The sequence below is a fragment of the Meriones unguiculatus genome, assembly GCF_030254825.1.
Source record: "Meriones unguiculatus strain TT.TT164.6M chromosome 13 unlocalized genomic scaffold, Bangor_MerUng_6.1 Chr13_unordered_Scaffold_33, whole genome shotgun sequence".
NCBI lineage: Eukaryota > Metazoa > Chordata > Mammalia > Rodentia > Muridae > Meriones > Meriones unguiculatus.
Window position 1 is genome coordinate 2,328,153 of NW_026843645.1, and position 72,089 is coordinate 2,400,241.

The 72,089-nt window shown below is 38.6% G+C and overlaps 2 protein-coding genes across 2 annotated transcripts; both read right to left on the reverse strand.

Annotated features, from left to right (window-relative positions):
- Positions 1-19,528: 19,528 nt before the first annotated feature.
- Positions 19,529-51,941, reverse strand: LOC132650742 (zinc finger protein 120-like; the record flags this gene model as incomplete). The annotated part of the gene is made up of 4 exons (XM_060376074.1): positions 51,685-51,941; positions 51,148-51,384; positions 20,026-20,174; positions 19,529-19,950 (listed from the first exon to the last, which is right to left on the reverse strand). Coding segments are annotated over exons 1-4 (1,065 nt in total), but the record flags the coding sequence as incomplete, so codon positions are not given.
- Positions 51,942-63,493: 11,552 nt separating this feature from the next.
- Positions 63,494-66,188, reverse strand: LOC132650826 (zinc finger protein 120-like; the record flags this gene model as incomplete). Its single annotated transcript, XM_060376139.1, has 3 exons — positions 63,494-64,298; positions 65,824-65,884; positions 66,074-66,188. Coding segments are annotated over 3 exons (981 nt in total), but the record flags the coding sequence as incomplete, so codon positions are not given.
- Positions 66,189-72,089: the final 5,901 nt, after the last annotated feature.

A 72,089-nucleotide genomic window follows, 5' to 3' on the forward strand; every position in this document is an offset into this window, starting at 1 on the left:
ACAAGAATAAGCGTTGGATATTGTCAAAAACTTTTGTAGCATCTAAGGAAATGATTCTGTGGCTGTTTTTTTTTTTCAATTTATTTATATGTTGGATTACATTGATGGATTCCATGTATTTAACCACTGCTGCATGCATGGGATGGAGCATACTTGGTCATGGTGGATGATATCTTTGATATGTTCTTGGATTTGGTTTGTGAGTATTTTATTGAGTATTTTTGCATCATTGTTCATATGAGTGATTGGTCTGAAGTTCTTTTTCTTTTTTGGGGTCTTTGAGGATATATCAAGGTGACTGCAGTCTTATAAAAGTAGTTTGGTCATGTTGCTTCCATTTATATTTTATGAAATAGTTTGAAGATATTGGTATTCTTTCTTCTTTGAAGCTCTGGTAGAATTCTGCTCTGAAATCATTTGGTCCTTGTTTGGGAGTCTTTTGATGTTTGCTTCTATTCACTGAGGGGATGTAAAACTATTAATTTTTTTATCTGATCTTGATTCAACTTTGGTAAGTGGAATCAATCAAAAAATGTATATTTCATTTTGATTTTCAAATTTTGTGGCATATAGGCTTTTGACATTACAGTTAATGGTTCTTTGAATTTTCTCAGTGTCTGTAATATCTCTCTTTTTATCAGACTTGGTTGATTTGGATAGTGTATCTCTGCCATTTTCTTAGTTTGGCTAAGAATTTGTCTGTTTTTGATTTTCTCAAAGAACTAGCTCCTGGTTTTTTGATTCTTTGAATTGTTCTCTTTGTTACTAATTTATTGATTTCAGCCCTGAGTTTAGTTATATAGTGGTCTACTCCTGTTGGGTGTGTCTGCTTCTTTTTTCCTAGAGTATTCAGGTGTGCCATCAAGTTGCTTGTATGGGAAGTCTCCAATAGCTTATGAAGGCAATTAGTGCTATTAAATCTCTTCTTAAAACTGCTTTCATTGCATCTCATAAGTATGGGTATGATGTGCCTTCATTTTCATTGAACTATAGGAAGTTCTTTATTTCTTCCCTGACCCAGATTTCATTGAGTAGGGAGTTGTTCAGGCTCCATGTGTGTGATGGCTTTTTGCTATTTCTTTTATTGTCAAGATTCATCATTAGTCTATCATGGTCTGATAGGATACAAGATATTACTTCAATCTTGTATCTGTTGAGGCCTGGTTTGTGACCTACTGTATGGTAAGTTTTAGAGAAGGGTCCATGAGGTGCTGAAAGGAAGATATGTTCTTTTCTGTTTGGGTGAACATTGCTCAAGATATCTGGTAGGTCCATTTAATTCATGACATCCATTAGTGTCATTATATCTCATTTTAGGTTCTGTTTAACTGCTCTGTCCTTTGATGATAGTGAGTTGTTGTGGTGTCTCACTATTAATGTGTGGAGATTGAAATGTTCTTTAAACTTTATTAATGTTTCTTTTACAAATGTGGGTGCCCTTGAATTTAGGGCATAGTTGCCCAGAATTGAGACACCATCTTGGTAGAATTTTTCTTTTATGTGTTTGAAGTATCCTACGTCATCTCTTTCAATTAATTTTGGTTGAAGGTCTGTTTTATTAGATATTAGAATTGCTTCTCCTACTTCTTTCTTGGGTCCATTTGCTTGAAAACCTCATTCCTGCTACAAAATTCCAGAAACTTTTCCAGAGATTAACTCAGTGCTCTGAGGTTGGAACCAATTTATCCCTCACCATTGGGTTTCCTTTCACCTGGTAAACACAGTCAGTGGTGTTTTGTGGCCTACTGTTCCAACTATTGGTCACTGTGCACTCTCTGCTACCCTGCTGATCAGAAACAGTGTGCAATCAGCTCTGCCATCTGGGATCTATTTTTTAATTTTTACTGAATATGAGTATTTGGTTGTATGCATGATTATACACCTTTTGTGTGTCTGCTCCTCACAGTAGTCAGAAGATTGCCTCAGAACTCATGAATATAGAACAATGGATAGTAGTGGGTTCCATGTAAACACTGACAATTGAGCCCAATTATTTGCAAGAGCAGCAAGAGCTCCTCACGGCTGAGCCATCTCTCCTGCCTTATGTTACTTATTTATGATCATCATTTACATTGTTAATATTTTTCTCTTTCTATTTTTACCTGTTTAAACATGCATTCCCTTTTAGTAAGATCTTATTAATGTTGCAGTTTAAGCTGTGGCACTGCTGGTTTCTGGAAGATTAATAAAGAATTGTATTGAATGTATAATTCCTTGTAGGAACTTCAGTAAAGAGCTCTGAGTTTCTTCTACCTATTATATTTGTTTTATTGACTTTTAGGGGAGGCTCTGTCTTACAATATAGGTCTGGCTATCCTGGAACTCTTTGCATAGATCATGCTGGGTTCCAACTCAATGAGATTCACCTGCCTCTGCCTCCTGAGTGATAGAATTAGAGGCATAACTGAATACACCCAGCTAGTCCATCATTTTTTGTATTTAATAAATGTTCATAAATTTCTCTGATATATATTCAGTACTGTTCATCTGTTCATTTCTCTCTGTGTCTCTGTCGCTATCTTTCTCTTTGTATTTCACTCTCTTCTCTCTGTTTGTCTTTGTCCACATTAATTGGCATGTCAATTTCAAGGATATATCCTATTGAAAAAGTTCAGATATGACACAGTTATTCAGTTTTCTTCTAAGAATGACTTATTGATAACATTAGCACTTCCATTTTAATATAAAAGCTTTAATCTTTATTTTTCAACTATAGACTATACATGATTTGGAAAGGAGAATATACAAAACAATTATCAAAAAATCATGTGTTCTATGCCTTTACTTTTTTCTGGTCACTCACAAATATGATCTTATCAGCTAAGATTGTTGTTGATTGCCACCTAACATTATTTTTATCCATGTATTCACCATAGTCCACATTCCTGTCCACAAATATACAAGCACCCCTTTTCACATACTGATATGTCATATCCCTGAGGCCTGGTCAAAACACAATATTCAGTGCCACATTGTCTTTGGACTGATGCCAGTGTCCCCTGATCACAACATGTTATTTGTTGCTAAACAAAATATTGTGACTGTGTTTTTGCTTCCACCTCTTTCATGACTGGGTCCTGACCAGCTCACCCAAGTAACTGAACCCAATTCATAGACTGCTCAAGAATCCAACTGCTGGCTTTTTAGACTCATGTTTCACAAACTGATGAAACTCCTATAACATAGGTCTTCAAAGCATGGCTTTTTTTATAATTTAATATTTAGGCTTATCCATCTCCCCTCCTTCACCTGATGCACAACACCTAACTGTCTAACATTAGCACTTCTGTGTCAGAAAATAAATGAAAGAAGTACTAGAAATATGTGAATATATTTCCAATGAACTATAAATTTATATTGTTGCCTCTGTTTCTGTTGTACACATGTATCACATATTTTAGAATTCAGTGACCTTCAATGATATGCATGTGAAATTCAGCCAAGAAGAGTGGGCTTTGCTGGAACCTTCCCAGAAGCAACTCTACAAAGATGTGATGTTAGAGACCTGTAAAAACCTCACTTCTATAGGTAAGACTGCAAATTTTCTTTCACTTTTAAAATAAGGAGACAACTCTTACTTTATTATTGATACTCTTCTATAATTCCAATTAAGAATGAAATGGAATGTGGTGAATAAATGAGACATGGTTCTAAGGGTCACAGAAGATAGTAATTTAAGTTTTTCCTTAATAATATGGTATTTCCAATAATATATATTTTCTGGTACTATATTTTAGGCTACAATTTGGAAGATCATAATATTGAAGAACATTTTCAAAGTTCTACAAGTAATAAAAGGTAACTTTATGTGCAAGCTGATACATATATGAATCTTAAGAAATTTTAATGTGTCCTGGAAGTTTGTTTTTCTTTGGTTTGTTGGCTTTTTATTTTCTGTTTTTGAAATAGTTTTTTTTTTCAGTGTAGCTGTGGCTTAACTTAGAATTGCTTGTTAGACCAGCCTGACCTCAAAATCACACAGATCTGCCTGATTCTGCTTCCACAAGTGCTGGGATTAAGGGCATGTACCAGCACACATGGCTGTGTCCTGGAAGTTTTAAAGAAAAGCAACAGTGTATAAACAGCACTGCTTTAAGTGTACTGATGATCATTAAAATCTCACAATTCCACGTACTTCAATGTCAGTCATCTGATTTGTGTTTGCAAGGCACTCCCCTCAGATAGAAGAAAATAAAATAATGTTGTAACAGAAAAATACCAATTGAATCATATGGACCTTACAGCTACTGAGTTGATCTGCCAATCTGTATAGTCTCATTCTATCTACTCAGATATTGTAAGAGGTATATACATTGAATAGGTGATCAGTATGTGTCCAAAACCATCTAATAAGCAAATATGTCATATACAACCAGTGTTATTCATATTCATACAGTAACATTGTAAAGTTTAGTGAAAGGAGCAGCTTATGAGAGTCAAGATTATTGTTGTGGAGAAACTTTAATCCCTATATGATATGTCTATGATGAACAAAAAAAAACTGTGTTAATTCAATGTGGGAATCTTTTATTTTTCTTGTAATAGGTATATCATATGTCACAATGTTTCTAAGACACATGAGCATAGGGATATTGAAAGAAACAGTGTAATTGTCTTTCTCCAAGAACAATTGATTTTGTAGTAGTCCCCACTTTGAGTAGATTTTCTGAATGTGATAAATGGTTACTGTTATTTGGTTTTTCAACTTCACTGAGACTTCATCAGCAAACTCATACTGCTGAAAATACCTATAAATACTAGGAATTTTGAACTTTTTCTGCGTGTTCTGGCTCACTTTGTAAATGAAGTATCATTCATACAGTACAAAAAATTTGTGAATGGGATTGCTGTGGTAAAACTCTGAATTCTTACAATACTCTTCATATATAAGAGGAAACCTCTTTTAGAAAAATTATGCTATAAAAGTGAATCACATAACAAATGCTCTTACCATCACAAGGATCTTCAAAAATATCAATAATGAAGGGGAATACCATGAATGTAAATAAAGTGATAAAAATTTAAAATTTGATTATTCTTTACCATTAGACCAAATTATGAAATTAATTCATATAGATAAATATATTTGTTAGTGTAAGGAAATGACTGTGGTAAATCTTTCACATGTGCCAATTTTCTTTGCAGGCATGAAAGCAATCATACTGGAGAAAAACTCTTTAAATGCACTCTATGTGGTAAAGCCTTCCCCTATATCACTGTTCTCATACAGCATAAAAGAACACACATAGGAGAGAAGTCTTACAAATGTAATCAATATGATAAAGCCTTTGCAAAAAACAGTCATCTCATGCGGCATAAAAGAACACATACTGGAGAGAGACTTTATGAATGTAACCAGTGTGGTAAAGCCTTTGCAGAAAAGAATAATCTCATACGGCATAAAAGAACACACACTGGACAGAAACCTTATGAATGTAACCAGTGTGGTAAAGCCTTTGCACAAAACAGTCATCTCATAAGCCATAAAAGAACACACACTGGAGAGAAACCTTATGAATGTAATGAGTGTGGTAAAGCCTTTGCAAAAAACAGTCATCTCATACGGCATAAAAGAACACCCACTGGAAAGAAACCTCATGAATATACCCAATGTGATAAAGCCTTTGCACAGCAGAATAGTCTCCGAAAACATCAAAAAACACAGTGGAGAGAAGCCTTGTGAGGGTAATTAGTGTGATAAAGCCTTTGCATTTAACAATCATCTCCTAAGACAACAACACATTCTGGAGGGAAACCACATGAATATACCTATGTGGCAAAGCCTTTGCACATAGCATCTCCTAATACATAAAAGAACACATACTTCAAAGAAGCTGTCTGTCTGTAACCAATGTGAATAAAACTTTTGGACTTCAGAATCATCTTCACACTCATGAAAGAAATCCTAATGGACAGAAAGACTGTGAGTGCTTTTAACATGGTGAAACCATTCCACATTTGTATAATCTTCATCATCATGAAAGGATTCATACTGGAGAGAAAACTTATGAATGTGTTAAAATGGTGAGGCCTTGCACAAATCTAGAGTCATCATCATCATAAAAGTACCCTTACTGGAGAGGAATTCTGTGAGTATAAGCATTGTGGAAAGGCCTTTTTCTTCTTTGGTCCACTGAGATCCAACAGAACTGAAAAACTAGCTCAATGGAAATGACCTCTCTTTTCTGAAGGGGAAAGGGAATAGGGGCAATAGGAATTGAGAATAGTACTGGGGGAGAGAAGGGAGGGGCTCTATGATTGGAATGTAAAGTAAATAAACTTATTTTAAAAAAGAATACAATGAATGATGAATATCAATTACATGCAACAGTATTATATAATAAGGTGTTTATGGAAGACTTATTGATAATCCTGATTCTCAACATTTACTGTTTTCAATTGCTTCACTTTACACAAGAAACTTTTAGTCCAGTGGATGAATATGTAGGGAATGGTAAACTAACACCATCCAGAAAGTTCTCTGAAATTAATACAACAGTGGTGGCCTGTAGAAGTTTCTTTGTGTACACATAACACTGAATTTTGAGATATGAGGGAGGAGGCTTTCTTTTCTATGTATGACCCTGCTTCTGGCCTAGATGTGTAACCATGTCAAGGGTGAGTTTTCTGTGCCTGACTTCCTCTGAAGAGTGTCTTTAGACATAGATGCCACCAACCAAAATTGATAGATGGCTTTTCACACTGATCCCTGCTAACTCTCTCCTCCCATTAAATATAGAATGATTAGGATCTGTGTTCTTGTTCATGTGATAAGAATGTGCTTTTTAATGAAAATCAAACATCCTTGAAGTGCCTAGTTTTAAACAATTATCTACACCTATCCTTAGAGCATCCCAGTCACTCCCCAAGGGGTACATACCCTCTGTTTTCTGGAATTAAAATTGAACTTACTTTCTGAGGTGGTTCCCAGAATGTTCTGATCACTGTTATGCTTGTGGGCCTTCCAACCTTTATACCTCATCTTTTGGCCCTTCTTCCTTCCTGGGCTGGTGAGAAACAGCCTCCAGGCAGGAAGAGAACCACATTCTCTGACATGCTTGTGATTAAATGTTTCACACTTCATTGCATTTCAAATTTCACGTGTTTCTGGATATGAGATGGTAAGTGAAACCGTGTCTTGTGGTGGGACTCTCTAAAATGAGTTATACCTAGTGTTTATTTCACAGTAAGCTTGCAGGCATAGTATGAAATCTTCTGAGGTGAGCACAGTGGCCTATGCAGAAGTAATAAGAGCAGAAATTTTATTTCCCTGTTTTTAATAGCTGAGTAGTGTTCTGATAATATATGGATGGATGGCAGAGGAGGAGAACTCCTCTTTTGAGTGGACTACGGAAAAAGGTTTGGGGGAAGAGGGAAGGAGGGTGGGACCAGTAGGAGTTGAGAGAGTGGCCTTTAATAGGGGAATACAATGAATAAATTGTGAAAAAAATAAAAATAATTAATAAAATAAAAATGAATTAGCAAAACAAAACTTGACAGCAAAAATTTGAGTCCAGTCTGGGTACCCGCCCTCCTTCAAAGAAAAGAAAGAAGATATAAAGAAAGGAAAGAAAATTAGAATCTTTGTCTTTGCCACCTTTCTTCCTGGTGATCTCATTTTTTAATCATTACCTAATGGAGACCATCCTGCTCTCTCTGAAGTTTATATTTCCATAGATGTAGGTCTCATACCTGGAACAAATGGCAGAGGTTCATATTTAACATATCAAAATAGACCTAGATGCCAATTTTCTCCCAGCAATCCTTCAGTTCTTCCATGTTATATGGTCCTCAAGGCTGGCATAGCCCGCCCAATACCATGAATTCTCATTCCCAGGGCCTGAGCTAACCTTATTCCTCCCTCCCCCATATATAAGCAAACTATTTTGGCTACCTGGTCCTTTTGAGAGCCATGCAGGAGCAACAGCAAAACATCTGTAGCATTCATTGAATTTGGCTCCCCTGTTAGCATAGTCATGATGATGAGTTTGTCTTGGAGAAGCATAACCCCAAGAGCTGTTTACTGAGGACTTTGTGCTGTTGTGGAACAAAATTCTGTTTGATGCCATTATGATGCCCATATCCCTCAAAACATAAGTTGTATGAAAACTCTAAGGATGCTCCTAGCCCCCTCACTGGGCAATATCACTGGCATTTAAATTTTTAACAATGCTTGATCTCTTTCCGCAGATCAAGCTGGAGCAGATTAATGAATTAACCACTGCCCTTGAAAGGAACCATAGTTGTAGGTTGTATCAATGACTGTTATACTTAGAAAGAATTTTTAAAAAGATTGTTTAACAAGGTTGGAGAAGATGTTTTTGCTAATTTCTGTGATGTACAAAATCTTGGAGAATAATTTAAAGTTAAGAAAAGTACACTCTTAATAGTAAAGCCAGTAATGTTAAGGTTGATAAGCAGAAACAATAGCCAAGGTAGCATTGGCTGACTGCATACCTTCAAGCTGGGCCTGAAACTGAGACAGCATTTGATTCCAGTATACTTATTTTGTCCTCAGCTTCTTAATATGATTTAATAAAAATTACTAATTGTCCTGACCTGCGGAAGTTCATTGGGGTCCTAAGGGAGGTGGGGGTGAAAAGAATGGTGGGACAGAGAGCCCTGAAGAAGGCCAAGTCTTCTTGTTTGATCAAAGCCTCATTTATTAGAAATTTTTACCCAACTTATATAGGGAGAAGGCAGGAAAGGGGGAAGGCTTAATTACTGTTGCAGGAGACAGCAAGAGTGCTTCCATGGCTTGAATATTCCACCTGCAAGATACCGTAAGGATGTTTTCTTCAGATTTCTTATGGATGCTCTAAAACTGACAGACGGATGTCCTCACAAATCTATCACCCATGACTTAGGATCCTAAATAACTCTTTCACTAAATAGCTTTAGGTTGCCACTAAATGACTTTTGCTCACTATTTGGCTTAGGCTTCAGTAAATAGCTTTGGCTCCAGCAACTAATAAGTAAATGCATACCCCTTAAAGATTTAAAGTACTGGTGCCATTACCATGCCGTTTTTATTACTATTGCTCTAAAGTACAGCTTTGAGATCTGGGATGAGGATAACCTCTAGAAAATCTTTTCCTGTACAGGCTTGTTTTGTCAATTCTCTATTTATTGTTTTCCCATATGATATTGAGAATTGCCAAGTTTGCAGAGCCATCTCCCTCCGGGCTCCTTATAACATTTTCCCAATTATCTGTTAACTGATTAAATTTGCTGTTAACTTAATGGAGATGCCTAAATTGTAAACTAGACCACAAACCACTCACTTTTCACCAGACCAAGGATCCAATTCTTCATGCCTTTATCACCTTGAGCTCTGGACCAAATGTCTAGGGATATAAATTAAGGACCTTAGATTCCAGACCGAATATCTTGGAAAATTATTTAAGGCCTTGAGGCGAAATATGCTGGATCAGACCAAGCCTCCAACAGAAACTCCCTTGCTAATCAAAAAATATTAAATATCAAAAATAGCTTACTCTTGGGGGAACTAGATGATCCTGAACTAGACAACTCCCTGAGCTCAGAAAATAAGGCTTTGATTTTTAATCTTTTATTCCTGAAGTGAGATTTATTGGTTTCCACCCAGAACCCAATACAGTGAAAATATTCAAATGCCCCTGCTATGGTCATGGCTAGGACAAGTGATCCCTCCTGTGACATCATGTAGGTTCCTAACCAGACTCTGGAAGTACCCAATAAAGCAGGTCCTGCTCTTCAGCCTCCTGCTCTATAGGTTGGGGTCAATATCCACACACTCACCATATTGTGACTTTGGAACTCGCCTGAAATATCCTCACACAGCAGCCTCAAATGGACCACAGGACACCAGCTTTTAAAAGCTGCTCACCTACAAAGCGTTTGTGCAATATGGCACCAGGAAGAATCCACCCCTTCCTCTGAAGGCATGACCTCACAGTCCTGATTGGCCAGTGAGTATTGAGTGACATGAGCACCTTCTTTATGGTTAGAGTTTACTGAAGGGACAAGGCTTTGTGATTCCTGGCTCATGCTTCCATTTTAGGACCAGACCTTTTCCAGATCTCAGAGATTTTTCTTTCAGTATCATTTGTACCTGTCCTCCCCTAGTCTACCTTCTGTCTTCTAGCACTCAGTAGGCACATTCCCTCTTCCTACTGGAATCAAGGTGGATAGATGCACAGCACATTATTCAACCTCCAGGGGAGTGAGCAATCTATCCCTAAGTGGATGGGTCCCAAGAATATTACAAATTAAACAGAGATTTCAGAAAATGCAATGATATTTTTGTTCTGTGATTTAATGCTACCATCAAATATACTGCAGCTACTTTCCCCCTGGAAGGTCTGAGGCAACCCAGGGGAAAAAAGCAGGAAACACATGATATTTTTGAGCACCACGTTAGCAAGCACTTGTATTCCAATGGGAAAGTGGGGAAAAAAACAAAGCTGTATTAGAAAAAGCTCTCTACATGAAAAGATCTGATAGAATATATTTCTCTGTGTATGTAGGAAGTTAATTTATAAGAATTGCTCAAAGACTATGCAGAGTTAAAGAATCCAGTGGCTGTTGAGACTGTTTGGCTGGATAATTAAGCTTCGTGATCATCAAAATACACCAGAATTCCAAAGACGTGAACTCTAATGGAAGTGAAAAAATGAACTTGCTAGCCAGAGCTAAGGCACATAGAACAAGAGAAAGATTAACCATCTTCAGTTTCCATTATATATTTAGGCTACCACGAGATATGTGGCTTAAGTTAAGGAGGGGGCTCATCACCTCAGTAGGTCTAGAGCAAAGAAAAGATAAATTAAATATCTTTAATTTATCTTATTAAATATTTTTAATTTATCTTACTCCAAAAGATAAATCAAAATTTTCATTTATAATACCCAACTATTTGGCTTTTATTTACTTATTTATTTGATTTCATTTTTAAATCATTTTTGTTTTATTTTTGTTTTTTGTTATTCTAGACAAGAGTTTCTCTGTGTAGCCTTAGTTGTACCTCTGCCTCCCTGAGTGCTGGGATTACTTGTGTAAACCATGTCAGCACAGGGAATAATGACATTACCCCACTCTTCCAAAGTTGACCTCTATTATTATTCTACAATTGTCTTCTATTATCGACTCTAAAGCCAGAACTACTTGGCTGAATCTGCTGCTTGCTGGGGCTGGAACTTGGGACCAATGTTCAATGAAATCTATATAAGCTTCCCTTATTCCAATGTTTTCTTCACTGATTAAGCTTGGATCTGCTGGAACTTGCTCCATATATGACTTTGGGCTCAGAAACCTATATTCTGCTCTCTCCTGAGTGCTGATGTTGAGGGTATATACCACCATGCATGGCTCTAAGCTTTACTTTTATATGATGGAAGCTTTGCCAATGGGAGTATTCCCCGGAGGTCACTACTCCTTTTTTTCCACTTCTCCAAATATTTTCCTAATCCAAACTTACAAAAATCCACATTCTTCCAAAGAAACGCATGGAAAGGACTATTGCAGCTATACCCCAGCTCCTGCTAGCAACTTTATTCATAGTTACAGTTTCCATTGCTTTGAAGAGACAGCATGTCCACAGCATCTCTTATAAAATAAAACATTAATTTTGGCTGTCTTTTTTCTGAGGTTTACTGCTTTATTGTCATGGTGGGAAACCCGACAAAGTAAAGGCAGGTATAGTTCTGGAGAAGCTACGAGGTTTACATATTGATCTGAAGCAAAAAAGAGACTGTGAACATGGACTTATTTGAGCATAGAAGACTTCAAAATCTGCCTCCACAGTGACACACTGCTTCAAATTAAAATTCCACAGATCCAGAGTGTTAGGTAAACAAGATGGTAGAAATTGGAGCTCTCTGGGAAGGAGAGAAAGAATAGATGCTGTGGGTATACTGGAGCAGAAAACATCAGGTAATGAAGGGAGAGAAAGGCTACAGGAAAACACAGCTGGAATCAGGATAATTTTGCTGCTTAGAGTGGGAAAAAAAGTTTTGTGGCAACTTCATGGAGTCTATAATTGCATCCCTAGTAAAAAGTCCTAGTAACAAAGGATACAGAGTCTGAACTGACCATCTTTTATTGTCAGACAGGGTTTTCAGTGCTGGAATTATGTTACAATCAATTGATGTCTTGGTTCATTGGCCCTGTAGATATCCCTAAACAAACCAAGCTGATGGTAGTAAAAAAGGTCTCTCTTTCTAAAAACTGAGAAAGGCCCCCATTGCTGAGGCCACTTCCACAGAGCTTTGCTGAATATACAGAAGATGAGCATGTACAGGCTTGGAGTCTTCAACCCTATATTCCAGCCACTTGGGGGAAAGAAAATTCTCTACACACAATGGGAAGAGAAACCTCACCACCAACTGAGCCAGAAAAGTTGTCCTGCGACTTGATGGTACAGAATATTTGGGAGTGCCAAGAGAATATCTGCTTTAAATTGAAGCTAAGGGGATGGGAGGAACCCATGTATTATACTGCCTAGATTTTCAGGAATATCACAGAGACATAATTATCAAACATGGGGTGAAGGAGTCTGGTAATTGGAATTCTGCCTCCTGGCCTTGGCAGATGCAGATCTTAACTAAGTTCCATTTTTCAGAGACAGTCTTGGCAGTCTTTGTAAGCAGTGTGTTCAGAGCCTGAGAAGTAGATAGCAAGCTCCCTACAACCCTGAGAACCAGACAGCAAACTTTGTGTAACCCTGAGTGAATTTCTTGGATGCCTTGCCAGGTGGTGCAGATGTGTGGCTACTGTGAAAAAAAATTTGCTTGTACCCTTTGCTTTATAAGTGTTGTTTGCACATTCAGTAAACTAAGACCTTGTTCAAAAAGCCTGTCTTGGTCACCATTCTTCGCCTCTCTGTCCCCACATTTCTACTCCCTCTTTCAGGTAGACCCTGTTTGACTAACCCGTCAAATGGGATGGGTCAATGGGGCTTTTCTAAGTCTGTGCCATGTCTTCTGTGGCTGTATTATGAATATAACTGCAATGAGCATGAGAACTGTGACACTTCACAATACCAATTTCATGTGCATGGAAAATCTAATGAATCCACAGCAATTCTGTCTTTTTATGAGAACTCTACATAATGTAGTCACTATGTGACCATGTTAATGTATGCTGTGTCACTGAACTCAACAGTAAAGTCACTTTGTATCACTTTGTACCTTATATCAAATAATCTTCAGTTGCATGTACTTGTGGTTTATGTGAAATTAATGATTATATAATAATATATTTTACCCTTTCAAACAAGTATAAACACCACCATTAAACATATTTTTTCAGAAGAAAAAGATTTAAAAAATTAATTTTCAATTTGAAGATTGAATTAAAAGCAATCCAAAGAAAATTCCTAATGATTTATTACAGGAAATCTGTCTGCCGCTAAAGTGGTTGGGGCTCCGTCTCAGCGGTTGTATACCCCAGGCAGATAGGTCTGCGCTGAGAAAGATGAGATTCCAAAACCATGTACTATGTGAAAAACTCAGAATTCTCAATAGGATTATGAGGAAATTTTAGACACACACTTGTACAATGTGACTTCTGTACTTACCTGAAACTACAATAATTAAAAGGTATACAATATTAATGAAAGAATAACTGGATGCAGACAAAACCACAAAACCATAATCCCCTAAATATATTCAAGTTTTCATCAAATGACTTAAGGAAACAGATAGAATGTGAATTTGACCACTGTTACTTATGTATGTAGAAATTAAACAAACTCAGATTTCACAACTCACAAAAAAATAAATTCAGCATGACAGCCTAAACTGTTATATTATTGGCTTTCCAGCTACCATTATTTATTTCTCTTCCAAAAAGGAGAGGCCCCATATTCTATACTTCTCTCTGTAAATTGAAGTGGTCAAAAAGTTGGGCTATTTCTCTGTGGCTCCTCAAGTCTTTTTCTGATTCCAAGAAACTCAGCCACAGCGATGTCCACATACAAAACAATGTTGAAGTATACTTTCATGTCAGCTTCCTGACATATAGGTGATAGCACAAGATGTGAAATCTGCTCTATCTATCTGCATAATGCATGCACACTTGAGAAACCTCTGCTGCTCAGCAGTTTCTTTTGTACCTGGAATTGAATTTTCCTGAAACACACAACTGTGGATGGTAGTAGTGGAAAGGTAAAGAGAATCTAATTAAATATTGCCAAAAGGTTGCTTCTGTCTCCTCTGTTCTACCAGTTTCTAAACAAAATGTAAAAATTATCACAGAAAGCTGTAGTTCGGAGGTAATTTTCAGGCTTTTATAAAACTTTCATTTTTTTTCAAACTGTCCTGTTACTGCATATCAAATGCAATGTCAGGGCATGCACACTTAAAAAGGATATCATGAGCACCATCACCTCCTATTGCCAGGGTTGCAGCGCCCCCCCCACCTCTCAAAGGGATCCTCATTAACATCACCCTGTGTACCAACAGAGCTGTAGTGTGGCTCATTGTATACTATTCCAGTATCAGCAGATCAGACTGAAAGCTCAGCCAACCTGCTTTGGCTGATATGGAGAGTAGACCAACTCTCATCATGGTATGGCTTGAGATCTCCTTCACAGTTACCACAGCTGCATCAGAGAAAGATCCAGAAAAGAAGTCTCAGGCTGCCACTTAATGGTGTTCCTGGTTACTAGGACTTCCTACAGTCCATCATTAGCTAAACCACCGAGTTCTGCCTCAGGTCAAGCAACAGCTCCTCTCCTGGGTAAACAGAGATCAAATGACTCAAAAGGCACAGGCCTATCACACCTGCCCTTCCACTCCAAGGTTAGAAAGGGAGATAGTCTAGTAAATTTGGACTTTGGAGAAATTCCTGCAGTCTATGAGAGCACTTATTTCTCTTCCAGGGCATAAGGCCAATTGTGTGCATATTTCATTACACACCAAATGTCCTTGAAATAATTTTCTTTTTCAAAATATAATTTATTTATTACAATTTATTCACTTTGTTTCCCAGCTGAGCCCCCACCCTCATCCCCACAATCCCACCTTCCCTCAGTCCCTCATCTCCTCCCATGCCCCTTCCCCAGTCCACTGATAGGGGAGGATCTCCTACCCTTCAATCTGACAGTAGCCTATCAGGTCTCATCAGGACTGTCTTTCCTAGTCTTCCTCTGTGGCCTGGTAAGGCTGCCCCACCTCATTGGGAGGTGATCAAAGAGCCAGCCACTGAGTTCATGTTAAAGACAGCCCCTGTTCCCCTTACTATGAGGCCCATTTGGAGACTGAGCTGCCATGGGTTCCATCTGTACAGGGTTTCTAGGATCCATGCATGGATCTTGGTTGGAGAATCAGTTTCAGAAAAGTCCCCTGAGCGCAGATATTTTTGCTTCTGTTGTTCTCTTTGTAGAGCTCCAGACCTTTCTAGGTCTTTCAATCTCCCCTTCTTTCACCAGATTCCCTGCAATCTGCCCAAAGTGGCTATGAGCCTCAGCATCTGCGTTAATATCCTTCTGGGTAGAGTCTTTTAAAGGCCCTCTGTGGTAGGCTCCTGTCTTGTTCCTTGTTTTCACCTTCTTCCGTTGTCTATCCCATTTGCCTTTCTGAATGAGGATTGATCATCTTTCCCTGGGTCCTTTTCCTTGCCTAGCTTCTTTAGGTGTACAGATTTTAGTATGTTTATCCTATATTACATGTCTAATAACCACTTAAAAGTGAGTATATACCATGTGTATCTTTCTGCTTCTGGGATACCTCATAATTTCCTTGTTTTTAATTGCTGAGTAGTATTCCTTGTGTAAAAGTAACACTTTAACATCCAAAGCTCCCTCCTTAATAATTCCTCCACTTTCCACAGGTCTTTATAAACACCTGATTTTTCCAGCCTTATAGTTTGACCCTCAGGTTCCTCTGACCACAACCTCTACAACTTATAGAGTCTCCATCTTGGGCTCCTAACTGAATGTTTTGCAGGCATCAGGGAAGCAGAATGCAATCTGTTTCAGAAAAGTTAGTCTTCATGTTTTCAAGTTGACTTTCTTTCTTTACAGTAGTCACAATCTCAAGCAGGGGTATGTGTCTTGACATGCGTCCTTGTGGGCTCCCATTGCTGCCTATTTAACACATGCAAGATAAACTCAGTCTTGTGGCTTTGGTCAAGTGGTCAGGCACTTTTTAATCATTTGGTATTATCAGTTCTGTCCTGATCGTTTTTGGATACTTCCATATTTTTATGGAGATTTTGGCTTAGAAACTTCTTTAAAAACCAATCCTAAATTCCTTAAGCTATCAATCTTCTTCTTCTGGGTCATCTGGGCTGAGTTAAAGATGAACTGAAGATCAACCTTTCCTACCTTACTGCTATTAATGACATGTTTATGGAGCTGAATAGATGGCTCAGTCCCTAGGCACACTGGCTGCTCTTCCACATGACCTAGATTTGATGTCAGGCATCCAAGCCACAGATCACAATTGCCAGTAACTCTAATCACATGGAGGAGACACGATCTTCTGCCTCAGCTCATACATTGCATGCACTTGGGATACACAGCAATAAAATTTATGTACCTATATTACATGAATTTTAATAAAAATAACGTATACATTAAGAAAACCTCTTTTACAATGTGGAGTCAAATATGCATGTGGGTTTTCACCATTTTCATAGCTGGTGCCCTAGGTGGCCAGAGGAATTCATCAGATACCCTAGACCTGGAAATATACATTATTCTCAGCCATCTGATGTGGGTTCTAGGAACCAAATTTGGGCATGCAAGAGGAGCAGAACTACTAACATTCTATCTCCCAAACATGTCATTACAATAGAGAGGATGAAGATGTTCCATTACTACTTTGGTCTCCTATCACTTGAAGGTTATGTATCCCTGCTAGATGGCTGCTGAAGGGCTCAATGGATTTCTTTCCCTCTGTGACTGGACTTTGGACAGTTTCCTATTTTCATTATTAACACAGGTCTCTTAATGTGAGTAAATGTAACAAGAATATTTATTAAAACCAATGTTCAGGAAGATTATATTAGAAACATTTCCATGCTTTGAGATATACTCTTTCATTTTAGGATCTTTTTGAGAGAGGATATCTCTACATAGCCATGGCTGTGTGAAATTCACTATGTAGACCACACTGGTCTAAAACTCAGATTGGGTTGCCAATGTCTCTCAGGTGCTGGTATTACAGGCATGCACCAGTAAGCTAAACTGAGACATATTTTTTAAATGACCTGTCTTTGAACTGCAAAACGAATGAAAAAAAAAATCCACTCGTTTTCCAAATCAAAACCAGGACATTAATTAAAAAAGGAACCATCATTGTTTCAATGAACAGAAATACATCTTGAAATCCAATAGCAATAATTTAGTCTGTCAAATCCTTTCATATGTTCTCTTGTGTTATTTTTCTTAGCTTTGTGAATTTCATCCTTTAAAATGTTTGCACTCTGTTAGCATGTAAGTACCTGTGTATGTGGCAGTGAGAGGACAGTGTATTGCAGACTATCATCTACATCTCCAATGTGGGTCCTAGAGATGAAACTCAGGCAATTATTTGGTTCAGGTGACCTCAATGGTCCTGACTTAGATTTACAAAGAATTTCTGTATACGCTGGTGTGAGAGTGTGCATATGCCATAGCTTAAATGTAGAAATAAGTGAAAATTTTGGAATAATATGAATCTCCCAGAGATTAATGTCATGTTATCAGGCTTAGCAGCAACCAACTTTACCCACTGAGACAATTCTTTGACACTCACTTGTAGTTCTCATATATGTTATGAACAAGTGTTTACTCCTAGGAATAAATCAATACATTCCAAAAAATAGAGCTCCAGATTATTTTCATTTACAAATAAAATTAATTCAAATCACCCTGATTTCCTCAATTATTACATGAAAATGTTTACAATGTGAAAAGACATTTTATTTATGTAATATCTCAACTAATCTTATTTGAGCATCATGAAAACAGTTCTGTAGGGAACATTTGTGGTGTCCAAACATGGCAACTTGACCTCAGTCATCATATAAAGATAGACAAAGGAGACTGCACAAAGTTGTCTCCCAATTTCTACATATCTGTCATGACATAAAAACCCATAATTATGTTCCGCACACACATCAGAAGTGGTTTTGAAATTAATATTCTTGCTGTTACATTATCTAGAATCTTCATATATTTCCTATAGAATGCAGTACTTTAGATGAAATCATAAATGGATAATTAAGAGGAACATGCAGAATCATGGAACATCAAATTATATATTCATATCACAGCAAGCTATGTAGTGAGATATACAATTGATTGCTGATTATATCACTTCATTACATCTCTATGGTAGATGAAAATGCAAAACTTTCATTTACCATATTAAATACATTCATAGGGTGTCTCTTCAATATGATTCATTCACAATAATAAAACCTATAGAAATGTACAAAGGTTTCATCATACTAAATATATTCATAAGGTTTTCTCTCAAGTATGATTTATTTATGGTTTGAGGGTCAATGCATCATGCAAAGGCTTTAATACACTGTTTATAGTCTTAGAGTTTCTCTCCAATATGAAAACTTTCATGCCTTCAGAGATCACAGCAACGTGCAAAGGCTTTATCACATGGATTACATTATAGGCTTTCTCTCCAGTGTGTTCTTTTATGCTTTTGGAGACTATTGGGATGTGAAAAGGCTTTATCACATTGATTACATTTGTAGGGTTTTTCTCCAGTATGAATTATTTCATGCCTTTGGAGGTTACTGCAATGTGAAAATGCTTTGCCACATTGATTACATTCATAGGGTTTCTCTGCACTATGAATTCTTTTATGCTTCTGGAGATCACAACATCGTGCAAAGGCTTTCCACATTGATTACATATGTAGGCTTTCTCTCCAGTATGAATTCTTTCATGCCTTCGAAGGTCACTGGAATGTGCAATGACTTTACCACATTGACTACATTCATAGGATTTCTTTTTTTTTTTTTTTTTTTTTTTTTTTTTTTAAATTTTTCATCAATTACACTTTATTCATTCTGCATCCCCCTATAAGCCCCTCCCTCCTCCCATCCCAATCCCACCCTCCCTCCTCCCTCTGCTTGCATGCCACTCCCCAAGTCCACTAATAGGGGAGGTTCTCCTCTCCTTTCTGTTCTTAGTCTGTCAGTTCACATCAAAAGTGGCTGTATTGTCCTGTACTGTGGCCTGGTAAGGCTGCACCCCCCCCCCCCAGAGGGAGGTGATCAAAGAGCAGGCCAATCAGATTATGTCAGAGGCAGTCCCTCTTCACATTACTGTGTAACCCAATTGGACTCTGAACTGCCCTGGGCTACATCTGTGCAGGGGTTCTGGGTTATCTCCATGAATAGTCCTTGGTTGGAGTATGAGTCACTGGGAAGTTCCCTATGTTCAAATTTTCTTGTTCTGTTGCTCTCCTTGTGGAGACCCTGTCCTCTCCAGCTCTTACTATTTCCCAGTTCTTACCTAAAATTCCGTTCATTCATAGGATTTCTTAGCAGCATGAATTCTTTCATGCCTCTTGAGATCACAGCAATGTGCAAAGGCTTTATCACATTGATTACATTCATAGGGCTGCTTTCCAGTATGTGTTCTTTTATGACTTTGGAGACTACTGGGATGTGAAAAGGCTTTGCCACATTGGTTACATTCATAGGGCTTCTCTCCAGTATGAATTCTTTCATGTCTCTGGAGATCACAGCAATGAGAAAATGCTTTATCACACTGATTACATCCATAGGGTTCCTCTCCAGTATGTGTTCTTTTATGCTTTTGGAGACTACTGAGTTGTGAAAAGGCTTTACCACATTGATGACATTCATAGGGTTTCTCTCCACTATGAATTCTTTTATGGCTCTGGCAGTTACTGAGATCTGCAAAGGCTTTACCACATTGATTACATTCAAAGGGTTTCTCTCCAGTATGTGTCCTTTTATGATTTTGGAGACTACTATGTCTTGAAAAGGCTTTTTCACATTGATTACATTTGTAGAGTTTCTTTCCATTCTGAATTCTTTCCTGTCTTTGAAGAGATCTATGACATGCAAAGGCTTTACCACACTGATTACATTCGTAGGGCTTCTCTCCAGTATGAATTCTTTCATGCCTCTGGAGATCACAGCAACGTTTAAACGCTTTACCACACTGATTACATTCATAGGGGATCTCACTAGTATGTGGTTTTTCATGGCTGCAAAGATAATTGGTATATGTGTAAGCTTTTTCACATTCATTACAGTGATTCATTACAGTGAATTAAGTTTACAATTTGATCTAAATGTAAAAAGGACTTACATCTTACTGTTTTATCACTTTGTTTACATTTATAATTTCCCCCTTGATTGTGGAAATTTTTCATTTTGAAGATACCTTTGAGGTAAGAAACATATTACATGGATTGCTTATAGCATCCTTTTTCTTTCTTTCCTCTTTTAAAGAGCATATTTTTATTAATTACAGTTTATTCACCTTGTATCCCAACTGTAGCTCCCTCCACCTGCCCCTAATACTCTCATCCCCCCTCCCTCTTCTCCACCCATGCTCTTCCACCAGTCCACTGGTAGGGGGGTACTTTTTCTATAAGTGTTTTTTCACATATTTGAAAAGAACTAGAACTCATCTATACAATAGTGACTGCATTCATAAATTTTCCTATAGTGGGAGTCACACTACATTTGGAAACTGAACTAGGATAAACACAACAATTTCCACAGGGCTAGTAATCTCTAATGTGATTTCTGTGGCTATATTCCCAATTAGTTTCAAAAACTAATTAAGTATAGTAGTTTAATTTATTAATTGTCCCCTGCTTTCATTAGAGTTTCTGTCATTAATAATGAATTAATACATGAATAATTATAAATTTAGTGTTGTCACTTTCATGGTTTCTGTTGTACATATGTATAGAATAGTTTAGAATGCAATCACCTATGATGGTGTGCATGTTAACTTCACTCAGGAAAAGTGGGCTTCGTTGGATCCATCCCAAAAGAATCTCTTCAAAGAAGTGATGCTGGAGACCTAAAGGAATCTCACTGCTATTGGGTAGATGGGGAATTTTCTTTAACTGTTTAAATAATAATCTGATTATTATTTATGATTATTATTTAATTATTATTAGTGATTATTAATAAATTAAATGTAAACTTGCATCACATTCATGAAGTCTATTCCAACTAAGGAATACTACATATTTTCTCCTTGTTCTGAGAGGTAAGTATGATTTTTCTTTTCATATCCTTATGGTCAAATGACTTGAGTAACAAATGGAAGATCCTCATATTCACAGTTTGTATTTTGTCTTCAAAGACATGTGCTATGGGAATCATTTTTCCTCCACAACAATTTTCTTGACTTTCATCCTTTCCATCTAACTAAACTTAGCAAGTTTACTTCACGTATTTGAGTCACATCAGCTTTTCTATGGAATATTTGCTCTTGAGTAGGTTTTGTACATAAAATTATCACCTATTTAATGAGCTTGCTTTTTCCAATATCTGAATTGTATAAGACTTAAGAGATTAGAATTTCTACGGAGCATCTGTAATGTGGATATGAGTAATGATTTTTATAGAGGAATTTGATTTAGAGACTTGTTGCTCTGGCAAAAGATCACATCCGAAGACCCTCTATGTCTATGTGATCTGGCTGGAATATAACAATACAATAATCCAGTAGACAGAGGCAAGAAGATCTGCCTTCAGTGCCAGCCTGGTATAGAGCAATGTCCAGTAAAGAAAAGCTTAGTTTCAGGCATGGTGATACATGTGTTTAATCTCAAACAATGGGTGTAAAAATAGTTGGGAGAAGGAAGCACACATGTTTGAAAGCAATATCTAAGTGAGTGGCAGAAAAGGGGACAAATTCAGAAAAATATTTGACAGAATAGGATACATTCATCTCTCATGAAATAGAGAGGAAATGAAGCTCCTTAAGGGACACAGCATGGAGAGAGGAGGCAGTTTTTCTGGGACAGTAAAAGAAAGACAGGTTGGAGAGAACTAAGGTGAAGATCCAATGATCAGGAAAATAAGAGCCTGAAGATTACAAAAGACTGCTGGAGTTAGTTTGAGGCCAAACAAAGCAATTCAGAGGATGGGAGAAAAGCCAGATTTAATAAGTTAGCTAGGAAAGAGTTTGAGCCAGAACAGCTGAACTGAATCAGCCATCTATGTGCTCAGAAAGAAAGGGTGTGCATATTAAGCAGTAATTCACAGAGGCTGAAAATCTTCTATGCTTAAGATAGATTGTATGGAACCTAGAAGCTGCCCTGCCCAGGTCTAGGGCAGCAGACAGGGGCAGTAGTCTTCAGATACAGCAATGACTACATGTGAATTAAAGTCCTTTTCACAGCAATATCTATTAAGCAAGTGTTTCATCGTCTTCTTTCTTAGAGAAATGCCTTGAAAACATAAATCAGACACCTGACTGTGAGGAAAATGGGTTTGGGAGAATTTAATATTCCTTAATATACTTAAACTAGTGCTTTTTCTCTATTGTTTTTATTTAAAACTTCTAGGACACATTAAAAAAATTTTTCACAGGAATATTTATACCAGTTTCCACAAGAAAATTACCTTCCATGTCTTCTAAAATGTTGACAATGTTCTTCAGTATGGTCTTCCCAATTGTAGCCTAAAATATATACCAGAAAGTGTATGACATATTATTCAAAATTAGGCAAAATTTAAGTTACTATTTTCAGTGAATCTTAGAAACATGTGTGATTTATTCTTCCTCATTCCAATTGAAATTTCATAAGAGCATCAATAAGAAAAAACAAAAACAATAACAACAGATGTCCTCTTTTTCTTAATAGTGAAAGAAAATTCACTGTCTTACCTAGAGCTGTAAGGTGTTTGTAGGTCTCCAGCGTGACATCTTTGTAGAGACTCTTCTGGGAAGGATCTAGCAAAGCCCACTCTTCTGGAGTGAAATTAACATCCACTTCTTCATAGGTTATTGATTTCTAAAATATCCCATACGTGAGTATCACAGAAAGCATGGCAATGCATGCTGTATATGTATACTTAATAGACAATGTATTCCTATAATTCCAGTGCTTCTCTTACTTATCTCCTCACATAGACGTTGATGTAATGAATTGATGTAATTACCAAGTCATTTTAGAAGGAAACTAAATGATGAGGTTCACCTTGTCATCTCTGGACCCTTTGACTAAAATATAGCTTTTCAAAGGAAATGCCAATTAAAAGACATAAAGAGAGACAAGCAAATAGATGAACAGTACAGATGGCACATCACAGAAATGCTATGCTCAATTACTAACTACAAAAAATATGGGCAAGCAGGATGTATTGGCTCATGCCTTTAATGCTAGCACTCAGGCGGAGGTCTGTGTATCTCATTAAGATAGATGCCGGCCTTCCTTTCAAACAAGTTTCATCACTTCCAGAGGTACATTTAAGATCTGAATCCACTGCAAAGATCATTCAAATAAGAAAGATACAAAGAACTCAACGGTTTATATATTCACTACAGTTTTATATCTAACTTCCAGAAACCTGAAGTGTCCCAGGTTAAACTGTAACAGTAATAAAAACTTATTAAAAGGGAATGCGTGTTCAAACAGGTACAAATGGACAGATGAAATAAGCAACATAAGGCAGTTGAAGTGGCTCAGCAATGAAAAGCTCTTGTTGGTCCTGCAAATAATTGGGCTCAATTGCCAGTGTTTAAATGGAAGCTCACATCTATCCATTACTCCAAATTCAGGAGTTCTGAGACGATCTGCTGACTATTGGGAGGACCTGGTACAAAAGAGGTGCATATTCATACATACAGGCAAAATACTACCCATATTCGCCCGTTAAAACAAAACAAAACAAACACAAGAGGCAAGAAGAATGTCACACACCTACAATCCAATGACTCAGAAATACAAGCAGTGTTAATGTGATGAATACATGACAACCTGAGAAACAAAATATACACTCCGACAAATATCAAAATTCAAGTGTGGATGTGAAGACCAGCAAAATAGAATATGCTTGACATGTACTAGACCCTATGTACCAGGCCCATCAGCCTATATATCGAAACAAAATGTGCATATTGGACTACATTTGATCCCAGTCCTCTGCAGCCAGAGGGAGGTAGACCTCTATGTGTGAAGCCTGGCTGAATTTCATACCTACATTCAGGAGAGCCAACGCTACACAAAGAAACTTGGTCTTCAAAAACAACAAAATTAAACATGTAAAAACCTCAGGATACCAAAATAGCCTAGCACTGAATAGCAATTGCTTTGAGTCTTTCCTATATGATTTTGGGATAGAGTTGATAAAAGTGAAAGCATGAGAACATAACAAAGAGTCAGAACGATCAATTTCAATCACAACACAGTAGACACAAACACCAGGAACTGGGTTGAGATCATAGACACTCAAATCCAATCCCCAATCTAGACAGGTTCCTCCTCCAAAAGCTTTCCTAAGTTCCCCCAAAGAAACACACAAAGAAGAAACAAATGTTCAGTGATATTCTCCTACTTGTTTCTGTAGAGCTTTCCCCACTCTCTGTTACAGAAGACCCAATTCTCATGGTTGCCCCTAGCACTACAAAGAACACCACTGGCAGCTTCCCCTTTCTTGTGTCCTGTAGATTACACACTCCCAATCTCTGTTCTGCTTCTGTAATCTCACCCCCAACTCCTCTGCTCAACCATAGGCCATACTTGCATGGAGACCAAGGTGGAATACCAGAAATCTTCCTCACTATCTTTGTTACCACAAACCCAATTCCAGGATCTTCCCTACTGTTCCAACTGAACACATGTTGCACCTCTCCCTCCATACCATCCCAGCAAACATAACACCGTGAATACATGCCAAGCAGGTCATTAAAATATCAACACCCAGCCAACACACTTTCTGGAACTTCAGAGTGCTAGCAGAACCTCAAGCACAAAACTCCCACCCAAAAAACCAGCACTTAGACCTATAATCACCCCAAATCCAGATCTCTAGACAGCAGCATAGGAATAGATTCAAGAACAGTCAGGCAATATGTCACCACCTGAGCTCAGCTATGTTACCACAGCAGGACCTAAATCTATCTGAGAATTACAAAACATTCTACAGAAACACAAAAGAATATACCTTCTCGTCATTTCATTACACATCCTCTAAAATTGACTACATATTCACACACAATGTAAATCTTAATGGAAAATTAAAATAACATCTTGTATCCTGTCAGACCACCATGTTTTAAAGCAGGATAAAAATAGCATCAGAAAGAATCATAAAAACATTACAAACTCATGGTAAGTGAATAATCTTCTACTGAATGAAAAATGGGTTAAAACAAATGAAAAAATAAAGACTATAGAATCCAATAAAAATAAATACATACTGTATGCAAACTCATGGAATACAATGAGGAATGAAAGTGGTGCTAAGAGAAAACTTCATAGCACAAAGGGCCTACATAAAGATATTGGAGAGATCTCATACTATCAACTTAAAAACACACCTGAAAAGTCTAGAACAAAAATATGTAAGCACACAAAAAAGGAGTAGACATCAAGAAACTATCAAATTGAGGGCAGAAATCAATAAAATAGAAAGAGAAGATAAAGAACCAATGAAACAAAAAGTTGGTTCTTTGAGAAAAATCAACAAGACAGACAAACCCTTATCCAAATTAAATAAGTACTTATCTAATCTAAGTAAAAGACAGAGAGAAAATAACCAAAGTAATAGAATCAGAAATTGTGTTACAAATGTATGTTCCTTTAAAATCCTACTCATGTTATGTGAATGTGTTTTTCTTTTAACCCCAGGTGTGGAGCACAAGGCTGCTTCAGTTTGTCCACAGCTGTTAATTCTGATTGTCTCGTGCTCTAGCAGACATGTGTTTTTGCCAACTGCACATAGTTTAATTCTGAGTCTTCTGGAGAGGGTACACATGCGAGAGCCATAAGAGGGCCTGGGGTATTTGAAGAAGAAAGAATGCTGCTCTTCATGATGCTTTTCACCCACACTGCTACTGTGTTTGTCATTGCTGGTTTGTTGGACTGCTGAATATCCTCATGATTAAGAGGTATTGCCCCAAAGAACTTGACCACAATAATCCATAGGAAGCAGCTTTATTAAAGAGACCAATATCTCTTTTCCCTCTAGCCTTCTTTCTCTTTTATCTAGTGTTGGGGTGTTTGAAGGAATAATGGTTGTAAGGGAAGTAGAGGCATAATAACCCAAATAAAATATATTATAAAAAATCGTGCCAAGCTGTTTGCTGTTTGAGTAGACTTCTGGAATCCAGATGACTGAGACTGGTATTATCCTAAAGAAGCCAACAACCCTAACCAGCATTAAATAGCTGGAGAGGTCTGAGTTCCTTGTCTGTACAAACCGGTTTTTCTCTCCTAACTAGGGGTGGTGGGTGGAAGGGGGATAGAGGTATTTAAGAATCCTAAATTTATTAGGTTTTTCAAAAAGCAAAGCCTATAATTTTGCTCTCAGCAATGTGAAATATATATCCTCGAGGAAACATATTTAGGTCACCTTTTGCCTTATCTTTCACTTGCTTGGACTGTGGCATTACAGAGGTTCATGCTCATTTCTTTACAAAACAATACTTTTGCTTCACAAAAAAAGGAGAGAGAAGAAAATAAACAAAAACTAAAATGGTACTCATGCCCTTTACCATTCAAAGAAATCCTTTCCAATGCCTCACCCTTCAGGGCACTGTGCTTGTGCCCTTCCTTCAAAATACATATTCCTGCTTGGCTCTATCTGAAAAACCAGCACCCACTCATGTTTCCCTGGACATCTCTTGTCATAAGGAAGAGTACTCAGACTCCAGAGATGAACTTCTGGAATTATCTACATACCTGACTTCAAGATATATTACATACCCAAACTTATGGGACACAATAATAGCAGTGCTAAGAGGAAAGTCCACAGCACTAAGTGCCTTCAAGAAGAAATTTGAAACATCTCATAAAAGCAACTTAACAGTTCACCTGAAATCCTGTAAAAGTAAAAATAGACACTTCCAAGAGGAATAGAAGGCTAGAAATAATCAAAATCAGGGATAAAATTAATGAATTAGAAACAAAACAATTAAATGAAGAGCTGTGTTTTCTTTTTTGAGAAAATCAACAAGATAGACAAACCCTTCGCCAGGCTAAGTAAAAGAGAGAGTCACTACCCAAATCAACAAAATAGGAAATGAAAAGGGGGACATAACTGACTTTGAGGAAATCCAAACAATCAGTAGGTCTTACTTCAAAACCTATATGCCACAAAATTTGAAAATATAAATAAAATGTACAATTTTCTTTATCAATTCCACTTACCAAAGCTGAATCAAGACCAGGTAAATAAAGTAAGTAGTCCTATATCACCTAAGCTATCATCAAAAGTCTCTCACCCCAAAAATTCCCAGGAACAAATGGTTTCAGTACAGAATTCTACCAGATCTTCAAAGAAGAGCTAACTCTAATTCTCTTCAAACTATTCCACACAGTAGAAACAGAGGGAACATTAACAAACTCATTCTATGAAGCCACAGTCACCATGATAACTAAAACACACAAAGACCCAACAAAGAAAGAGAATTTCTGGCCACTATTCCTTAGGAACATTCATGCAAAAATACTGAACAAAATGCTTGCATACCAAATCCAAGAGCACATCAAAGATATCATCCATTATGACCAAGTAGGTTTAATCCCAGGAATGCAGAGGTGGTTCAAGATACAGGACTCTATCAATGTAATCCACCATATAAACAAAGTGAAAGAAAAAAAAAACAACACATGATACTCTCCTTAGATCCTGAAAAAGTGTTTGAGGAAATTCAACATACATTTATGTTTAAGGTTCTGGAGTGATCAGGGATACAATGCACATATCTAAACATATAAAGTCAATGTACAGCAAGGCTATAGGCAACATTACACTAAACACAGAGAAACCTAAACCAACCTCACTGAAATCAGGGACAAGAAAAGGCTGCCCACTCTATTCATATCTCATCAACATACTTTTTGAAGTCCATGCTAGAGCAATATGACAATTAAAGGAGATCAAGGGGATTTGGTTTGGAAAGGAAGAAGTCAAAGTATCACTATTTGCAGATGTTATGATAGTATAGATGAGTGACCACAAAAATTCTACAAGGGAAATCCTACAACTAATAAACACATTCAGCAAAGTGGCTGTATACAAAATAACTCAAAAAAAATCAGTAGCCGTCTGTACACAAAAGACAAATGGGCTGAGAAAGAAATTAGGGAAACAACACCCTTCACAACAGCCACAAAGGATATAAAGTACCTTTGGTGTAACTCTAACTAAGCAAGTCAAAGACTTGTATGAAAAAAAAAACACAAAACTTCAAGTCTCTAAAGAAAGAAATAGATGAAGATATCAGAAGATGGAAAGATCTCCCATGTTCATGGCTTGACAGGATTAGCATAGTAAAAATGGCCATTTGACCAAAAGCAATCTACAGATTCAATGCAATTCCCAACACAAACCTTGAAAGAAACATTCTCAATTTCATACTGAATAACAAGAAACCCAGAATCAGTAAAACAATCCCTGATTTCAAGCTGTATTATAGAGCAACAGTAATAAAAACTGCATGGTGGCATAAAAATAGACTGGTAGATCAATGGAATCAAATAGAAGACCCAGAAATAAACCCACACAATTGTGGACACCTGATTTCTGACAGAGGAGCCAAAACCATACAATGAAAAAAAAAAAAAAAAAGACAGCATCTTCAACAAATGGTGCTGGTCTAACTGTATATCTACATGTAAAAAAATGCAAATAGATCCATACTTATCACCTTGCACAAAATTAAAGTCCAAGTAGATCAAAGACCTCAATATAAAACCAAACACACTAAATTTACCAGAAGAAAAAGTGGGGAAGAGCCTTGAACTCATTGGCACAAGAAACAATTTCCTGAACAGAAAAACAGCACAGCCTCTAAGATCAACAATCAATAAATGGGACTCCATGAAACTGAAAAACTTCTGTAAAGCAAAGGCCAATATCATCAGAACAAAATGACAGCTTATAGACTGGGAAAGTATCTTCATCAACCCTATACCTGATAGACAGCTAATATCCAGTATATATAAAGAACTCAAGAAGTTAAACAGCAACAAGCCAAGTAATCCAATTATAAAATGGGGTACAGAGACAAAGAGAGAATTCTCAATAGAGAATAAAACAAGAAATAAAATAAATATAAGATCAAAAAATCAAGTGACAACACATGCTGGAGAGGATGTGGAGAAAGAGGAACCCTCTTCTATTGCTGGTGGGAATATAAACTTCTACAACCACTTTGGAAATCAATCCAGCTCTTTCTCAGACAATTAGGAATATTGCTACCTCAAGATCCAGCTATTCCAATAATAGCATATATCCAAAATACCCTCAAGTACACAACAAGGACATTTGTTCAACCATGTTTTTAGCAGCTTTATTCGTAATATCCAGAATCTGAAAACAACCCAGATGTCCCTAAGTTGAGGAATGGATACAGAAATTGTGGTACATTTACACAATGAGCTAATACTCAGCAATTAAAAACAAGGAAATCATGAAATTTGTAGGCGAATGGTAGAAACTAAAAAAGATGATCCTGAGTGAGGAATCCTAGAAGCAGAAAGAAACAAATATTATATACTCACTTAAAACTGTATATTAGTCATATAATATAAGATAATCATACTAAAATATGTACACCTAAAGAAGCTAAGCAGGAAGGAGGATCTTTGGTAATATGCTCAATCCTAATTCAGAAAAGCAAATGGGATGGACATTGGAAGAGGGTGAACACAAGGAACAAGATAGGAGCCTACCACAGAGGGCCTCTGAAAAACTCTACCCAGCATGGTATTAAAGCAGACACTGACAATCATAGCCAAACTTTGGGTAGAGGGCAGTGAATCTTATGAAAGAAGGGGGAGATAGAAAGACCTAGAGGGGAGCTCCAGAAGAAGAGCAACAGAACCAAAAAAAAAATCTGGGCACAAGGGTCTTTTCTGAGATTGAAACTCCAACCAAGGTCCACACATGGAGATAACCTAGAACTCCTCCACAGAGGGAGCTCAGTCTCCAAGTGGGCTCACTAGTAAGGGGAACAGGGACTGTCTCTGTCACGAACTCAGTGGCTGACTCTTTGATCATCTCCCCCTGAGGGCAAAGCAGCCTTGCAAGGCCAGAAAGGAAGACAATGCAGACAGTCCAAATGAGAACTGATAGGCTAGGGTCAGATGGAAGGGAAGGAGGAAAGGCCCTATCAGTGTACTGGGGAATAGGCATGGGAGGAGAAGAGGGAGGGAGGGCATATTGGGTGTGAATGAGGAAGGGGTTACCACTGGGATACAAAGTGAATAAATTGCAATAAATACAAAAAGAAAGAAAGACATATTATAGATAAATATTAATAATATCTGCATGGTACTGGCATAGAAATAGGGTTTTGTTCAATGGAATAAAATCAGAGACCCAGAAATAAACCCACATTCCTACACAACTGCTTTTTAACAAAGGAGCCAAAACCATACAATGGAAAATTACAGCATCTTAAACAAATAGTGCTATGTGAAATGGATGTCCACATGTAGAAAAATGCAAATAGATCCATATTTACTATCCTGCATAAACTAAAGTCCAAGTGGGTCAAAGACCTCAACATAAACCCAGACACACTAAATCTCTTAGACAAAAAATTATGGAAGAGCCTTGAACTCATTGGCACAGGAAATAGCTGCCTGAAAAGAACACCAACAGCACAGGCTGTAAGAGCAACAATCAATAAATGGGACCTCATAAAACTTAAATGCTTCTGTAAAGCAAAGGACAGTGTCATCAGAACAAAATGACAGCTTACAGATTGGGAAAGGATCTTCACCAAACGTACACCTGACCGATGGATAACATCCAGAGTATATAAAGAACTCAAGAAGTTAAACACCCCAGAACCACATAATCAATTTTAACAACTGGGTACAGAGCTAAACAGAAAATAGTCAACAAAGGAATACTGAATGGCAGAGAAGCACTTAAAGAAATGTTCAACATCCTTAGTCATCAGGGAAATACAAATCAAAATTGTCCTGAGTTTTTACCTTACACCCATCAGAATGGCTAAGTTCAAAAACTCTAGTGACAACACATGCTAGAGAGGTTGTTGAGAAAGGGGAACTCTACTCCATTGCTGGAGGGATGTCAACTTGTACAACTGTCGGGAGCCGTGACTCAGTGGTCTGCTTTGATATTTAAATCTCGGCGGAGAGATGGCTTTAAGCAGGCCTTTACTAATGGCAGAGGAGAACTTGCAAGTCCATCTCCTTTTGTTTGTGACAAAAGGTGGGATAGCTTGTGAGGGTTACACCTCTTCCTCAGGCTCCTTGTGCAAATTAACCTATTGTTCTGAGATATTTTACTGGCTAAAGTAACTCCTCAAAAAATAAAGTGGTCAGAAGGCTGGAGGCAGAGGATGAGGCAACACTTGAGACTTGTTGCTTGCTGCAGCAGTCTGCCTTTTGCAAAAGCTGTCGAGTCTGGACCTTTAAAAAGTTTCCTGTGTGCTGTGTGTTTATTTTATTAATATTAATCCTCACACCCGACTCAAGAACCGTTCGTCTCTTCCCAGCTGGCCCCGGCATACAACCACTTTGAAAATCATTCTGGTGCTTTCCCAGAAAATTAGCAATAGTGCTACCTCAACATCCAGCTAGACCACTCCTGGGAATATATCTGAAAGATGCTCAACCATACAACAAGGACATTTGCTCACCTATGATCATAGCCGCTTTATTCCAGAACCTGGAAAAAACCTAGTTGTCTGTCATCTGAGGAATGGATACGGAAACTGTTGTACATTTACACAATGGAATACTACTGAGCCATTAAAAACAAGGAAATCATGAAATTTGCAGGCAACTGGATGGCACTAGAAAAGATGATCCTGAGTGAGGTAATCCAGAAGCAGAAAGCCTTACATGGTATATAATCATTTATAAGTGGATATTAGCCATATAATATAGTATAAACATAGTAAAAGTCATAGTCCTAAAAAAGGTAAACAACAAGGAGAACCCTAGGGAAGAGGCTTAATCCTCATTCAGAAGGGCAAACAGGATAGACCTCAGAAGTGGGAGAGGACAGGGAACAGGAGAGTAGCCTTACTTAGCTGTGCATACATTTCTTGCCTTCTATCCAAATATGCTATTACCCCAAGGATCAAATAGTTAGCCTCTTTTTTCACTGTTCTAACCCTTAAACTCCACTATCTTGCAACTATGAAAAATACTGCTTTTCTTTACCAATGAGTCTATTATTTTTTTATTTTAATTTTATTTAATTCATTTATTCACCTTGTATCCCAGCTGTAGCCCCCTCCTCCATCCCTTCCCAATCCCACTCTCCCTCCCTCTTCTCATATGCCCTTCCCCAAGTCCACTGATAGGGGAAATCCTCCTCTCCTTCTGTCTGAAACTAGCTATTGCGTCTCATCAGGACTGTTTGCATTGTCTTCCTCTGTAGCCTGGCAAGGCTGATCGCCCCTCAGGGGCAGGTGATCAAAGAGCCAGCCACCATGTTCATGCCAGAGACAGTCCCTGCTCCCTTACTAGGGAATCTGCTTGGAGACTGAGTTGCCATCAGCTACATCTGAGCAGAGGTTCTAGGTTATCTCCATGTATGGTCCTTTGTTGGTCTACCAGTCTCAGAAAAGACCCCTGTGACCAGATGTTTTTGGTTTTGTTGCTCTTCTTCTGGATCTCCTGTCCCCTCCAGATCTTAATATCTCCCCCTTCCTTCATAAGATTCTCTGAACTCTGTCCACAGTATGGTTATGAGTCTCAGCATCTGCTTTGATACCCTGCTGGGCAGAGACTTTCAGAGGCCCTCTGTGGCTCTCTTTCAGAGGCTCCTGTCCAGTTCCCTGTTTTCTCCTTCTTCCAATGTCGTTCTCCCATTTGTCTTTGTGAGTGAGGACTAATCATCTTACCCAGGGTGAAAAAGTTACTTTTGCAGAAAGGTTCTATGCACAATACTGGATAAGAAATGTAATATTCAGTCTTACCGAAATGTGAACTATGCAAGCTATAATAACGACCAGGCTGAAAGTTATGCCCACTGGTGAAATTGTGGCACAAATGTTATGGAAGTGTCCAACTACTTTTTAAATTGTATTTTATGCCCTTTCCATAAAATGGAACCCATGCCTGATACTGTCATTAAGGCCACGAACCAGAGAGCAGATAAATCATGAGCCCTAGAAGAAAACCTACTAATATTAACCTATTAAATTGATATAGAGATAAAATGATTCCTAATGACACACAGCTGTATCAACTGTATCAACTGTATCAACCCTCATCTGAGCAGCTTCTTCCCACAGTAGATAGTAATTATCAAGGAAATCTATGACTCGTTCAGGAAGAGTATCAGATAATTTGGAATTTTCAGCTCTCACTTTGGATGTCTATGTCACTAACTGAGGAGGCCTCCTCAGAGGCCTGTTCCTGCACAGGTGTTAATTTCAAGTCAAAGGGCCCTTTATAACAACCCCTTGCAGTTTCAACTAGAAGCTGCTTTTTACATTTTCAGTCAGAGAAAAAATGTGTTTAGTTTTAGTTTTCCTCCTTAGCAGTAGTATATATAGCCAGTCCCTAATCCTGGAGAAAAAACCTGGGCTCCCTCCCCTATTTCTTTTCCTTTCAATCATCCTTCCTGGTCACTTGCCTGGCAACCTAAGAGATAAAGAAAACAGGGATTCTGCTTCTGTCCCAGATCCAACACTGCACACAGGAACCCTGCCATAGCAGAAAAAGAGAGATTGATGTGGATTTTAAAAATGTATTACAGTTAAACCATTAGAAACAGAAAATTTAAAAAAAATGGTATTAAAATTTTCATTGAGAAAGATCAGGTTACTAACAAATTTGGCAAGCCCAATAGAATAATACAAAACTGTTTGACATAAACTTTAACCTCAGAAGCAAATCAGAAATATACTCTAACTCCTGAAACATTATAATTTTTAGTCCTGATGTTACAGTCAGCAAAGGAATGTATTAAAACTGCAGAAGGAATAAGCTTTTCTAGTAAAAAAAATATTAAAAGAGCATATATGTACAAAGACAGCACTACAGAGAAAATTAAGAGAAATGCATTAGTTTTAAGAGAATAAATACATGCAAGATTTCACAATATGTTAAAAAACATTGCCCTTACAATGTTTATTTATCAAATAGATCCAAGAAAACAACATAAAATCAAGAAAATGAGAAGAATCAATACACATCTTTCAAAAATAACTATGTTACTGGGTTCAATTTCTCAATAAATACAGTCTATCAGACTGAATAAGAAACAGAATCCATATGGTTGCTGCCTCTAAGAACCTCCCATCAACACTAAATGCAGACACTTATTTGTGGTAATAGGTTCGATAAGATTCTGAGGAAATGGAGCCAGAAAACTACCATGTATTCAGATATTCCATTGCCTGACAAAACATACTGAAAGCCAAAAGTAGTCAATATATTTAAGGGAGGAGCAATTCATACTCAGTAAAGAAAAATCGAGCAAAAGATAATACAATCAGCTGGATGGTGGTTGCAACGCATGCCTTTACATAATCCCAGCACACGTGGAGTCAGAGGGAAGTTGATTGCTGTGAGTTCAAGACAATCCTGGTCTAAAAAGCAAGTCCAGGAGAGGCAGCACTACACAGAGAGATCCTAGCATTTAAAAAAAAGAAATTCCAATATATATATATATATATATATATATATATATATATATATATATATATCTGCACTCAGTTTCATAAAAGAAAACAGATGTGAAACAACAGACAACAGATTTACTCCAAAAGAGTGATAATCAAAAATCCCTTCTGCCAATAAACTGGTTATCTCTAAATAAACTAATCTGAGGAACTGTGGAATTAAAAGACAGCATAAGTCAAATGCACCTAACAAATACAAGTCAAACTTTAAGTCACTAGAAAAGAAACCAGAAGATGGAAAGACTGCACATGCTTAGGGTTTTATAGGAATAACCTTGTGAAAATGTCCACTCTACCAAAAGCTATTTATATAGTCAATGCAATCCTGACACCAGTTTCGAACATAATGTAAAATGTTCAGAAAAAAAATTTAATTATAAAGCAGTGTTGAAAACTACTAGAAATTTGACCTTCATTTTTCCAATCAGTCTTCCCCATGCACACAAATATTGAGCTCATTACTTGACTCAAATGAGTAATTTTTAAAAGTCTGTGGTGAAACAGCCTTTAAATTAAGAATATAGGAATTTTAACAAGGAGAAAAGCAGGTCATTGTTCTGGGGAGCAACAGACTGGGATCAATATGAACTGATCCAACCTAACTTCTCTCAGAAATATTTTCCCAAAAGGCTGAAGATGCAGCTGTTCTATAATTAATATGCATCCCCAGGGAGAAAGTACTCCAAACACAATTAAATCGTTAAGTTAGGAAAAAAAATCTCTTTAAGAGTAGCATGTATCCAGCTCTAGATCATGCTAAAAGAGAAGACAGCTTAGAACAGATTTTGATTTCCCTACATGTAGTCATCCTTATGTCTCTTTTCAATTCAAGGCCCAGGTATATATTAAACAATTTCAATATGGACTACAGGTTTCAAGTCTAGCCACTGAGGCAGATGGAAGATTTGCACAGCAAAGATACTCCTAGAACTATGTATGTCCTGTGCACCTATAATACAGCTGGTCATTTTTCAGTGCCAGGGCCATAAGTGGAAGGTCTCTGAGGTTTCAAATGAAAGGAAAAGTATAAGCTATAAAAGTTGGAGTGGGAAGGTCTTGTACATGCTGTCTTATCATAACTAAGTTTTTTTTAGAAAACTAGCATCTTGTACATTACTTCCAGGGAAGAAATGGAAGGAAACAGGAGACATCTATGAATTGATCTCTCATACAATGAGATAAAATCATGAGGAGTCTATTAAAAAAATACTGCACAATGGGAACATTATTTACCAAAACCACATTGACCTTGGAACTAAGAAATTCTGCTCCATATTTGGGAAGTGTTAAGTTCTCAGAATCTGAAGCAGACCCTCCTGAAATGCTCTGCCCCACATCTAACCCAGACATATATATGGCTTTAGAAAATGAGGGATACTTTATTATACCTCAGAATCTTGAGGAAATCACCCAAGGCCTAGGCCATAGGTCATACTGGCACTTCCAAGTATATCTGAGGAGTGTGAGAAGCAGTTATGTCATTTTCTATACATGAGGACCTCAGGAAAAGCCCTGTTTGGTCAGGCCAGCCTTCAACACAATAGTGATTACCCTGTTCAAATTGTTGTCAGTAGATATCTTGCCCAAGTGGCAGAACTGCTTTTTCTCAAGAAGTAAACTGCAACGTAAAGGCACACCAGGCTTTAATGTTGGCTGAGATTCTGCAATGCCCTGAGAAGGTTGTTAGATGCCTCTTCTTGAACATGGAGATGGGCCAGCAGTTGCTATGAATCAGGGCTGTCCCCTTGATTATGGTTAAAGACAAATTTGTATACAAACCTCGGGAACAAACACGTATTTCCTAGCATCCTAATCTCTAACAGGCTTGGCTGGCATGCTACTTATCTCAGGGATATTTTAAAACAAACTCTTACCTGATTTGTATTTGTAGTGACTTCCTATCTCCTAAACCTTGGTAAATACTTCACATCAAGAATTCTACTCTTTTACATCACAGCTTTATGATGAAGTGCTACTCAACAAGTATGTTATTTCCGAACTCCACAGAGTTAACTTCAAATGAATTTTATACCTACATGCCAAGGTCAGAACTTGGAGAAGACACTAGAAACTAGGCCTATCTGAGTTTGCATCCTACCAAGGACATTTCTACGTTCAAGTCCCTGCTGCAAATACTTTGCAAACATGCATCTCCATAATATGTAAGGAGACGGCCTCCAGAGTGCAGTCTTCCCCAAGCAACTCTTAAGTTTTGCTCTTTCATTTTACTAGCAAGGTTAAAATAACTTCACATTCCCAAGCTTGCAGCACCATCTCCCACTGGACCCCCGGAAACACTTTCCTAATAATCTGTTAACTGCTTAAATGTACTTTAACCTGAAAAGAGGTGCCTAAATTGTAAAAATATATCACCTACAAAACCCTCATTATAAACAGATGTCTCACTTCTTTGTTCCCTTATCACCTTGAACCACGGACCAAACCTCGAGCGGGATAAATTTAGACCTTGGATTCCAGATCTAATGTTTTGGAAAATAGTTAAAGGCCTTGAGCCCGGGTGTCCTGGATCAGCACATCCTCCGACAAACTCCCTTGCTTAATCCACAATTTTAAATTTTGATTGGATGACCCCCACACTCACCAAGGGCGCCTAGCTTTGTGGATATTACCTTTTAAAAATACAACAAAGCTCACCCCCTCGGGGACCTTTCAGATCCAGAACTGGCCGCCTCCTTGAGCTCTTAAAATAAAGCTTTCCTTTTAACTTTCTGTTCCTGAAGAGAGATTTCTCGGCTTCCACACCAACCCAATACAGTGAAGATGTTCAAATGCCCTCAATGCATTGAAGATTAGGACAAGGGATCATTCCCCTGGCTCCCGGCTGTAGGTTCCACCCAGTCCCAGGAAGGACCCTACATGCAGGTCCTGGTTCAGACCCTGCTCCACCAGGTTGTGGGCAACGAACACACACTCACCATGTTGCGACTTTGGAACTCGCCCGAAATCCCCTCACAGCACACAACAACCACGCTCAGACCACAGCACAAAAACCATTCAACTCTGCTCAGCTACACTGCAAACAAGGAGCATGGCATCAGGAAGAGCCTGCCTCTTCCGCTGACTGGAGGGATGTCCTCAGGGTCCTGATTGGCCAGTGAGTCTTGAGTGACATGAGCACCTCCTTTAGGGTTACAGTTTCCCGGAGCAAAAATGAAAACTGTACAGTGATTCCTGGCGCAGCTTCCCTTTCAGGAGCAGACTTTTTCCAGACCTGCAGATATTTGTATTTTATCATCATTTGTGCCTGTCCTCCCCTAGCCTGCCTTATGTCTTACAGCACTCAGTAGGCAATTTCTCTCTTCCTCCTGTAATCAAGGTGGATATATGCCACACGGTCCATTATTCAACCTGCCGCAGAGTGAACAGTCTGTCCTGCAGGTGGCAGAGTGACAAGAATATTAAGAATTAGAGAGAAGTTTTATAAAATGAAATGAGATTTTTGTTCTGTGATTTCACGCTAGGGTCAGATAAACCGCAGCTACTTTCCCCCGGGAAGGTATGAGACAACTCAGGGGGGAAAAAACAGGAAACACATGACATTTTGGAGTACTAGTATCAGCTAGCACTTCTTCCTCAATGGGAAGGTCTGGAAAAAAACAAATCTGTATTAGTAAAGGCTCTCTATATGAACAGAACTGATAGAAAGAATTTCTCTGTGTATGTAGAAAACTATTTTATAAGAATGGCTCAAAGGCTGTGGAGAGTTGATTCCAGTAGCTCTTCAAAATGTTTGGCTGGATAACTAAGATTCCTGATTATCAGAATATTCCAGAATTCCAAAGAAGTAGATGCTAATGTCAGTGAAAAAAAAAAAAGTTACTAGCCAGAGCTTAGGCATGCAGAACAAGAGACAGATTGACCATCTTCAATGTCCATTATATATGTAGGCTGCCACCAGATATGTGTGTTAGCCTAAAGAGGGAATTTATCACCTCAAATGGTCCATATTAAAGAAAGGTTTACTTATGTCAAAAGATATAAATAAAATAAATCTCTCACGGTACCCAACTATTTGGGTTTTTACTTACTTGAACTACACTACTGTGCTTTCATGGTAAGTTTGGGGTATTTATTTGTTTGTTTCTTTTCTTTTGTTTTGTTTTGTTTGTTTTGTTTTTGTTTTTCTACAAAGGGTTTCTCTGTGTAGCCTTAGCTGTGCGGGACTTGCTTTTGTAGACCAGGCTAGCCTCGAACTCACAGAGATCCACGTGCCTCTGCCTCCCTGAGTGCTGGAATTTCTTGTGTGAGCCATCTTAGCACTGTGGAATATGATATAACCACATTCTTCTATTCTCCAATCTAAAGCAAGAACCACTTGGCTGAGGCTGCTGAGTTCTGCTGCTTGCTGGGGCTGGAACATGGAATCATTGTTCAATGAATTCTGAACAAGCTTCCTTTTTTCAATGCTTTTCTTCAATGATTAAGGTTGGCTCTGCTGGTACTTGCTCCATAGATTGACACTGAACTCAGAGATGAACATGTTTCTATCTCCTGAATACTAGTGTTGAAGGTGCATAGCACCATGCATGGCCTAAGCAGTACTTTCACAAAATGGAAGCTTGGCTGCATGGGGTCTTACACTGAGGTCACTATTCCCTTATTTCCATTTCTCTAGCTCTTTTTCTAGTCCACAGTTACCAAACTCACATTCCTCCAAGGAAAGCATGATAAGGCCTATTACAGCAATACTCCAGCTCCTGGTAACAACTTTAGTCTTAGTTACAGTTTCCATTGCTGTAAAGAGACACCAGGACATCTCAACAAAAGAAAACATTTAATTTGGGATAGCCTATACTATACTTTCAGAGGTTTATGTCATGGTGGGGGACATGACAAAGGAATGGCAGGCATAGTTCTGGAGAAGGAGCTACAAGCATTCCATCTTTTTTTAATTAATTAATTTTTAAAAATAATTATAATTCATTCATTTTGTATCCCAGCTGTAGCAAGTCATGATCAGCTTATGCTTTCAAACCACAGCAGCAGGATTAATTTGTTGTGTACATAGCAGAATGAATGGACAAAGCAATAAAGGACAAAGAAGAGCAAAATAGTAATGACAGGAAAAGCTGGTTTTGACAAACAGAATTCTTGTTCTTTTTGTGTAGTGGCTGAACATCACATGGGAATTCATGACAAGTTCTGTCTCAGGCATGTCTACATCTGTGAATTGAGAAGCATTGCTCTCAGCCAAGTGAAACAAAGAAAAAAAATTGAGGGGCTGGAGTGATGGCTCAGAGGTTAAGAATACTTGCTGTTCTTACAAAGTTCCTGAGCTCAATTCCCAGCAACCACATGGTGTCTCATAACCATGTATGGTAAGATCTGGTGTACAGGCAGTATGTTGTATAAATAATAAATAAATACTTAAAAAAAGAAAAGAAAACAAACTCAGGTCATTTTCTGGTGTTGGCTTTCACTGGTTTTTATTCAGGAATTACAGCAGTTCCTGCACATTTCATTCCAGAAGAATACTCTTCTTTCTTTCTAAGGAAACCAAGTGTTTGAATAACTATTCAAGTAGAAATAAATATGAAATACAATCCAGTACAGCTATTTTTATTATATAATATGTTAAACATAAAGAAATGTGTGTATAAAAATGTTAAATGTTTTAACACATTATCCAAAGCAAAAGTGAAAATCTTTCCATCTATAGAGAATATTTAATCAGAAAAAACGCAATCAGTCATTTTTCTGAGAAATCATGTTTTTGTTCAACTGTAATTTATTATCATTGTTTACATTCAACCATGTCAGTCTATTTCTTAAACGCATTTGTAGTTTTGCATGCAGTGTGATTTATTGGCAGAAATCTCTCATACCATCCAAGTTAAGCAACTTTCTGCAATTTTTTATAATCTACTGTAACAGCACATTTTCTTCTCCTTTTAATAACAACTCTTGCTACAAAATTTTGATATTTATTTTTTCTTATCCACATACCATCTAAAAGAACATTAGAAAAACCTTTTGAAGGTGATTGTGAAAACTAGACTCTGTGCTTTCAGCCCGTCATTTACTATTGGCATCTGAAGTGTAGACAAAATTGATGAATCTCTCCTATCCATCTGAAAAAAAAAAGTGTGCACTAATAATTAAAATCAGAAAGGAGAAAAAGTGGGTTGATACTGCCTTTGCTGCTATTACATGGTGTCTCATGACTAATACAGCACTGGCTGTGAGAGTCATTTATAAGTGTATAATCCTTTAATGGTTGCTATTGTCTTCACTCTTTTATTATGATGTCCTCTTGAGGCACAAGATTATCCTGGGTAAACAAGCATAGGAGAAATTTTAATATGTAGGCAATGATGAGTATAACTGCAATGAAAATGAGAACTGTGATACTTGTCAATACCAATTACATGTGACTAGAAAATCTAATGAGAAGATTGCTTTAACCCATAGCAATTATATCTTTTTATAAGAACTCTGCTCATTGTGGTTGTTATGTGACCATATTATATGAATATATTAGGTGTCACTGAACTTTGTCCAAAAGGACACTTTCTATAGCTTGAACATCATTTGACAAAAGTTTAAATGTCACACACTTACTGTTTTTTGCCAAATTAATGAATATAATAAAATTCACCCATTTCAAACACTTTACCTATGTTTTCAAAAGAAAAAGATAAAAGACTGAACTTTCAATTTGCAGCATGAATTAAAAACAATCCAAAGAGAATTCCTAACAATTTATTACAGAAAAGCTGATTCAAAAGCCATGTGCCATGTAAAAAACTCAGAATTCTCATTATGACTATGAAGACATTGTACACACACTGGTACAACATGACTTCTGTACTTCCTTAAAACTAAAATAATCAAAAGTTTATACAGTATAAGTGAAAGAATAAGTAGATGAAGACAAAAATACAGAAAACATAAGTCCCAAATTATATTCAAGTTTTCATTAAACAACCTAAGGAAACAGGAAGAATGTGAACCTGAACAATGTTACAATTGTATGTGCACAGAAATCAAGCAAACACAAATTTCACAACTCACACAAAATAATTTCTGACTCTCCAGCTACTACTTATTTCTCTTCCAGAGAGGTCCCATGTTCTATACATATCTCTGTATAGGGAAATGATCAGAAAGGTCGGTTATGGATCTGCAGCTCCTCAAGCCTATTTGTAAGTTCAGCAAACCCAGCCACAGTGATGCCCACACAAAAATAATTTTGAACTATAATTTCATGTCAGCTTCCTGGACATATGGATAATGGCACAAGATGTGAAATCTGCTGTATCTACCTGCATAACACATGCACACTTGAGAAACCTCTTCAGCTCAGAAATTTCTTTTGTACCTGGAGTTGAATTTTCCTTAATCACACCACTGTGGATGCTGGTAGTGGAATGGTAAGGAAATTCCAATTAAATGTTGCCTAACTGACACTGAAAAAGATCAGGCGGTTCCTTTGCAAAGGGAACTAGATTAATAAAATACTGTATGAACTTAATCCTGAGTGCAATGTTACTTGTTTAGATCTGTGACCTGACACACACAGCTATAGTGAATGGCCTGTGTCTCAAGCCTCAGAGCTGACTTAAATGTGTCTGTGGACTGTACATATCTGAAAAGGACAGTTCCATGGTTGAATATTCAATATTCAATGGATCATGCTATAAGGGGAGTGTCAACATGAAACTATTGGAGGCCCAAAATGGAATGGCAAGTGATGTCAGTGACTCCTATGGATCCTCAAAAGATCCATGTATCCACTGCATACAGTGTTCATCTCCTAGGGACTCATAGCTCACTATTAAACTCTCAAAATAGATCTGAAACTAGGGTTGGGACGGCTTCCACCTTTTTTACAGAAGTTTCCTAAGGTGACCTTGCCACCACACACTTTTCCTTATAGTTGCACCAAACTTTGTTGGTGCTTGAGACCATAGGATGGTCTCATTGGCTTTTCAGTCATTCAAAGACTTTTGCACTGGACAATAAAGTTAGACCTGCACCTTCAGTCTGATTTCCCAGGATTCTGGGTGGGATCTTTCACCACTCCCACACCTCCTTCACCTGAATCCTGATCCCCACAATGCTGTCCTCCCCAATTGTACACCCACCAATCTGGTCTGTCTTCATTCATCTGACATTAATTATTACTTTTTGGGAAATTACAAAAGCACTCACCCTGCCACAACAAGTTCATTTTCACAATAGTGAAATCAGCAGCTCTTTGAGTACCCTATTTTTCTTTGGGATCTACAAAAGTAACTAGTCCTTTTACTGTAGTCTAAAAGCAGATGCTGAGCATGACATGCAAGTCTTTTTCCTCTTACTGTAATTGAGAGTTGACTGTATGATTCAAGTGGGTAAATAAAACTGAGTGATGGTGCCACCCTTTAATTGAAGAAGTTATTTAAATTAATAAAAAAGATGACAAGCTCATTTCCCTGGAGAGCAATAGAATGGTATCCTGGTGATAAAATTCAACATGGGAGCAACTCTTACTTCAGAGTAAGTCAGCTTTTGCCTCTGAGAAGGCAGGCTCAGAGAAAGAAATACAGCTGCTTCTATGCAGGACCAGAAGTTTATTTCAACCACCCTGGCTGCAGTCTATCTCAGGGCTATGACATCATCACAGGAAATTTTATTTCATAAGATTTATTTATATTTTATGTATGTATATATGGAAGTTTTTTTTCCATGTATCTGTGTACAGTACAGGTAGAGGCCAGAAGCAGGCATCAGATTCATTGGGAATGAAGTTAAGGAGCTGTTTAGCTAAGAACTTCATTCTGAATTGGAACCTATGTCTTTTGTGACACCACACAGTGATCTTCACTGCTATGGTATCTTTTTAGGCACTTTTCATTTCAAATTTATTTTTGTACGTGTTAATTAAAATACATACATCATTTCCTCCTTTACATGGCCTTTCTCCATCCCTTCCCATATTCTTCATTTCAATTTTTCCTATTAAATATGTAAGTTTTTTATAAATATATATACAATACTTGCTGAGTTTTTCTGTTGGGTGTATTTATTGTTGTACATTAATTAAAATATATTACATCAATTTCCCCTTTCCATATCCTTTCTTCATCCCTTCCCAAATTCATCCATTCCAAATTTTCCTTATAAGTATGTGAGCAATTATGTTTAAATATATGAATTAAACCTGAATCCATTTCTGTTGGTTCTGTTTATATGGTTTCAGGCCTGAAGACTTTCCATTGGATATGTAATGAGGGAGTTAATCCCTGTCTGAGGCTGATTTCTCCACCTGCAGGAGAATTCCATTCATTAATGACTAACAGGAGTCTGATCCTGAAGTGACCTAAGCTGCCTTGAAAAAGAAACATTAGAATAGAAAAGAGAAAGCAGTAAATATCTCAACAAACAATTGCTAGTGCCATGGCTCTGAATATCTGCAGCTGCAGGGAAGACTATGGACTTTGGCCTGGGCTACTAACTGCCTCTCTTTATTCTGACGGTCTCCCACTATACCACCGATCATTCACTCCTTGGGTGACCTTGAAACCCTGAAATTCCTGCCTATTCTTTCTAAGTACCTTATGTCACCATACCTGGCTGAGGTGGCTTCAACTTTATTTAGTGACATAATAGAATGATGTAATGAGTAAGATTAGCAGTTACACCTAACTATATTACAAAACCACATATTTCTTTGAGCCTCAGTTTGACTCTCTGTAGAATGAAAATAGAACTCTGCCCTACTCTTAGATGAGTTATAATACACTCGATGATAAAGGAAAGCAATATTGTTCAGAAATGGACTTTAACCAGGAGTGCTGCGTTAGATGGGAGCTTTCTTCTGTTACTGGAGTTAGGAACATAGCCCATGTTCTAATTATCATATAGTCAGGTTCAGCCACTCATCCTCAATAAGCCAATTAAAAAAAACCTGATTTGCCAAGCTGTGACATGTCTCCTATAATGCAGGCACTCTGGAGGGAAAGTGGGTATATCTAGGATATAGTGAGTTCCGGGGTAACCAGAGATACATACTGGGATTATCTTTTTAAATAAAAAAAGAGAGAAAACAATGACAGAAGGAAATTATTAATAAAAACTGAAAACATATTAACATATTTATTCAGTAGTTTTGACCAGAGATGAGGTTATAAGGAAACTATTACATCCTCTAGGTCCTAACAGTTTTAGATGGAAGGCAAAATACACACAACCAAGTATCTAACCAAGCCATATAATTATTTTTTTCTATCCTTAAATCTGTCTATCATTCTCAGCTCCTTTATCTCTCACAAAGTATTCAGACATTGAGTTAATGATTGTGTAGGAGAGAATTTCTCATGTGGAGGAATCAGCCTTTTCACAGAAAGAGATTCGAGGGGTAAATTAGAATTTCATGGAGCTCATGGTTTTACTAGATGTTCACCTTAGGGAGAGATATAAATGTCTTTAGAATATCCTCATTCCTATGAGGCAGACAGGTCAAAGGAATGAAATAGTGGGGAATGAGGAGCTTTAAGATCCAATAAGATTTTTTTTTCATACAGGTCTTTCACTTATTTGTTTAGAGTACACCAAGTTACTTTTTGTTATTTGTGGTTATTGTAAAGGGTGTTGTTTCTTTCTCAGCCCTTTTGTATTTTGTATACAAGTGGACTACTGATGTTTTTGAGTAACTTTTTTATCCAGCCACTTTGCTGAAGGTGTTTGTCAGCTGAAGGAGATTTCTAACAGGCAAATCATGGAAACTAGAAAAGATCAACTTGAGTGAGGTAACCCAGAAGCACAAAGACACACATGGTATATACTCACTCAGATGTGGTTATTAGACATAGAGGATAAACATACTGAGATCTATACTGCTGCAGTAGCTGGACAACAGGGAAGACCCTAGGGAAGATGATCAATCCTCATTCAGAAGGGAAAATGCGGTAGATATCCAAAGCAATAGAAGACAGGGAATAGGACAGGAGCTTACCACAGGTGGACTCTGAAAGAATCCACTGATTGAGGTATCAAAGCAGAGGCTGAGACCCATAGTCAAACTTTAGGCAGACTACATGAAATTTTATGAAAGAAGGGGGAGATAGAAAGACCTGGAGGGGAAAGGAGATGTAAAAAGGGACCAATAGAACCCCAAAATAGTGGGCCTTGGGGTCCTTGTAGAGACGGATACCTCAACCAAGGACAATGCATCGAGAAGACCTGAAAACCCTGCTCAGATGTAGCCAATAGGTTCTCTCTCTCTCTCTCTCTCTCACACACACACACACACACACACGCACACCACACTTATTCTTGAAGATTAAGTAAGACAGACTCCAGCAGGTAGGTTCCAAAAAGCTTCTTTTTATTTAAGCCTCTCTTCATTTAGCTTCTCTTACAGGCTATTTTTTTCTTTACACAATCACATACATACATATATACATACATACATACATACATTCATGCCTGCATACATACATACATACATATATACACATTCACATACTGGGTAGATAGAGCAAACTCCAGAGAGCGATCAATCCATCTTACATATATACAACTTGGTGGATGGAATAAACTCCAAAGAGTCAGTACCAAACCACCTTACCTACATATACATACATCATGATGGATAGAACAAACACAAAAGAGCAAGTTCCATCCCAACCTTACATACATACATATACATACTTCTTTGTGGATGAAACAAACTCCAAAATGTAAGGTTCAAACCACTCTATACAAATACACGTCGGTGGATGGAAAAAGACCCAGAATGCTAGTTCATATCACACTTTCCTCTTTTTCCACAGCTTATCTATCCCAGCAAGATCTTTCAAGCAGTACTAAACACAGAATGTGGTTACACCCTATTTTCTTTAAGTGAATGATTACAAAGAATATACCTCCAAAAAAAAAAAAAAAACCACACCACATATTCCGCAATACCTTCACATGACCAACTGTTTTATGTATTATGGGTAAAAAACAAATATGAAAAACAAGTTATTGCCAAGACCCCATATACACTTGTAATTAATGAACTTGTGATCAATTAACAAGATGAGCAAGCAACATAACTTCTCAGCCACCTTTTTTTTTTTTTTTTACTGGTAAGCTGAAATTTGTGGTAATTAAGAAACCATTATATTAAAAAGTAATCTTACAACATTCTTAAAAGGATTTCAAATCTAAACTTTTATACATATAAGACAATCAGCCGCCTCTACATTAAATCTTAAAGGGATGTATATCTGCTCATTAACTTGTATTAAGTCATATCAGGAAGCTGAGGGCAAAACAAGTATAAGGAAACCAATTGCTGTCTCAGTTACAGGCACAGCTGGAGAGTGTCCAGTCAGCTAGTGCTACCTTGGGTTTTTGTTTTTGCTCATGAAACTTAAAGAGTCCCCAGCTTTACTGTTAAGAGTGTACTTTTCTTAACTCCACATGGTTCTCTAAGATTTTTTTACATCAGACTCATTAGCAAAAACATCTTACCTAACCTTGTTAAACAATCTGCAAGTTGATATGGAGAAGGGAGGTTAGCCCAGAAAATGGGTTGATATGGGCAGGAAAAATCAGGGTAGGGAGTGCAGTGTGCCAGCCAAGAGAACCATACTAAGCTTTGGAAGGACTGAAGGATTTCTGAAAGAAAATTGGCAGCTAGGTCCATTTTAATATTTTTAAATAGGTACCTCTGCCATTTATCCCAGGCTTAAAACCTACATCAATGGAAATATAAACTTTAGAGAGCACCATGATCTGCATAAGATGATTGTCAAATGAGCCCACATGGAAGAAAGGTAACAAAGAAGATTATACTTTTTTTCTTTCTTAATATCTTCTTTCTTTTTAATGAAGAAGGTTAGTTACCCAGGCTGGACTAAAATTTCTGCTCTTAATTTCTTCTCTGTCAGCCACTGTGCTTGGCTCAGAAGATTCCATATCCTGAATCTTGCCAGCAACATTCCTGTGAAATAAACATTAAGTGTAACTCCTTTTACAGAGCCCCACCCCCAAGGCACTGGTTGATTGGGTATCTCACATCCAGAAACATCTAAAATATGAAATGCTATGATACCTGAAACTTTTGATCTGAAGCATTCCAGAGATAAGGTGGTTCTCCTCCTGCCTTGGGGGCTTTTTCCCACCAGCCCAGGAAAGCAGGAGCAGGAGAAGATTGGGTGTAAAGCTTGGAAGACCAACAAGCATGACAGAGATTGGCCATTCTGGGAAGCCCCACAAAGAGCAAGTTAAACTTTAAATTATAAAACAATGCTATATACTCCTTGGGATACTTCAAGGATAGGTGTGCATAATTGTTTAAAATTAGGCACATCTAAGATGCTTGATTTGCATTAAACAGCACACTCCTATCATATGAACAAGAACACAGTACTTAATTATCCTATAGGTGAAGGGAGGGGAGAGTTAGCTAGGAGTTGTGTCCAAAGCTATCCATCAAATGTGGTTGGTGGCATCTATGTCTAAAAACATTCCTTATGAAGTCAGGCAGAGATCAGTAGGCTCTGGTGGGGAGAGGGACTCCTGCACCTTAATGTCCAGCTCAGAATGGCTATCCAGTCTGGGAGGGCTGCAACCAGAAACAGCAGCGTACTTTCAATGAGAGAAGAGACATTCAGCCTTCAATTAGGGTGTAATTAACAACTAAAAGTGGACATCTTTTGTTGGCAGAGCTCTTAAGCTTTTCATATTCAAACTCAGGGCCTCAAGAGCAACAAGTGTTCTGAACCAATCAATAAACCTTTGGTCTAGAGTAAAAAAGTTCATTTCCTACTATGCACATCAGTCAGGTCACGATCTCCTTCTACTTCACCTTCAGGGAGTCTGAAAATATCTTCTGGTCCCCAGAGACACCTGCACTCATATGCACATACTTGCACACATACCCCTACAAACATACTTAATTAAAAATAAATAAGCCTAAAAATAAATCTTTAAATATCATCATTCAGCCCTACAGAAGATACTACAAGGAAAACTGCAGCCCAAGGAGAACTACACCCAGGAAAACACAGGAAATATATAACCCCACATTAGCAAAACCAAAGGAAAGGAAACACACACACACAAACACACACACACACACATTACCACCACCAACATCAAAATAACAGGAAGTAACAAAAACTGGAAATTAGTATCTCTCAACATCAATGGCATCAACTCCCTTGTGAAAAGACACAGGTTAAAAGGATGGACATAAAAAAATTACTCTCTTTCTGCTTCATAAAAGAAACACACCTCAGCACTAAAAATAGATACTACTTTTATTAATGATATGTTCCTAGCACTGAATAGAGGGCTTAGCACCTATGAGCGATGGACTGCTCAGCCACATGGCCTACCCAGGAGATAGTTCACAACTGTCTGTAACTCCAATCATGGGAGAACAGACATTCTCTTCTGGCCTCCACTGATATTGTGCATGTACTTAGTATACACACTGGCAAAACTTATGCACCTAAATTACAATCAATTTTAATTTTTCAAGAAATGAGTACATATATGGGAAGAACATGTGTTTTACATTAGGGAATCACATGTGCATGCGTCTTTTCACCATTTTCATTGTCTTGTCCTCTATGAGGCCAGAAGAATACACCCGACACCCTTGGCTTAGAAACACAGGTAGTTCTGGCCATTTGATGAGAGTGCTAGGAATTAAACTGCGTTTACAAAGGGCTCCATAGTTTACAAGTATATACCGTTTGTAGTTCCCACTATCTGCTTCAGACTGCAGGTTGAGGATGTGAGCTCCAAGCTTCCTAATTCAGCTACCATGTGTGACACTGGTGATGACCATTTCACAATGATCCCATATCCCTCTACAACCATAAAGCAAATTAAACATATTTGGAAGTGCCTTAAGAGATTGTGTTTTGTCACTGAAAAGGAAGTAAATTTTACAACTGGATGATTTATTTATTGCTGAGACTCATAGACAAAACTTGGGCAGAGTGCAGGGGATCTTATGAAGATACCAATCCAAGGGGTGGAAACCAAACGGCGAACCTCTGGACCTGCAGCCTATACTCTTACCCCCTGAATTGGACCTGCAACAGATCCTCTTAACCTCTGTGCCATAGTATTTTCTCTTTGCTGTTGCTCTTCTTTTAGGGCACATTCTCCCGTGTCTCCGCGCCCTCTAGTGGTGACGGGAGGCAACTTCTTCACTGCTTTTCTCCAGGACTGTCTCAGGTTTCATTGGCAGCATTTCCTGGCGCCATGGCAGGGGCACCCTCTTCTCCTACACTCCCCCAGGCAGAGCACCACTGCGAGAGAGAAGCCAGAGGCTCGGCTATTGCCGGGCCAAGGGGCACAGGGCCTCGGGCACCCCATGAAGGGAAGAGAAGGGGCTAGAGAATTGCATGGCTGTTTCTGTTGTTGTTGTTGTTTGCTTGTTTGTTTTGTTTTTTTGTTTTTAATTTTTATTTTTGGAAATGTGGCCATAGACCTTTGCCTTTAGCTCACGAAAAGGGATCTGACCCCAGGCAGTTGAGCAAACCTTCTGCCGTCCTCTCTCCATCACAGTGATGAAACTCCACCAGCAAAGCGACTCGGGGAGCAGAGGGTCTCTTTCCCCTACATTTCTGCCCTGTCCGGTGGTGTCCAGGGAACTGTGAAGCAGTGGGGCAGACAGGGATGGTGGCCCTCAGGGAGAGCAGAGAGCCCGTGAGGGGAGGCTTGGGCTGGGGAACTCCAGGAAGTGACCCTGCTTCCTCAGATAGAACTCTGAACCCTGGTTACCAGGTAACCAGAGGCAAGCAGCAGCAGAGGCCTGGAGAGACCAAAGCATCTGGAGAACATTGAGAGTTAAGCCCTTTCTCCTGCTTCCAGACCTCCAGAGGCTCAGGTTTCTGAGAAGACAGCCAGGGTGGTGGCCTGGGCCGCTGCTGGACACCAGGTGCACTCCCTGACAAGCTCCTGGCCTGTTCCTCCCTGGAAGACCAAAGTGAATGGGGCCTGCCTGCTGCAGGGGAGCTTTCTGCCTGCCCCCTCGCCCCTCCCCCAGACCCTATGATCAACAGTAATCCCAGCTTGGGTGAGTGTTCCCCTGAAGACACCCAGGAACACTCTTCATGTCCCCTTCCAGCTTCGGTGTACGGAAAGGGGTCCTTGTTGCCTCTCAGGGTTTGCACACTTCAAGCCTCCCTTCAGGCCTGATCCTTCCTCAGAGTGAGAGGGAGTCCTTCCATGCCCTTCTTCCCCCACTGCAAAAGGGAGAGAGAAGGCAGAAGGAAAGACCCCGCTCCAGGAAAATAAAGAATAGGGGAGGGGGGCGTTGAGGCAGAGGCCCGGCCTCTAAGAGCTCGGCCTCCGTGGTGAAGCTGCGCCTGGCAGCCCATTTCCCCAGCCGCGGGTCCGACCAGCCTGGGAGAAACGCGAAGACCAAGCCCTCTGTGGGTGGGGCGGGGGAGGGGCAGGCGCAGGCGCAGAGCACTCCTCCATTGTCAAGCGTGATGAAAGCGCCGTCGCTATGGATACAGATGCTGAAGGGAAAACGCTGAGCTCGACTGGTCCTGGTGGGCGGAGGCAGTGAGGGCGGTGATGGAAATCCACTTCCCGGGCCCGGTGACGGTGGTTGTGGCTCGGCTAGCGGACTACTTCATAGTGGTACGCTGAGACCAGGAGAAGCCAGGTAAGGGTGTGGGCGCCGCCTGAGCTCCGCTTCTGCCCCTGGGCTCTGCCTCTACCCCGAACTCTGCCTCAGTCGCCCAGGGCTCGGGCTCCGCCTCCGCCGCAGGATCCGCCACCGCCCCCAAGCTCCACCTCCTACATACACCGGGCTCCGCCTCCCTCCTTTCCCGGGCTCCGCCTCCTCCCACCCAGGCTCTGCCTCTGCTACCACGGGCTCCGCCTCTGCTCCCCGGAGCTCCGCCTCTGCCCTAGGCTCCACCCCCCACCCCGGGCTCCTCCTTCCACCCCAGGGCTCCATCCACGCCCCGTCCCGGGCTCTGCCTCTGCCGCAAGTTCCGCCCCCAGGTTCAGCCTCCGCCTCCCCAGGCGCCGCCTCCATCTCCTCCGAGCTCCGCCTCCATCCCCCGGGCTCCGCCTCTGCCCTACCAGGCTCCGCTTCTGCCCACCGGGCTCCGCCTACACACCGGGCTCCTCTCTCCGCACCAGGGCTCTGCCCCCGCCCAGCTCCAGTTTCTGCCTCCATCTCCCGGGCTCCGCCTCCGCCCCCACTAGGCTCCACCTCTGCTTCCTCGGGCTCCTCCCCCGTCCCCGCCCCGGGCTCCGCCTCCATCCCCGGGTTCCGCCTCTCTACGCCCCGGGCTATGTCACCCGCCGCCCTCGGGCTCCGCCTCCGTTCCCTGGGCTCCTCTGCCGCCGCCTCCTCTGAGCTCCGCCTCAGCCCCCAGCAGCCATCCAGTGGGCTAGGTGGTGCTAGGCCTAGCATCGCAGCTGGGAGGCGGGAAGGAGAGAGGGTTGGGTCCCGAGGTGTAGGAGCGGCGGGTCCACAAGTATCAGCCATCCCAATGCAGCCAAGCTTGGCTGGCTGTGGGCTTGTGTGAGGCACCCGCTGGATGGCGGTCGCAGGGCAAGGTCTGGGCGGTGCAGCTGGGGGCTGGCGGGCTGGGCGGGTCGGGAGAGCCTGCCCGAGTTCTGCCAAGAGCTTCTATGGAGGCTGCTGGTACCCGGGACCGTGCCCTCGGACCGCTCGGGTTGGGAGGGCTGGAGCACAGTGTGTGGACTTCCTAGGATTACGCTTGTGCCCGGCATCCTGAGGAAGAGAGATGCTGGGGCCAGTCCTCCCGGAAAGAAAGTACAGAGAGTCGGGTGCTGCCTCCCGCCTGCCTTTGGGAGGGTGGGGTGGGGGAGTTTGGACATCCCAGTCGAACAAAAGCCAGGTACTTGGAAAGGCCACAGGATCCGTGCACATTTCTAGGAACATTGTTTCAGGATGTATGTGCCAGCATTCCAGAATGAAATGGCTCTTCTTAAGACAGCCAGCCAACCACTGCAGGTGGTCTCTCTCACTTAGCTTTCAAGTGATTTGATTGTTCTCTTTATTCATCAGATACTTCTTCATAAGGAACAGTTTGGGAGATACACTGCTGTTTATACTTTGATGGACTTGCATAACCAAGAGTATACAGGGTTCACACAGACTTATTTTCTTATTTTTATATCTTTGTGTTGTTATATATAGATAAACGAGATGTAATAACAAGGTTACTGTAGAGCTGGGGAAACCTCATTCATTTCAGGTTAATTCTACCAGCCCTGCAGCCCCTTGTCTCCAGAGGTGCTTGGGCTGTGTTTTGCTGATTGTTAGTCATTGGTAGCACTAGGGTACTAATGTTCTTCTCATCACTTATTATTATTTATTCATCCCTAAGAATTTGTTTAAGAGAAGGGATCCTTCACATTTTTTCTCCCTACTACCTATTTGAGGTCACTTAAGAGAACTGCCTGCAGGTTGGTGAGATGGCTCAGCAGAAAAACACTCTTGCTGGCAATCCTGGAGACCTGAGTTTGATCCCTGAATTCATGAAAAGGTGGAAGGCAAGAATTGTCTTCTGACCTTCCTATGTGTTCCCTAGTATGCATGTTTCACCTTCATCATGAACACACAAACACACACACACACGGACTAAAAAGAAGACATTGAGCTGTATTTAGAGAATCTTCATGCTGCTCCATAATACCACGTCATTTCACTTTTTAGTTTCTTACAGACATAGTCTTACCCAGACTGCCAGTGTAGAGAATCAGTTTTGTTTTTAATCTTGTTTAGTTTTCAGTTACATTGTTTTTTCCCCTAAAACAACATTATTTAGGTTATTTTTTTTTTTGACAGATTATCTCAACAAAGCCATGGCTATCCTGGGCTTCCCTAAGTAGATCAGATCAGGCTGGCCTTGAACCTACAGAGATCTGACTTCCTCTGCCTCCCAAGTACTGGTGTTAAAGAACATGCCCAGCTTCCCCCACAACAATTTTGAAACAATAACAAACTTGAAGATAGTTCCAAGTACGTACAGTTAATTGCTCATTTACTTTGGACATTTTGAGAGGAAGCTGCTGACCTTATGCCCTGTCACTCGGAATGGTTTAGTGTTGATTTTATACAAACAAGAACTTTGTCTTACATAATGACAGTGCAGTTATCAAAATTGGTAATTCACACTGACACATTATTGCATTTAATTTGAGCTATGTTGACTATGTTATTACTCACATAATTGTTGAGGAAGTTGGTACATTTAAGTGTTGCATTGTTTCTTTATCTCTTTAATTTCTTTCAATATGGAACAAGTTCCCTCATCTTTTTCATGATCTTGTCACTTTTGATGACTACAGATCAGTTACATTTTTCTTCATTAAATTATTTGTTCATTTTACTCCGATTCACAACCTCACTCCTTCCTATCGTCCCAGTTCCACCCTACCAACCACTTTCCCTATAACCCCCACAACCAACCCACCCTGGGATATCAAGTTACATCAGTATTAAGTACCTCTTCTTTCACTGACGCAAGACAAGTCAGCCCTGCTAGGAAAATGTGATCCAGAGGGAGGCAACAGAGATAGGAGCCGAAATCAGAGAAAGCCCCTGCCCTACTTGTTAGGGGACCTACTTCCAGACAAACAGCCCATCAGTTTCATATGTGGAGGGGTCCTAGGACTATTCCAGGCATGTACTTTTGTTGGTGGATCAGGCTCTATGAGGCCCCATGTTCCCAAGTGAGCTGCCTATGTTGGTCTTCTTGTAGTGTCCTACCCCTCTAGATCCATTAATCCTTCCTCAAACTCTTCCACAAGAATCCCTGAGTTCTGCCTAATTGTTTGGCTGTGGGTCTCTGCATCTGCTTTCATTATCTGCCAGAAGAAGCCTCTCAGATGGCAGTTATGTTAGTCTTCTGTCTACAAGCATACCAGAGTATTATAGTGCCAGAATTTGGGTCTCTCCCATGGGTTGAGTCTCAAGTTGTGCTAGTCTTTGGTTGGCCATTTCCTCAATCTCTCTTCTGTCTTTTATTCCTGCATATCTTGTAGTTGACAAATTTGTGTCAAGGGTTTTGCCAGTTGGTTGGTGTCTCCCTCCCTCCACTGGCTACAAGATGTGTCCACGTCAGTCTCAATATCCCTGCTGCTCGGCATCTCAGCCAGACTCACACCCCCATATTTTCCTAGGTACCTCCAGAATTCCAGGTCTTCATTTTATTTCAGAGATGCTGCAACACCAATTTCCCTTCTCTCCTAGCCCTCTCACCCCATCCACACTTTTCCAACATATGATCCCCCATCGTGTTCCTCTTTTCACCCCCTCTCCCACCGACTTCCTCTCTCCCTCCACTTCCCATGTCTGTCCCCTTCTTAGGGGGATTCAAGTATCCTCTCTTCTACCCTCCATGTTATTTAGTTTATTTAGGATTATACCGTGGTTATCCTGTAAGATATGGCTAATATCCCAGGTTTGTTATTTTTGTTGACTCTCTCTAAGCTCTCTGTGTTCTCATGGATCAATGCATAAACTGGGACCAAGGTATCACAAAAGTGTAACACACTGTGTCCTGTCAGGTGGTACATACTTTCACTTTCATTACTTGTAATCAGTGTTTTCCAGGCTTTTCTACTACAGTGTTAATAAATGTACACCCATGAGTACCTTAACACTCTGTGTCTTGGTCCACATCAGAATGTTAATGCATTTGACATACACTTACATCAATATGGATTCATGATTTATGTGCCTTCTGCAGCTGACTAGACTGTTATTGTTTGTTTTAGTCTGCTGGGGCTAAGTGACAAATGATTAATAACAAAGGCTTTAGTTTTCACAATTGTAAACTCTAGAAAGTCTAAAGTTAAATTATAAGGTGTACTTGGGGGCATGCTTGTCTACAGTCATGTTCTCACTTTAAACTCAGTGTTCTAAAGGGCCACATGATTTCATAGGATCTCTTCAATAAGGTTCTGAACCTATTTACAAGGGCTTCACCACCCATACCTGAGTACCTCCCAAAGATCTCCTGCAGTTCTGTTACTTTGAGTTTCAAGACTTCTACATAGGAATTTTGGGAGGACATAGATATGCAGATCATTTTGATGTTTAAATTGTTTTGTCATTTGACCAATGAGAGCTTCTGTGTCTTTTTTTTTCTTTCCATTTTTTATATTATTTTTTATTAATTACACTTTATTAACTTTGAATCCCTCTGTGCCCCCTCCTTCCTCCTCTCCCAATCCCATCTTCCTTCATTCTTCTCCACACATGCACCTCCCCAAGTCCACTGATAGGGGAGGTCCTCCTCTCCCTCCCTCTGATCATTGTCTATCAGGGCTCATCACGAATAGCTTCATTGTCTTCTTCTGTGGTCTGGTAAAGTTGCTTTACCCTCAGGGGGAGGTGATCAAAGAGCAGGCCAATCAACACATATCAGAGACAGTCCCTGTTCCCATTACGATGGAATCCACTTGGACACTGAACTGCCATGGGCAACATCTGTGCTGGGTTCTAGTTTATCTCCATCAATGGTCCTTGGTTGGAGTATTAGTCTGAGAAAAGTCCCCTGTGCCCAGATTTTTTGGTTCTCTTGCTCTCCTTGTGGAGCAGCTGTCCTCTCCAGGTTTTATTATTTCCTACTTCTTTCATGAAGTGCTCTGCACTCAGCCCAAAATTTGGCTACAAGTCTCAGCATCTTCTCTGATACCCTGCAGGGTAGAGCCTTTCAGATTCCCTCTGTGGTAGGTTCCTGTCCTGTTCCCTGTTTTATCCCTCTTCTGATGTCCATCCTCTTTGCCTTTCTGAATGAGGATTCAGCATCTTAGCCAGAGTCCTCCTCCTTCATAAGTTTCTCTGGTTGTACAGATTTTAGTATGTATATCCTATATTATATATTTAATATCCACTTATGATTGAGTATATACCCTGTGTGTCTTTCTGCTTCTGGGATACCTCACTCAGGATGATCTTTTCCAGTCCCCACCATTTGCCTGCAATTGTCATGATTTCCTTATTTTTTTTATTGCTGAATAATATTCCATTATGTAGATTTACCAAAATTTTTGTATCCATTTTTCAGTAGAGGGGCATCTGGGTTGTTTGCAACTTCTGACTATTACAAATAAAGCTGTTACAAACATGGTTGGACAAATAAATGTCTTTGTTGTATTCTTGAGCAACTTTTGGATATATGCTTAGGAGTGGTATAGCTGAATCTTGAGAAAGCACTATTCCTAATTGTCTGAGAAAGTGACAGATTGATTTCCATAGTGATTGTACAAGTTTACATTCCCACCAGGAGTGGAGAAAGGTTCCTCTTTCTCAACATCCTCTTCAGCATGTATTGTTATTTGAGCTTTAGATCTTAGCTATTCTGATGGCTGTAAGGTGAAATCTCGTGATTGTTTTCATTTGCATTTCCCTGATGACTAAGGGCATTGAGCATTTCTTTAAGTGTTTCTCTGTCATTCGTCTATTGAGAATTCTCTGTTTAGCTCTGTGTCCCTTTTTTTATTGGATTACTTGATTTGTTGCTGTTTAACTTCTTGAGTTTTCTATATATTCTAGATATTAGCCTTTTTGTCAGATATAAGGTTAGTGAACTTTATATTCTTTCCAATTCTGTAGACAGTGTCCTTTGCTTTACAGAAGCTTTTCAGCTTCGTGAGGTCCCATTTATTGATTGTTGCTTAGAGCCTGTGTTGTTGGTGTTTTGTTACACCAGCCAAGACACAAGACCTGAGAAAGATATTTTCCTGGCAAGAAGAATATAAGAGTCCTTTCCAAAGCAATGGTTTTCTTCAACATAGCAAGCACTGGGATTTAACTTAGGGCATATGGATATGTTCAAATACGGGTTCTCTATTCAGAACCATGCTAAATTAAGTCCTATTCTGAATGTGATAAAAATGTAAAATCTGAGCTCAAAAGGCACTCTTTGCTCAAAGCCAGGTGGAAATATGTGTAAAATTTTTAAAATGGACAGAAATGCCCCTGAGATTATGACCACAAGTTCTTAACTGAAAATGAAGTAAATGAGGCCATGAAACTAGATTGCTCAGGAGGCAATGCCATCTGGTAATCATGATGTCTGATCAATGAGGGGATAATTCAATGCTATATTTCTCACTTACACAAATGACAGAGAACACAAATTCAGAAAATTTCTAGCATCCCTGTGTACACTATACCTCAGGAAAAAAACATCTATAACTTGAAATATAGTTTACATTTTGAAATCATTTTGATACATGACATTTCTACATAACCATGGCTGTTTTAGAACTGTCTGTGGAGCTGGGCATGGTGGCACACACTTGTAATCCCAGCATTCAACCAGGAAGAGGCAGACAGTTTTATGTGATTATGAGGATGGCTGGGTCTACAAAGTGAGTCCAGAACAGCCAAAGCAACACAAGAAAATTGTGTCTCAAAAACAAACAAACAGAGAACACACTCTGTGTAACAGTCTGGCCTCAGTCTCAGAGAGATCACCCTGCCATTGAAACCTAGGTTTAGGATGACAGACATGCACTTATGAGCCAACCTATGATTTTTAAGTGGTCTATACTTGAATCAAGGAATTAAAGGATAAAATAAGATGTACAAAGGAACCATTTTCCTTTTAATGAACAGTAATAAGACTTCAAATTCTACAAATAATTTCAGTCATCTATTAGTGGCTGCATTCCTTTGTTAATTTCATCATTTTTAACTGGATATTAGGCATATAATATAGAATAATCATCCTAAAATCTGCACAGCTAAAGAAGCAAATCAAGGAGGACCCTGGGTAAGATGCTCAATCTTCATTCAGAAAGGCAAAGGGGATGGATATCAGAAGATGTAGGAAACAAGGAACTGGACAGGAACCTACCACATAGGGCCTCTGAAAGACTCTATACAGCAGAGTATCAAAACATATGCTGAGACTCATAACCAACCTTTGGGCAGGGTACAGGTAATCTAATGAAACAAGGGGGAAGATAGAAAGACCTGGAGGGGACAGGAGCTCCACAAGGAGAGAAATAGAATGAAAAAATCTGGGCACAGAGATTTTTGGAGACTCATAATCCAAATAAGGACCACAAATGGAGATAATGTAGTACCCGACAGAAATAACCCATTGCAGCTTAGTGTCCAAGAGGGTACCCTAGTAATGGGAACAAGGACTGTCTCTGACATGAACTCAGTGCCTGGCTCTTTGATCACCTCTGCCTGCAGGGGGAACAGCCTTACCAGTCCACAGAGGAAGACAATGATGACAGTCCCCATGAAACCTGATAGACTAGGTTCAGATGGAAGGATAGAAGTACCTCCTCTATCAGTGGACTGGGGGAGAAGCATAAGAGAAGAGGGAGATTTGGAGGGGAGAAGAAGGGGTCTATAGCATGGATACAAAGTGAATAAACTGTAATCAATAAAAATGAAATAAAAAAATTTAAAAATGCTGGAGTGTGTTTGTGTGCACATACATATGTTATGGTGTATACGTGCTAGTGAGAGTATAACTTATTGCTATTATGTACATCTTATATGTAAGTTATTGACATGGAACACAAAGAATCTTTTGGCCAGTGACCATACTTGCATTTATTTAGCCTGAAAATATATTTACGTATCTGCTAGTGTGTGAATCTGCATATACAGCAAGACAACTATAGAAACATTAGAAAAATCTGTAGCAGTGATATGGACTACTCAGGGATTGATCTCAAATCATCAGGCTAAACTAAATTTACCCACTGAGACAATTCTCTGACATTCACTTGCAGTTTTGAGAAAGTCTTAAGAACAAGTCTTTACTCCTAAGAAATAACTAACATTCCAAAACAAGACAGGAGTGTATAATTTTCATTTGCAAGTAGCATTTATTATTCAAATAATTTCATTTTCTTCCATCCTCAGATGACAATATATTCATAATCAGAATAGAAGACAATATTGTACTGATGTAATTTTTCAAGTACGTTTTATGAGTCTCAATGAGCTTAGTGGGGAGTGCTTGTGGTATGCAAGAGACAACATAAACTTGAAAAACATATAACCATGACCAAAAGAGATCCCATAGAGTATCACACATTCTTCATATAGCTGTCATAGCCTAAGAATGAATAGTCCATTACACACACAAGATGCCTTTTTGAAATAAATCTTGTTGCTGTTACATTAACTATCACTTCTAGATAAATCTCTAAGAAGGCAAAACTTCAAGATGAAGTACCATATAGTAAATATGGGAAACATGCAGAAGCATGAAACTTCAAACAATATATACATACATATGTACACACATACTATTAAGCATCAATTAATTATTTATATTCAAGCAAGGCTTAAAAACCAACATCTTAAATGAACTTGTGAAAACATTTAAAAAAATTACAAGTTCTCATAGACACTTCCTTGAAAACTATGATCTCACACTGCCTGATATAAATAAGCAATGGACCACATAGAGGATGGGGATTCCATTCTATGCATTGCAGCAGTAAAATTCCTATAACCAAGTGGAAATGCATTAGAACATGAACAGCCACCACAGAATGAATATCAGAACCTAATAAAACTTCTGTGAATGGATTTGCTATACACACAGCAAATTCAATACCTACTCCAATGTTTCAAAATTTAGACCACAACCACAATTGGTGATCTCCTCCATTACAATGAAGTGAACATGGTAAATAATTACTTTTCTTGGAAATAAATACATTTATTATGTCCAAAGTAATAAACGCTTTTGCATAAATAAGATTGCTCTCTTCTATGAATTATTTTCTACTTCCTGACATCAAGATGATATACTAAGATTTAAGATATTTACAGTACTATATACATGGCTTTGCAGTTAAGACAAATTCATTCCCAAGACCTACATCAGCTTTTTTAAAACTTTCTATAATTCCTGGTATGAGAAAAATTAGTGTGTCTAGTCTACATGGAAACTAGAATGGACAGGCACATGGATAGACAAAGACACATTATTTCTTAGGAATAAAGACTTGTTCTTAAGACTTTCTCAAACCTGCAAGTGAATGTCAGAGAATTGTCTCAGTGGGTAAATTTAGTTTAGCCTGATGATTTGAGATCAATCCCTGAGTAGTCCATATCACTGCTACAGATTTTTCTAATGTTTCTATAGTTGTACTGCTGTATATACAGATTCACACACTAACAGATACGTAAATATATTTTCAGGCTAAATAAGGGCCAGTATGAGATTCTTTGTGTTCCATGTTAAGAACTTACATATGAGATGTTGTACATAATAGCAATAAGTTGTACTCTCACTAGCACGTATACACCATAACATATCACATAAGGGAAATTAAAACAAATTCTTGAATATATGTTTACTCATGAATGTTTTACTTATATGTTGGCGGCAACTACAGGCTTATCTACAAATGTTTTCTTCATCATGAATTCTTTCATGTAACAGAAATCAAACACGTAGGTTTGAAGTCAGAGAAATTAATCCTTCTCAGTTGGTGGTATCATTTGGGAATGTTTAAGAAATGTATCCCTGCTGGAGAAAGTATGTTATTTGGGGTGGGCTTGATAGTTTTCAGCTGCATACCTTCTGTAGTTCCCACTCTCTGCTTCATGCTGTAGGTGGAGGTTGTGAGCTCCAAGCTTCCTACTTTAGCTGCCATGTATGACACTTGTTTTGCCCAATTTAAAGTGATCACATATCCTCTACCATATCATAAGGCAAAGTCAACATATTTGGAAGTTGCCTTAGGCATTGTGTTTGGTCACAGAAAATGCACTAATACGCACACATAAATGTTACAACTGGATGATTTATTTCATGTAATTGAAGTGAATTGTGAAATAAAAACATATTATCTTACTGTTTCAATTCATATGCCTTTGGTCCATGAGATTTCAATTGGAAACAAAATAAGGATGGATGTCATAAATGCATGCATACACTGTTGCTAGAATTTTTCTCGAAAATAATCTAGTGTAATTGAATGCAACCTGGTGGGTCAAAGATCTTAACAAAATTTTTATTCTAATAGATGTTCATCCGAATGAGTTCTTTTAGGTTCTCAAAGACTACTGTGATATGCAAAGGCTTTAAGATGTAGCCCACACAGTAAGGCTTTTACTCTTATATAATGGTAGCATGAAGCAGAAAACCTTACCATACTGACTACATTCATGGGGTTTCTCTGCAGCATGTCTTTTTCTAATGATTTCAAAGAAAACCCTATGAAAAGGATTTACCACATTGCTTATTGAGAGGGTTTCACTGCAGTGTGTGTTCTTTTATGTATTTGGGGATGACTGTATTAAGAAAAGGCTTTATCACATGAAGGCATGTGAAAGGTTTCTCTCTACTATCTGACCATTTGTATACTTGAACATGACTTTGATATGTACTACACGTAAAAGCAAATTGTATGTGGGAACATGAAAAAGCAATTTGTCCTAAGTATTTCCTTTTAGTTACCAGCCTTCATTGATTTATAAGGTGAACATAAGTTTAAGTTCATAGTCCCTAAGAAACCTGTAGACTTCCCAATAGCTGACCGACTTTAATTCCTAAACTTTTGTTGCCCAAAACATGACTGTTCCATACCATGATTTTTGGTCCCCTAACTAAAATGACTGACCCAAACCACAGATTCTCTATCCTAAAACATAATAACTTTTTCTAACCACAAAAGAACAAATGGATATGAATGTTTTGACTGCTAAACCTACATTTTGCATCAGGTGACTTCCTCAAAGACATAAACAAATCCCATATGCCTAAACCATGACTGATGGAAATAATTCAGTTGTAAAACGCTAAAGATGTTTATGATTTTCAAGCTCAGAACCTCTGTAACTTTCTGGCTCATTGGATGGGTAGGCATCACAGTTCAACATTATGTGTCCTTCATCAAACTGGATGACAATATTTTTTTTTCATCTGTATTGACCTATTTGAGTTGTATTGGATTCAGTGAATAGAAGAACACAAAAGCCTTACCATATTGATTATATTCTCAGATTTTTCTCTCCATTTTGAAACTTTTATGAGGATGTAGAATATAGATATGTGTAAAGGTCTCCCATTTTAACACATTCATAAATTTTCTCTCTGTATGAATTCTTTCATGATGACAAAGATTATACAAATGTGGAGTAGCTTCACCATGTAAATACACTCATAGTCTTTCGTTCCAGTATGAATCCTTTCATGATGTTGAAGATGATTGTGAACAGCACGTTTTCATTAGATGACAGTTATGTGAAAAGGCTTTACCACATAGGTTACATTAATAAGGTTTCTCTCAAGTGTGAGCTCTTTTATGTATTAGGAGATGACTGTTACATACAAAGGCTTTCACACATTGATTACATCCATAAGAGTTCTCTCCAGTGTTAGTTCTTTTTTGTATTAGGAGACTACTGTTACACGCAATGGCTTCACCACCTTAGTTACATTCATAAGGTTTCTCTCTAGTATGCATTCTTTATGTCATAGGAGATTACTATTACATCAAAATGCTTTATCACATTGATTTCATTCAAAAAGTTTCTATCCAGTGTGCTTCTTATATGTACATGGAGATTATTATGGCATGCAAACTTTTTCACACATTGGTCATATTCATAGGGTTTCACTTCAATAAGTGTTCTTGTTCAAGATAAGTCTTACATGAAATGACTTCATGACATTAGTTATATTCATAAGGATTTCTGCAACATGGATTTTTATGTCTTCGGAGAACACTGTTATCTACGAAGGTTTTACCACATTGGTTACATTCATAAGGTTTCTCTCCAGTGTGAGTTCTTTTATGTATTAGGAATTGACTGTTCTGTGAAAAGGTTTTACCACATTGGTTACATTCATGAGGTTTTTCTCCAGTGTGAGTTCTTTTATGTACTAGGAGATTACTGTTCTGTGTAAAGGCTTTACCACATTGGTTACATTCATAAGGTTTCTCTCCGGTGTGAATTCTTTTATGTACTCGTAGATTACTGTTAGATGCAAAGGCTTTACCACATTGGTTACATTCATAAGGTTTCTCTCCAGTGTGATTTCTTTTATGTCTTTGGAGACTACTGTTATCTGCAAAGGCTTTAGCACATTGGTTACATTCATAAGGTTTCTCGCCAGTGTGAGTTCTTTTATGTTTTTGGAGATCACTGTTCCATGCAAAGGCTTTACCACATTGATTACATTCATAAGGTTTTTCTCCAGTGTGAGTTCGTTTATGTACTAAAAGCTTACTGTTATATGCAAAGGCTTTACCACATTGATTACATTCATAAGGTTTTTCTCCAGTGTGAGTTCCTTTATGTCTTAGGAGATCACTGTTAGATGCATAGGCTTTACCACATCGGTTACATTCATGAAGTTTTTCTTCAGTGTGTGTTCTTTTATGTACTAGGAGATGACTGTTCTGTGCAAAGGCTTTACCACATTGGTTACATTCATAAGGTTTCTCTCCAGTGTGAGTTCTTTTATGTTTTTGGAGACTACTGTTATCTGCAAAGGCTTTACCACATTGGTTACATTCATAAGGTTTTTCTCCAGTGTGAGTTCCTTTATGTCTTAGGAGATCACTGTTAGATGCATAGGCTTTACCACATCAGTTACATTCATGAGGTTTCTCTCCTATATGTATCCTTTTATGTCTTAGGATATGACTTTTATTTGCAAAGGCATTACTATATAGGCTACATTCATAGTGGTCCACACCAGTATGCATACTTTTACATGTGTGGGGACTACTGTGATGTGCAAAGACTTCATATTGAGTATCTTCAGGGAGTTTATCTGCACATTGATTGTTTTCATACCTGCAAAGATAATTGGCACATATGACAGCTTTTCCACATTCATTACACTAATGGACGTTTTTGCCACATGACTTAATTTTGCAGTTTGAATTAAAAGTAAAGGATAATTACATTTTGAGTTTTCATCATTATTTTTACATTCACAGTGTTCTCCTCTACTGGTTGTTTTGCTGAGCCAGCAATCAGCTAAGTACTGATGAAATCATAGTGTTGTTAGTTCTATGGCTGATCACCTGTCGTATATTTTGTAAACCTTTGCCCTTCCTTACTTATCTATTGGAAATAATAAAGAGCTAACAAGTGATAGCAAGGCGCAAAAAGCAGGACAGAACTTCTGAGTGAGAAAGGGTTGCTGGGAAGAAGAAAGCAAATGACACACCATTCACCAACATGACAGTGAGGTTAACAGATGGACATGACCATGAACAAAGAAGTAGAGCTGGCCATGCATTCAGACACTGTGCTAGGTTTGTGTTAGGGAAAAAAAAATGGTTCAGAATCTGCCCAGTAAATTGCCTAAGCTTTAAAATATTAAAAAGCCTCTGCATCATTATTTGTACTGCTGGAAGCTCTAAATAGCCCATGTAAAGCACAATAGGTATCAATTTTTAAACATCCACTCAAAATGGGGGCTACTATACCTTTTAGTTGTTCTGGGTCGTACATTGTTTCTTTCAATATACACACATTAAAATGACTTGTACTCATTGTGATATATGATATAATTATTAAAAGAATAATAATAAATGACATGGTTCCATGATGCATTCACACATTTGATTTTTGTTCATCACAGACATGTGATATAGGGATTATGGTTTTTCCACAACAACATTCCTGACTCTAAAAAACTGCCCTTCTCACAAAACTTAGCAACATTACTACAAGTATATGAGTAACCCCATTTTACTATGGATGAGTTGATTAGTATAATCTTTTGGATATACTTTCATCACCTATTTACTGTGAATACATTTGGCAATATCTGAGTTGTAGGATACTAAACAAATTGCAGTTTTACCTCAGCGCTAATGAGTAAACAATTTAATCATTGATCTTGTGTGAGTATTATTCCTTGCATTCTTTCTTAGAGGAGTGCCTTGCAAACACACATCAAATACCTAACGTGGACGTACATAGTTTAGTAACAAGTTAGTCATCATCAATAAATACACTTAAAACTGATCATTTACACTGTCCCTTCTCTTTCAAACTTCCAGAACATATTAAAATTTTTTTCAGAACCATATTCATATCAGCTTACAATGAAAATTACCTTGTATGTCTTCTAGAATTTTGACAATGCTCTTCTATATTATGACTTTCCCAATTGTAACCTAAAATACAGTAACAGAAAATGTATGCTTTATTATTGGAAATAATACAAAGTTTAAGTCGTGATCTATGGTCAATCAAAGATCGATTCATCTAATTCTTCCTCATCCTCAAGAGAAATTACAGAAGCACATCAATAATGAATAGTGTTTCCCCATATTTTAATAAGGAAAGAAAATTCATTGCCCTACCTATTGCAGTGAGGTTCCTGTAGGTCTCTAGCATCACATCTTTGTAGAGATTCCTTTGGGAAGGATCCAGCAAAGCCCACTCTTCTTGAGTGAAGTTCACATGCACATCATTGTAGGTCAATGCAGTCTAAAATATCCACACACATGTACAACAGAAAGTATGATACTTAGAATACTGGAAATGTATCCTTCTTTTACAATATTTTCAATGTATTCTGGTGGCTCTTCTACTTAGTTTCTGACACACAAGTTGTAATGTGATCACCAACTCTTTTTCGGAGTAAACTCAACAGTGAGGTTCACCTCTCTAATTTCTGCATCCTTTTAGTAGGATATAGGCTTACAAGAGAAATGTCAATTAACAGATAAAGAGAGAGAGAGAGTAAAGAGAAAAACAGTACAGAGCCCACATGAGAAAAATAGTATAAATGATTCCTGACTCTTATAAGAATGGGCAGGCTGGGTGTATTATCTGATGACTTTAATTCCAAAATCACTCAGGAAACAGAGGCTGGTGTATTTCACAGAGGTGGACGGTAGATGGCTCTTTGCAATAAATTCCAGGACACTCAGGGGTACATAATAAGAACCTGAACAATATGCAAAAATTAATCAAACAAACAAGATAAAAAACCTTAAAGATCTTTCTCAACTTTTTATAAAGAGTTACACATTCACTCCAGTTCTGCATACATGTCTAGAAACCTGAAGTACCTCATTTTAAACTGTAATATTAATATGATCTTCTTAAAAATGAAATGTATGTTTGAACAATTACAAAAGGAGAGATGAAAATATTAGCAATGTAAATGTTGATCATAAATAAGCAACATGGGGATGGAGGTATGGCTCAGTAGTTAAGAACACTGTCTGTTCTTCCAGAGGACATGGGTTAAATTCCCAGCACACATATGACAGATAACAGCTGTCTGTAACACAAATATATTCAATAAAATACTCGTAAAACATATGCAAGAACACATCAAAGATATACACGATGAAAAAATTGGCTTAATCTCAGGAATACAGGGATAGTTCAGTATATGAAAATCCATCTGTAATCCACCATATAAACTGACTGAAAGACCAAGATCACACGATCATCTCATTAGATGAAAAAAAAGGCTTTGACAAAATTCAACAACCCTTCATGTTAAAAGACTTGGAGAAATCAAGCATACAAGGATTCAGGCACACACTTAACATAATAAAAGTAGTAAAAAGCGAACTGAGGGCCAACATCAAATTATTTGGAGAGAAACTTAAAGAAATTCCACTCATATGAGGTACATATCTCCATATCTCTTCAATATACTCCTTAAGTCCTAGCCAAAACAATAAGACAACTGAAGGTTATAAAGGACATACAAATTGGAAAGGAAGAATTCAAAGTATCACTATTCGTAGATGATTTCTTAGTATACCTAGGTGACCCAAGAAATCCTACCAGGGAATTCCTACAGTTGAAATACACTTTCCACAAAGTGGCTGGGAGCACAATTAAAATTTTCATTATTCCTTCTGTATACAAATAAAAAATGGGTTGAGAATAAAATTTGGAAAACAACACCCTGAACAGTAGCCACAAACAAGATGAAGTGAAAGACCTCTATGACTAGAATTTGAAGTCTTTAAAGAAAGAAACTGAAGAAAATATCAAAAGATGGAAAGATCTCCCAAACTCATGGATATATAGGATTAACATAGAAAAACAGCATTCTTTTTTAAATATTTTATTAATTACGGTTTATTCACTTTGCATCCGTCCTCCTTCTCCCCTCCCAAATGCTCCCTTTATTCCCTTTCTCTAAGGCAGCATTCTTAAAAATGGAGTCTACAGATTCAATCCATTTCCCAACAACATTCCAACACAGTTCTTTACAGACCTTGAAAGAGCAAACATTAAATTTAAGTGGAAAAATAAAATACCCTTGATAACAGTACAATCCTATAAAATTGGAATAATGACACAGAAATAAACCCACACCCCTATTGGAACTTTACTTTCAACAAAGAAGCCAAAATTATACAATGGAAAAAAGACAGCATCTTAAACAAATTGTGGTAGATGTCTGCACATAGAAAAATGAAAATAGACCCTTTGTATGACCCTGCAGAAACTGAAGTCCAAGGGAATCAAAGACCGTCACATAAACCCAGAGACTCTAAATCATATAGAAGACAAGGTGGAGAAAATTCTGGAACTAATTAACACAGGAGAACAACATCAGCACAGGCTCTGAGATCAACAATAAATGGCATCTCAAACTGAAAAGCTTCTGTAAGTCAAAGGACATTATCAATAGAACAAAACAGCAGTCAACAGATTGGGAAAATATCTACACCAACCCTACATCAGACAGAAAAGTAATATCCAAAATATACAAAGAACTTAAGAAATTAAACACCAACAAATCAAAAAAAACAATTTAAAAATGGGGTTCAGAGCTAAACTGAGAAGTCATAAGAGAGAAAAGTCAAATGGCTGAGAAACACTTAAAGAAAAGATCAAAGTCCTTAGCCATTAGACAAATGGAAATCAAAATGACTCTAAGATTCCATCGTACACCAATGAAGTTGCTAAGATAAAAAAACTCAAGTGACAACACATTCTGGTGAGGATGTAGAGAAAAGGGAACTTTCCTCCAGGTCTGATGGGAGTGCAAACTTGTACTACTTCTCTGGTAATCAAACTGGTGCATTCTCAGAAAATTGGGCATATTTCTACCTCAATACCCATCTATACCACTCCAGGGAATATATCCCAAAGATGTTTCATTATAGAACAAGGACATTTGTTCTACTATGTTCATAGCTGTTTTATTCATAACATCCAGAAAGTGAAGAATGGATAAAGAACTACTAATACATTTACACAATGGAATACTCCTCAGTTATTAAAAATAAATCATGGAAATTGCAGGCAAATGGATCAAACTAGAAAAGATCATCCTGAGAGAGGTAACCCAGACACAGAAAGAAACACATTGCTTATAAGCAGATATTAGACCTATAGTACAGCATACGCATTCTACAATCCACACACCCAAAGAAGCTAAGTAAGAAGGGTCCATGGGAGGTTGGCAGAATATTACTCAGAATAAAAAAAAATGAGAACAGACAGCAGAAGTAGATGAATAGAGGGAACTGTGCAGAAGTTAGAATGGGGAGGGAAACAAATGTGGGTAGCAGATGTGGGGAGAATTGTAGTAGGACGTGAGAGGCATGAGAACAAGAAGGGTAACTGAGGGGGCTTCTCCTTGGAGTCATTTGACAGGGAAGTTTCATGAGAGGACCTGGGTGTGACTGGGTGTGACTCTAGCTGAGAATCCTAATGGAGGGGTAGGAGAAGAGAGACATGGAAAATTAAGTATGAAGTGACCACCTCTTAGCCAGTCAGGACTAGTGGAGAGAGGGAACAACAACTGGACAACAAAACCCACTATCCAAAAATTACCCTGACTGCAATAAGTTTAGGGATAATGATGGAACAAAGATTGAGGGAATGTCCAACCAATAATTGGGCCAACCTGAGACCCACACTACACTAGAGAGCCAGCAATGAAACTGTAAATGTTGCATTGCTGAGCTTGTAGAAAAGAGCCTAATTATGCCTGTTACCTCAGAGGCTCCACCCAATAGCCAATGGAGACAGATGCTGGAACTTGCAACTAAGCATGGGGAGGATCTCTGGGCATCTTATGGAAGTACTGGGGGAAACATGGAAGAACCCGAAGGGGATAGAAAGCCACAAGAAGACCAACAGAGAAAAGTAACCCAGACCTGGGGGGGGGTTAAGAAAATGAGACATCAACTAAGGAGCATGCATGTTCTAGACCTAGGCTTCTTGAACTTATCTGTACTAAGGGTGGTTGGGTCCATGTTTGTTGAGTGGTAAGTTGAGGGGACTGTTTCTAAAAGGAACTCTACTGCCCGCTTTTAGAAAATCTCCCCCTGTCAAGTGTGCCTTGAATGGCCTTAGTAGATGAGGATATGCTCAGTCCTGATGTGACTTGATGTGCTGCAATGGGGTGATACAAGAAGACTAAGGCTCTATTTTTGTGAGAGGGGAGGAAGAAAGGTGAGGGTGGACTGAGAGCAGAGGAAGGAAGGATCACTCTTTGGATGTAAAGTCAAAAAACAAACTAATCTCTCTAAAAAATTTAATACACTCAGAGAGAGAGACAATGGAATTGAAAGGTGATAACGGAGGGGGCTGTAGGTGGGACATGAAATAAACATAATAAATAAAAATGAAAAAGAATAATATTAATACATTCTCTGAAATATCCAGAGGGAAAACTGGCAACATGACCTTGCCCATCAAATTAGAATTCGTCCAAATAAACCTCCAAAACTGTCATCAAATCTTCATATATCTGTCATAGTCTAAGAACACAGTCATATTATACATCTATAACATGCTTTTTTGAAATTAATCTAATTATTGTGTCATTATATAGAATCTGTAGGAAATTCTCTTACAAGGCAGAACTTCAGCACGATGTGACATAAAGAAGTATGTAACTTCAAACAATACATATATACATACATACATTTTATTAAACATTTTAATGTTAATGTCCAGGAGAAAAGTCACTTTTAGCATACTTTTTTTTCTTCTAACCTGCTACTGTGCTGCTGTGATTGAATCCCCTAACCACCAACATCTCAGGTCATGAATGGGTTTACTTTTTTGGCCCATCATTTTTAAAACCTAGGATAAAAACTCAAATTTCAAGAAAACTAAGGCAAAAATCAGGGCAAATATTGTTTCCTGTCTTGCTCTCATTTCTTCATTGTCTCTGGCTCAGCTAGCTTTTTTATGCAGCCCAGGGCCACTTAATTAGGGATACTGCCATCCTCAATTGAAGAACCTTCTATAGAAATCATCAGTCAATGCAATCTCTCGTTTACATAGAAACCAGCCATTTTCTCATTAGTTTACTTACTTTTTCACCTTATAGCCTGCTCAAAGCTCTGTACCTCCTCTCCTGCTGTTATCATCCCCACCATCATCCTTCACTCCTCCTCCCCTTCTTCTCAGGAAAGGGGAGACTCCCCACAACAAATCTCAGCACATCAAGTTGCATACAGACTAAGTGCATCTTCTTCCACTGAGGCCAGAGAAGGCTTCCAAGCTAGGGCAAAATGATTCATAAGCAGTCAACTGTGTCCATGTCACAGACAGCCCCCAATTCAGATTCTAGGTGACCAACATGAAGACAAAGCTGACCATCAACTAGACATGTGTAAGTGCCTAGGTCCATTCCATGCATGTTCTTTGAATGCTGGCAACCAGCAATTTTAGGCTGGCATGCTGTGAACTGAATTTATCATGTAAAAAACCCACAGTATTATGAAACGCAGGATTATGAAGATATATTACGGACACAAAAATATGACTTCTGTACTTACTGTTCAGTACAAGTAATGAAGATTGTATACAATATGTGTGAAGGAATATAGCAAAAATTCCAAAACATAAGCCCAACAATATACTCAAGTTTTCATCAAGACACCTAAGGAAACTCAACCAAGAAAAAAAGGTAGACCAATGTTTCCTATGATTATATACATATAGAAATTAAATAAACACAAACATCACAACTCCCACAAAAATAACTCAAAGTAACTCCTACACTGTTCAAATTATGCTCTAGGTACTACTGACCTTATTTTCAAACAGAGTCCCCATGACCTGTCTCTCTAAATGGAGGTCACCAAAATGAGAGACTATGGCACTGTAGCCCTGCATGGCCCCCTAGTGACTGCAGGCAAATCCAGTCCCACTGATGCCCCTAAACAAAACAATGTTAAATAATAATTTTATAACTGTTTCCTGCCACATCTATTATGTCACAAGCTGTGAAATCTGCCCTAGTTAACTATATAACACAATGTGCATCTGTGACACCACTGCAGCTCAGAAACTCCTTTTAAACCTGGAATTGAGTTCCTTAAGTCCCAGAAATTTGACCTTCATTTTTTCAAGTTGTCTTCCCACTTCGCACAC